This window comes from Cherax quadricarinatus, chromosome 8 (genome assembly GCF_038502225.1).
Source record: "Cherax quadricarinatus isolate ZL_2023a chromosome 8, ASM3850222v1, whole genome shotgun sequence".
Classification (NCBI taxonomy): Eukaryota; Metazoa; Arthropoda; class Malacostraca; order Decapoda; family Parastacidae; genus Cherax; species Cherax quadricarinatus.
The window spans coordinates 61918696-61990784 of NC_091299.1; the positions used below are offsets into that span (position 1 = coordinate 61918696).

A 72089-nucleotide genomic window follows, 5' to 3' on the forward strand; every position below is an offset into this window, starting at 1 on the left:
TCACTGATTGCTACTAGGTCCTCTCTCTCCCTGCCCCATGAGCTCTATCATACCTTGCCTTAAAACTATGTATGGTTCCTGCCTCCACTACGTCACTTTCTAGGCTATTCCACGGCCTGACTACTCTATGACTGAAGAAATACTTCCTAACATCCCTTTGATTCATCTGAGTCTTCAACTTCCAATTGTGACCTCTTGTGTCTGTGTCCCTTCTCTGGAACATCCCGTCTTTGTCCACCTTGTCTATTCCGTGCAGTATTTTATATGCCGTTATCATGTCTCCCCTGACCCTCCTGTCCTCAGGCCAATTTCCCTCAACCTTTCTTTGTAGGACAATCCCCGTAGCTCTGGGACTAGTCTTGTTGCAAACCTTTGCACTTTCTCTAATTTCTTGATGTGCTTGACTAGGTGTGGATTCCAAACTGGTGCTGCATACTCCAGCATGGGCCTGACGTAAATGGTGTACAGAGTCTTAAACGAATCCTTACTGAGGTATCGGAATGCTATCCGTAGGTTTGCCAGGCGCCCGTATGCTGCAGCAGTTATCTGATTGATGTGTGCCTCAGGAGATATGCTCGGTGTTATACTCACCCCCAGATCTTTTTCCTTGAGTGAGGTTTGCAGTCTTTGGCCATCTAAACTATATTGTGTCTGCGGTCTTCTTTGCCCTTCCCCAATCTTCATGACTTTGCATTTGGCAGGGTTAAATTCAAGGAGCCAGTTGCTGGACCAGGCTTGTAGCCTGTCCAGGTCTCTTTGTAGTCCTGCCTGATCCTCATCCGATTTGATTCTTCTCATTAACTTCGCATCATCTGCAAACAAGGACACTTCTGAGTCTATCCCTTCCATTATGTCGTTCACATATACCAAGAACAGCACAGGTCCTAGGACTGACCCCTGTGGAACCCCGCTTGTCACAGGAGCCCACTCTGACACCTCGTCGCATACCATGACTCGTTGTTGCCTCCCTGTCAGATATTCTCTGATCCATTGCAGTGCCTTTCCTGTTATGTGTGCCTGATCCTCTGGCTTTTGCAGTAACCTCTTGTGAGGAACTGTGTCGAAGGCCTTCTTGCAGTCCAAAAATATGCAGTTGATCCACCCCTCTCTCTCTTGTCTTACTTCTGTCACCTTGTCATAAAACTCTAGTAGGTTTGTGACACAGGATTTTCCTTCCCTGAAACCGTGCTGGTTGTCAATTATACACTTGTTTCTTTCCAGGTGCCCCACCACTCTCCTCCTGATGATCTTCTCCATGACCTTGCATAATATACACGTTAGTGATACAGGTCTGTAGTTTAGTGCCTCATGTCTGTCTCCCTTTTTAAAAATTGGGACTACATTTGCCATTTTCCATGCCTCAGGGAGTTGCCCAGTTTCAAATGATGTGTTGAAGATCTTTGTTAATGGCTCACACAATATCTCTGCTCCCTCTTTAAGGACCCATGGAGAGATGTCTGGTCCCACCGCCTTTGAGGTGTCAAGTTCGCATAGCAGCTTCTTCACCTCCTCCTTGGTTATATGTACCTCATCCAGCACTTGCTGGTGTGCCCCCCTGTTCTGATTTCCTGGAGTCCTACTGGTTTCCACTGTAAATACCTCTTTAAATCTTGTGTTGAGCTCCTGACATACCTCTTGGTCGTTTCTTGTAAATTCCCCATCACCCTTCCTCAGTCTGATTACCTGGTCTTTGTTTTCCTCCTGATGTGGCTGTACAACAGCTTTGGGTCAGTCTTTACTTTTGATGCTATGTCATTTTCATATTGTCTCTGAGCCTCCCTTCTTATCTGTGCATATTCGTTTCTGGCTCTCTGGCTGATTTCTTTATTTTCTTGAGTTCTCTGTCTTCTGTACCTTTTCCATTCTCTAGTACACCTAGTTTTTGCCTCCCTACACCTTTGGGTGAACCAGGGACTCGTTCTGTTCTTCCCATTATTTCTGTTTCCCTTGGGAACAAGCCTCTCCTCTGCCTCCTTGCATTTTGTTGCCACATAGTCCATCATTTCTTGTACTGATTTTCCTGTCAGTTCCCTCTCCCACTGAATGTCTTGAAGGAAGTTCCTCATGCCTGAGTAGTGACCCCTTTTGTAGTTTGGTTTTTCCCAGCCTATTCCTGCTACTCTCTCCACTTGGAGCTCAACTATGTAGTCGAAGCACAGAACCACATGATCACTAGCTCCCAGGGGCCTTTCATACATGATACCCTCGATGTCCGAACTACTCAAGGTGAATACAAGGTCCAGCCTTGCTGGTTCATCCTCTCCTCTCTCTCTGGTAGTGTCTCTAACATGTTGATGCATGAGGTTTTCCAGTACCACATCCATCATCTTGGCTCTCCATGTTTCGGGACCCCCATGGGGCTCCAGGCTTTCCCAGTCAATCTCCTTGTGATTGAAATCACCCATAACTAGTAACTTTGCTCCCCCCATGTGTGTTCTCCTGGCCACTTCGGCTAGTGTCGATCATTGCTCTGTTGCTCTCATCGTATTCTTCTCTTGGCCTCCTGCAGCTCTGTGGTGGGTTGTACATTACTGCAATTATCACCTTATGTCCCTCAGACTGGATTGTTCCTACTAAGTAGTCCCTTTCGCCCGTGCCATCCATTCCTTCCATTTTCTCAAAACCCCACTGGTTTTTAATGAGCAGTGTAACTCCTCCTCCCCCTCTCCTCCCTCTTTCATGAGGATATGATATCCGGATGGAAAGACTGAATCTGTTATTATTCTGGTGAGTTTTTTTTCTGTGAGTGCTATTATGTCTGGAGATGTCTCCTTGATTCTTTTGTGCCACTCCTCATACTTGTTTGTTATTCCATCTGCATTTGTGTACCACACCTTCAACTTCTTTTCTAAGACTGTGGTCTGGGAGGTATATTGGGGTTGGGGAAGTGGGAGACCTGGTAAGGAACTATGGGTTGTTGCTGTGGGGGTGGAGTTTGTAATGTAGTGGGTGGGGGCATTGGATGTGGCATGGGTGTTTTGATTTATAGTGTTTGGTTGCACTGGGGTTGACCTGGTTGGGAGGCTTCTATAGGAAGTTGTGAGGGAGGCTGTAACTGATCTTCCTGGATCTGGGATCTCCTGTCTTCTCCATCCCCTCTCTTTCCTCCTTTCGCCTTTGTACCATCTCTCTGTTTCTGCCTTTCTTCTTGTGTTCTGTCGCGGTCGAGATACACCTTCCTGTATGCCGGCATGTCCCTTAATCGTGCTTTCTCCTGCAGGATCCTGGTCCGAGTCGCTTCTGCCTTGAAGGTCACTTTCACTGGCCAGGTTCTTTTTTTTTTTGCAAACCCCCCTATTCTCCGAAAATTTTCCAGCTGGGTCATGTCGTCTTCTCCTATTGCTTTCATGATGCTTTCAACTTTCTTTCCCCTTGTTTTCTTGCTTCATATGTTTCCCCTTCAACTTCCTGGAGCCCATACACAAAGACTGACCTCACCCTTTCATTCTCCCACTGCATATCCCTGTGTATCCCCTCATTTAATTTGGTTTCCTCCATTGCAGCTTTCCTTTCTTCAGTTTCACTGGCTAATGTACTTGGGCTCAGTGGCCTGTCATTTTCCCTTCTCAGCTTTCCTTGGGCTCTGTTGTCTGTTAGGGCCTCCACATAAAGCTTAGCTCTTTCATTTACTACAGTCTCCTCTGATAGAGCTTCTCCATGTAGTTGTGCCCCTTCTTTCCCTACAGTCCCCTTATTTGTGGCTGAGGTAGCAGTCTGTTGTCAATCCCAAAATGTTCTTTAGTTCTTTAGGCTGTTTCAGATTTTTTAGTTCCTCTTCTGAACTCTGCATCCTAGCCTCTGCTGCTTTGACATGCACCTCCCACTTCCTTTCCATATCTATCCTCTCTTCTATTCTCATTCTAAGTTCTTCTAGTTTCTTTTCCCATTCATGATCCCTTTTTATGAGCTCTGCTGCCCAATCTTCCTTTGCAGCTTCCTCCTCCTGTCCCTTGGTTTTTCTTGTTGCTCTCTGGCAACCCATTTTTGTTTTATCCTGATTGCCTCAGAGTGGGAAACCTATGTAGTTCTGTATGTTAGGTTAGTAGTGTGTATGTCAGAGTATGGGGGGGGAGGTAGTGGAGGAACTGTGGCTATGTGGGAGAGGAGTGGGGAGGGTGAACAGGAGGGGAGGGTGAACAAGGGAGGGGAGGGATCAGGGGAAGTAGTGAGATGTCGGTGGTGACAGGGCCGGATTACTGCATAGGCAAACTAGGCATTTGCCTAGGGCCCCGCGGTCCAAGGGGTTCATCCAAGACTGCGCACATGGTGCAAGTGCAAAGGGGTCCCTACCTAAAAAGTTCAAGTGTTTGGAGAGTAAATTTGATTTTTAAAAATTAAAACAAAAATAATGAAATAAAATAAAAATAAACATAGCCATAGATGGCAACACTCAACACGCCTTTGTTTACATCAGAACAGCTGTGTTTTTCCGCTAATGGGCGAGTATGGGAGATTCCTCTCCAATTTTCTGTAGTAATTACACGTTATCTAGACTTGTACTGTGACAAATTAACTGAAGTGTTGTTGATAGACATTGATGTGTATGGATAAATGTTTGTTTTCGCCTCTAAATGTTAAGGGAGGTACCTGATAGGGTTACTTGACCAGTAAAGACGCATTTTTGGTAAAAATACTATAAAGAAAAACCTAAAAATGCAAACTGACTTCCGTTTGTAGGTTTTAAAAGCACTTTGTCCTGTCTTTATCATTTCAATAACAGATCTCAATTGAGTGATGTTCTACATCACTTCCGTCGCAAATGCTTAGTTTTCAAGTTGCGACGGAAGTGATGTAGAACATCAATTAATTTACTACATATTTCCCCAGAAACAGATAAGCCACATCAGAAAATCGTTGGTTGGGTGAAACTGAAAATTGTCCCTGCATTCTTTAATTCTCATGTCCTTATCTATGGTGGTAGGCCATATATCATGCCAAACATAATGATTAGTTTAGTTATGAAAATGGTAATATAAATACCATTGTGCATTGTTCTTGGACTCGGTATGATTTCTGTTTAAGTAAATTGGAGATCATGGAGGATGAATTAGTAAAATATTCGTTGCCCAAATCACTAACCTAATCTATGGTAAAAGTTCTGTATATGACTCCTTTCTGGTAACATTTTGAATTTTTAAATGCACAGCCAGAGGAAAGGGGGCTACAAGGGCCATATCCCCCCAATTGACAGAAATTTTTTTTAATAATTAAAAAATTAATAATTGATAATGAAAAAATTTGTATTTGCATGATTACAGACAGTAATACATCCTCATTATGGCATCTCGTGAACGTGATGTTGGACGTTCTTATGCGAGTGGGTCACAGAAAAGAAAAGAAAATTCAAGAAGAAGAACAGAAAAAGAAAGATGTAGGAAGCTGCAGAAATATCACAGACATGCTCACGAAAAGAGTTTCTGATGTTACGATTACAGTTGAATCTGCAGATACGTCAGATCATACAGGAAGCCCTCCCTCCATTATTTCTCAGCCAGCATCTACTTCTTTTGTGTCTCCTCTCAATGGACATTTCATCCACAGGATTTGTCTTAAAAGATCCTGCCTCATGGCCAAATGTAATCCCACATTCTCTATGTAATGCTTTCATTGCAGAAAACTTCAGTCAAACTCTGAACATTGACTTTAGGAAATCAGCAAGGATTTATGATGATGGAAGTCGTCGTTGTTTAAAGTCATCTATGTTTTATAGGAAGCTTGCAAATTCAGAAACTGTGAAAAGATCATGGATGGTATACTCTGAAAGCTCAGGAAAAGTGTACTGCTCAGTATGCAAGCTATTTTCTACCAAAGAAAATACCTTCACACAGGGGTTCAATGACTGGAAAAATTCCAAGCGTTTCGAGGAACATGAAAACAGCACCACTCACAGGAGCTGCATTTTAGCCAGTGTATTTCGTGCACAGAAAAAAGGCTTATTGGATTCTCATTTGGAAAATCAAACTGAAAAAGAGTGCACTTAAGTTCTAGAAAGAGTTATTGCTGTTGTAAAATTCTTAGCTCTAAGAGGACTTGCTTTCCGTGGAGAAAATGAGGTTTTTGGTTCGGAAAACAATGGCAATTTCCTAGGGATCATAGAACTGTTAGCACAATTCGACCCATTCTTAGCAAATCATGTGTCATGCCTTGGGAATGCAGGAAGAGGTACTGTATCTTACATGTCATCTACTATATGCAATGAATTTATTGAACTGATGACTAAGAAGGTCCTCAATAACATAGCAGCTGTGAAAACTGCAAAATACTTTGCAATAAGTGTAGATTCAACACCAGATATTTCACATACAAATCAATGACATTCATTGTTTGCTTTGTCGACTCCAGTGGTAAACCTGTAGAGCGCTTTATAAAATTCATTCCTCTTTCAGGCCATGATGGAGAAACAATGATGAATGTAGTACTGGATACTCTGCTTGAACATGATCTCTCTATTGTGGATTGCCGTGGCCAGATCTACGACAATGCAAGTAACATGTCGGGTAAATATAATGGATTGCAAGCCCGTATCAAGCAAATCAACCCACTTGCTGAATATGTGCCCTGCTCAGCACATTCTCTTAATCTTGTTGGGTCATGTGCTGCAGAGTGTTGTGTCGCTGCAGTTTCATTTTTTGGACTTTTACAAGCACTCTAATTTTTTCTCTGCTTCAACGCATCGGTGGAGTATACTCAAGTCAACCATTCATGGAGATGTCATCAAATCATTATCAACAACAAGGTGGTCAGCGCAGCATGATGCAACACATGCTTTGAAAGATAGCTTTGCTGAAATACATTCTGCTTTGATCCAAATAGCAGAGGATGAAGACCAGACAGCAACTACAAGAAGCGAAGCAGCCAGCTTAGCATAAAAATTGGCCTTACTCTGTGTGCTTTGGGACTGTATACTGGAACGGTTAAATGCCACGAACAAGACACTTCAGAAAACTGAAATTGAAATGGCTACTTGTGCTAACCTCTATGCAGGCTTAATGGAATTTGTAAGCTCACTTCGCAATGATGAAGCTTTTGAAATGTTTGAAGAGAAAGCTAAACTGCTGGTGAAAGACTACAGTTACCGGGCTGATCATCAGCGGTCAAGGAAGAGGAAATGCAATTTTGAAGAGCCAGACAATGAAATTGTGTTGCTACCAAGGCAGAAATGTAAGACAGCTACATACTTCGTCATTCTGGATTCACTGATTACAGAATTGGCGAAAAGAAAAGAAATCTACCAGAATCTCAATGACAAGTTTGGATTTCTGTTCAAAATTACTACTATGCCAAATACAGAATTGAGAGAAGCTGCATTAAAGTTGCAACAACACCTTTCAGCAGATGTTCAGGACACATTTGAAGAAATAGTTCATTTTTCTGGGTATATGAATCGGATTAAAGCTCCACCTGAAAAATGTGCACCCTCAGCTGCTTTGAAACATTTAAGAAATGCAGGTATCTCAGAAACCTTCCCTAATGTTGACATAGTGTATCGCCTTTACCTAACACTTCCAGCTACTAACTGTGAAGGAGAACGTTCATTTTCTGTTTTGAAAAGAGTGAAAAACCAGCTCCGTTCAAAAATGAGCCAAGACAACTTGTGTAACCTAGCCTTGTTGACCACTGAGTCTGATCTAACAAGAAATATTGATTTTCAGAATATAATTGATGATTTTGCCAATATGAAATCCAGAAAAAAGTTTATTTAAGAAGTGCCTGTGAATATAAACAATTCTTTACTTTCTCGAGTTTATATGATTTGATAGTCTTATGCATGATGCAATGATAACAATAATGGTCAGTGATTTATAAAGAGAATAATAGTCCTGTAGTGGTTATGCTGAATATAATAGGTACATGATGTCACTACTTTAATAGCCTAATCTAGTAATACTATGCTGTCTTGAGTTTATTCTCTTTAAAATGCATGATTTGACAAGATAGTTTTAATGGCTGTTGGTAAATGGTTTTGGTTGTCTTGATGTATTTTCCCTATTAAATTTAATCTAAATAGCCAGAATGTATTTAATTAGACCTTATACAGGCTCACACCGACCCCCCCCCCAAGCTGGAAGGGGTCGCTTCGCTTGCCCGTAACTCAAAGGGGCCCCGCCAATCTGAATAGCCTAGGGCCCGGAGACTTCTTAATCCGGCCCTGGGTGGTGAGGGGGGAAGTGTATGTGTGAGTCTGGATGTGTGTGTGTGTAATTTTGTGTGGGTTTATTATGTACTGAAAGGTAGGTGGCTTGTGCGTTGTAATGTAGAGTCTCAGTGGTCCTTGGCTGCCCACAACTTCTTGTGACCTGACCCCCAACCTCCTGGGACTTGACCAGCACGTACTTACAGTGTGTGTACTCGCCTAGTTGAGGTTGCGGGGGTCGAGTCCGAGCCCCGCCTCTTCACTGATCGCTACTAGGTCACTCTCCCTGAGCTTTATCATACCTCTGTGTGTGTGTGTGTGTGTGTGTGTGTGTGTGTGTGTGTGTATGTGTATGTGTGTATGTACTCACCTAATTGTGGTTGCAGGGGTCGAGACTCAGCTCCTGGCCCTGCCTCTTCACTGATCGCTACTGGATCCTCTCTCTCTGCTTCCTGAGCTTTGTCATACCTCTTCTTAAAACTATGTATGGTTCCTGCCTCCACTACTTCACTTGCTAGGCTATTCCACTTGCTGACAACTCTATGACTGAAGAAATACTTCCTAACGTCCCTGTGACTCGTCTGAGTCTTCAGCTTCCAGTTGTGACCCCTTGTCCCTGTGTCCCCTCTCTGGAACATCCTATCTCTGTCCACCTTGTCTATTCCCCGCAGTATCTTGTATGTCGTTATCATGTCTCCCCTGACCCTTCTGTCCTCCAGTGTCGTCAGTCCGATTTCCCTTAACCTTTCCTCGTACGACATTCCCTTGAGCTCTGGGACTAGCCTTGTTGCAAACCTTTGTACTTTCTCTAACTTCTTGACGTGCTTGACCAGGTATGGGTTCCAGACTGGTGCTGCATACTCCAGTATGGGCCTAACACAGTGTACAGTGTCTTGAACGATTCCTTATTAAGGTATCGGAACGCTATTCTCAGGTTTGCCAGGCGCCCGTATGCTGCAGCGGTTATTTGGTTGATGTGTGCCTCCGGTGATGTGCTCGGAGTTATGGTCACCCCAAGGTCTTTCTCCCTGAGTGAGGTCTGTAGTCTTTGTCCACCTAGCCTATACTCTGTCTGCGGTCTTCTTTGCCCCTCCCCAATCTTCATGACTTTGCATTTGGCTGGATTGAATTCGAGAAGCCAGTTACTGGACCACATGTCCAGCCTCTCCAGGTCTCTTTGCAGTCCTGCCTCATCCTCGTCCGATTTAATTCTTCTCATCAACTTCACGTCATCTGCGAACAGGGACACTTCAGAGTCTATTCCTTCCATCATGTCGTTCACATATATCAAAAATAGCACTGGTCCTAGAACTGACCCCTGTGGGACCCCGCTCGTAACAGGCACCCACTGTGTGTGTGTATGTGTATGTGTGTGTACTCACCTAGTTGAGGTTGCGGGGGTCGAGTTCGAGCTCCTGGCCCCGCCTCTTCACTGATCGCTACTAGGTCACTCTCCCTGAACCGTGAGCTTTATCATACCTCTGCTTAAAGCTATGTATGGATCCTGCCTCCACTACATCGCTTCCCAAACTATTCCACTTACTGACTACTCTGTGGCTGAAGAAATACTTCCTAACATCCCTGTGATTCATCTGTGTCTTCAACTTCCAACTGTGTCCCCTTATTACTGTGTCCAATCTCTGGAACATCCTGTCTTTGTCCACCTTGTCAATTCCTCTCAGTATTTTGTATGTCGTTATCATATCCCCCTATCTCTCCTGTCCTCCAGCGTCGTCAGGTTGATTTCCCTTAAGCTCTCCTCGTAGGACATACCTCTTAGCTCTGGGACTAGTCTTGTTGCAAACCTTTGCACTTTCTCTAGTTTCTTTACGTGCTTGGCTAGGTGTGGGTTCCAAACTGGTGCCCCATAATCCAATATGGGCCTAATGTACACGGTGTACAGGGTCCTGAACGATTCCTTATTAAGATGTCGGAATGCTGTTCTGAGGTTTGCTAGGTGCCCATGTGCTGCAGCAGTTATTTGGTTGATGTGCGCTTCAGGAGATGTGTCTGGTGTTATACTCACCCCAAGATCTTTTTCCTTGAGTGAGGTCTGTAGTCTCTGGCCCCCTAGACTGTACTCTGTCTGTGATCTTCTTTGCCCTTCCCCAATCTTCATGACTTTGCACTTGGTGGGATTGAACTCCAGGAGCCAATTGCTGGACCAGGTCTGCAGCCTGTCCAGATCCCTTTGTAGTTCTGCCTGGTCTTCGATCGTGTGAATTCTTCTCATCAACTTCACACCATCTGCAACAAACAGGGACACCTCAGAGTCCCCGTCATGTCGTTCACAAATACCAGAAACAGCACTGTATATATATGTGTGTGTGTGTGTGTGTGTGTGTCAAATTATGTGTGGGTTTATTATGTGTCAGAAAAGTAGGTGGCTTGTGACCTGACTCCCACCCTCCTGGGACTTACGCTCACCTACTTACAATGTTGCCTATGCCTGACCTGCCACCTAGCTTGTAGTAAGTTAATCACCTTGTTCAATGGATTACCAATTGCTACTCCTTATTGAATACTTGAGTGCCTATTCTTTATTGTGCTATGAGAGTTAGACCTTCACATTCAATTTGGCAGTTATGTTGAGAAATGGGTTTACCAGCTAAGTTTAAATATAGGGAAACTTAACTTAGACAGCTCATTGCCTGCACAGCCGCCCCTGCAGACGAGGTCTTGAGAAGCTGTCGAAGTCATCTCTCAACAGGCTGTAAATGAGTTATAATTTGTAAGATTATAAATTACCCCTAGGGGGTGTTATGTCAGCATATTTCATTCACTGATTGCTGACAAACTTACGTGTGTGGACTCAAAGGTCCGCATATCACCGGGGTTTATGATAAGTGACTAACTCACGATTTTATACTCAACTGCGCAGTCAATAGTAGCACATCACGAGTTAGAACACTTACCTGGGTATATGTATCTGACCTGTAATTACGCCCGGATATCCGTTGAGTTGATTGAAGAATAGTGTTCCTTGAAGAATGTCGCACTACACTCTGTTGGATCGCAACACTCGTTGTTACACTGTTCATCAATAATTGTTCACACAATATCACTGAAGAAGCTGATCACACTTCTCTGTAAGTGTTTATTGTGTTTTGTGAGACACTTTGTTCACACTAGAGCAGAGATAAGATTTTGTTCGGATTTTTAACCCCGGAGGGTTAGCCACCCAGGATAACCCAAGAAAGTCAGTGCGTCATCGAGGACTGTCTAACTTATTTCCATTGGGGTCCTTAATCTTGTCCCCCAGGATGCGACCCACACCAGTCGACTAACACCCAGGAACCTATTTGCTGCTAGGTGAACAGGACAACAGGTGTCAAGAAACGTGTCGAAATGTTTCCACCCACCGGGAATCGAACCCGGGCCCTCCGTGTGTGAAGTGGGAGCTTTAGCCACCAGCCCACCGGTTATCCTGGCGTCAGTGTCACTCTCAGTAGAGTCAAAAGTAATCTGAAGATGCCACAACACCCCACGCCATCACTGCCCCCAGCACAAAGGAAAAAGCTGACCTAGTACTTTTGCTTCCTTGCCACTTCCTCGATGAAGCAAAGCAGAATGTTTAAATCTTGCTGTCTTAAGCATAGACAACAATGTCCACTATCTTTACTATGGTAATAAAGTGGGAGCAGGATTTTCCTTAATTGTCCTGCTAAGGTAAGAGATGTACTGTCTCTTATTAAAATACACTCTGCAACACTGGACTGCAAGGAGCAGCGGTCGCTTGACCATGTCACATACTCATACTGCATCTGCGATCAATTACTCACTGTAGCAGTAAACAAGATGCTTGCCCCTTCTGAGAGGGCTGGGCCCCTCAGCCTCTTCAAGGGGGGCTCCTTGGCGTGGTGAAGAGGCTCTTGGTCTGAGGAATTAGCCCTGTCGGTCTTCTTCCTCAGACCGAACCTAATTACCCCCCATTCTCCCCTCCCCTATCCCATCCTCCCCATCCTCCCCTTTTTCCATTCCTCCTCCTCCTCCTCACCCCTCCCTTTTGCCCTTCCTCTTTTTAGCCTTCGTGATTTCTCCCACAGGCGCGCTAGTTCCTAGGTAGGGGAAAGGACACCGGGGTCGATCCCATTCCGTTGAGGTTTCTTGGCGGTGGCGTAGTTTGCCGTGGAATCTGGATTGCCTAGGGATGTCCCGATCCCTCTCCGGTATCCCGGAGTAGCTTTGGGTGTCTTTTGGGCGACGGGTGTATCTCTGGAAGCCACCTTTCGGATTCCGGGGGTGGTGGCTGAAGGAGGTATGCTTTGTGGCGGATATCCGGCCGCCCTCTCTTTTGTCCACCGAGGTAGCTCGGCAGATGTGAGGTTGCTATCCCGGATTGCTGGTTTACTGGCATGAAGGGTAGGGTATGGCACGGGTTCCATGCTGCATCTGCGCTACTAGCGGTGTCGAGTCCTCTTGGGCGCGGAGGGAGATTTCCGGCCCTTTCATTCCTCCTGGGAACTATTCCTCCCCGCTCCCCCCTTTTTTTATTCTTTTTTTTGTTTTTATTTTCTTTTCTTCTTTCTTTTTTTTTCTTAAAAACAAAAAGCAAAGGAGTAACCTAACCATGGCAGCCCTAGTCCATGAAACCACTACCCCCGGGCCCCTTCTTGATACCGCACCCCATTCTGACCCTGCCTTGTGTTTAGACCACTCTTCGGACACTCCTGATGCCCCTGTACCTCTTGCTGGTGCTGTTTCCTCACCCGCTTCAGGTACCGGGGCTTCGACTGACTCCTTCGATTTGTCTGAACTCCGCTCTCCTTTGACTATGCTTCCGGCTTCTCCCTCTACGGTACGGCAATTTTCGAATCGCCCACCCATTTCATGCCGGACCAACTCCGGTCCTACTCCTAAACGCCAACGTCAATCTCCTGATGATGCTCCGTCGTTACCTTCCCATTCTACTCGGAAACGACCGACACGTCAAGCACTCCCTCTCCACGCTCAGTTTCGGACCACACAATGGACTAAATTCTTTACTTTAAGACCAACTTCTTCTTCTGCCTACCTTTCTGACCATAGTATTGCCAAAGCGCTCCTGCGTCATGTTGGCAGAGATATTTCATTTCACGCTCTCAAGAGCGGTACGCGCATCGTCACTGTCCAGAATGCTACCCAAGCTCATGATCTTTCTCTCCTTTCGAATATCGATACTACTCCTATCACTATTGAAAAACATCTTTCTCTCAATTCTTGTAGTGGTACTGTCATTCTGCCCCATACCATAGTCCAACAGAATTTCCAGTCATGTGGCAATGACATTTTTGAACAGCTGGAACTCCAGGATCTCCCAATCCTCAAAGTAGACACTTATGTCCTTCCTGCCCGGGGGCGGAGACGTTACCCTTGCAATGTGGCTCGTTTAACTTTTGACAGCCGAGAACTCCCGTCCTCTGTATATGTCGCGGGACATCGGTTACAAGTTCGAAAGGTGATACCTACACCGCAACAATGTAGAAATTGCTGGCGTTTTGGTCACCCAGCAAAATATTGCAGATCTATGGCCGAATGCCCAGTCTGTGGTGCCGACAACCATTCTAATACATCTTGCAGTCAACCTCCATCTTGCCTTAATTGTAATGAAGCTCACCCTTCGTACTCCCGCCGTTGCCAGGTCTACTTAAATGAACGTGAAATCCGTTGCCTCAAAGAGGCAGAAGGTCTCCCTTATGCTATGGCAGTTACTCATCTCCGCCTCCAAGGGAGACTACCCCGTGTTTCTTATTCTCGTGTTTCCAAACATCCCCCCACTTCTGGGGTCCCATCTTCTGCAGCCTCCTCTGTTGTTACCCCTCCCATAGCCATTACGGCATCTAATCCTTTTGCTGTCCTTGGCTCTGACGTCCCGACTACAACTCAGTCTGTTCTCACATCTTCGCGTCCTTCCTCACAAGCCCCAGTATCGACAAGACCTCGTACGACACCTAATACCAATCGCCCCTCTACTCAGAAGTCCAAAAAAAATCCACATTGCTCAAATCTTCTTTGCCCCTTCCTTCCCTTCTTCCACCTCCACACGTTACCTTTCCAGTCTCTGTACCTAGTTCTTCCCCTCTCTCTGGCTCTATTACAAGTGTGGAGATTCACCCTCCTCCTCGTACTATGCCTTCCACCCCCGTCCCCTCCCAAGTTTCTCCCTCTTCTGTCACCTCCCAGGTTTCTACCTCTTCTGTCCCCCCCCACACTTCATCTCCAGTCCCTTACACTTTTCCCTCCCCCTCTACTTTGGTACAGTCCATTACTGTCCCAATCTTTACTCACCCTCCTCCTCCTATCTCCAATATGGTTTCCCATACATCTTTGAATTCAGAAACACTTGAAGCCATTTCAGAATATATTGCAGAGACTAAACCTTCAATGGACACTGATTCACTTCCTGTTCCTTCTCTTCCCTCTCCTCCATCTTCACAACCCCATTCTTCGCAACGCTCCGTTCCTTCGCTACTTGAACATCTTCCAATGCCACCACACGTTGACTTTTCTAACCCCTCTAGTCCGTAGGTGCCTTTACCTACAGATTCCTGATATTTTCTTCATCGCCAATCATGGCCTATTTACAGTGGAATATCCGCGGCCTCAGGGGTAATCGGGGTGAGCTTCAGATGTTGCTTTCCAGGTTTTCCCCTGTTGGTGCTTGCTTACAAGAACCAAAATTACACTCGGCTGTTTTCCAACCTATCTCAGGCTATAATTTATTGTATTCTTCGGATCCTTTCTCAGATGGGACCTTTAATGAAAGTGCCCTTCTTCTACGCAATGATATTCCGTACTGTCAACTATTTGTCCATACCTCGCTGCATTACACTGCAGCCCGTATCCACTTGAATAAGTGGTTTACAATATGTTCTTTATATCTCTCTCCTTCTCGAGCATTTTCTATCCCAGACTTTGCCTTTCTTGTTTCATCCTTACCACCACCACTTCTGTTACTTGGTGATTTTAATGCCCACCATTTCCTCTGGGGGGGGTCTCATTGTGACTCACGTGGCATTCAGTTGGAGGCTTTTCTTGCCTCTCACCCCCTCCATGTTTTAAATACGGGTACTCCCACCCATTTTGATCCTCGTACTCATACTCTCTCTTGCATCGATCTATCAGTCTGCTCTTCCTCCACTGCACTAGACTTCACCTGGTCTGTTCTACCAGACTTACATGACAGCGATCATTTTCCGATCATTCTTACTTCTCCTTCCTATTCACCACCTTTCCGTAGCCCTCGCTGGCAATTTGATCGGGCAAATTGGGATCTTTACTCACACCTCACTGCTTTTAGTGAGGTTCCTTCTTCATCCTCCATTGATGAGCTCCTACACATCTTCTCGACATCAGTTTATACCGCAGCTTCTCATTCTATACCCCAAACCTCAGGCAGGCATTCTCAGAAGTGCGTGCCTTGGTGGTCTCCTGCTTGTGCTCGTGCAGTACGTTTGAAACGTGCTGCATGGGGCAGGTACCGGTACAATAGAACCGCTGAGAGACTTGTTGATTTTAAGCAGAAGCGTGCGATCGCTCGCCGTGTCATCCGTGAAGCTAAACGCACTTGTTGGCGAGACTATGTTTCCACCATCACCTCTGCTTCTTCTATGAGTGCAGTCTGGAAAAAAGTGAGGAAATTGAGTGGTAAATACTCTCCTGACCCGGCTCCTGTTCTACGGGTCACTGGTGTTGATATAGCAAACCCTCTTGACGTTGCCATTGAACTTGGCACACATCTGGTCCGTATTTCCCGAGGGCTCCATCTATGCCCCTCGTTTCTTTCCTCAAAGTCTGCCAGAGAGTTAGTACCCTTGGACTTTTCTTCTCTCGGAGAAGAACAGTATAATGTGCCTTTTACACTTCAAGAACTGGAGGCAACGCTCTCAGCTTGCCGATCATCGGCAGCTGGGCCTGATGACATTCATATTCGTATGTTACAACATTTACATCGGTCAGCCCTTGTAGTCCTCTTACACCTCTTCAATCTTATTTGGGCACAAGGAGTTCTTCCCCAGCTGTGGAAATCTGCCATTGTTCTCCCTTTCCGCAAACCGGGTACTACAGGACATGATGCCTCCCACTATCGCCCCATCGCTCTTACAAGTGCAGTTTGCAAAGTGATGGAACGCCTCGTAAATCGACGTTTAATGTGGTATTTAGAGACTCACAACAGTCTCTCCGCTAGTCAATATGGCTTTCGTAAGGGTCGTTCTACCATAGACCCCTTACTACGCTTGGATACGTATGTTCGTAATGCCTTTGCGAATAATCACTCAGTTATTGCCATATTTTTTGACCTTGAGAAGGCATATGACACAACTTGGAGGTATAATATTTTGGCCCAGGCCCATTCCTTAGGCCTCCGAGGCAATCTACCATCCTTCCTTAAGAACTTTTTAACTGACAGACATTTCCGTGTTCGAGTCAATAATGTTCTTTCCCCGGACTTCGTCCAAGCTGAAGGTGTCCCTCAGGGATGTGTTCTAAGCACAACACTTTTTCTCCTTGCTATAAATGATTTGGCCTCTGTTCTTCCACCCAATATTTGGTCATCACTCTATGTTGATGACTTCGCTATTGCTTGTGCAGGCGCTGACTGTCACCTTATTGCAGTTTCTCTCCAGCATGCGGTCGACCGTGTTTCCACTTGGGCCACCACACATGGGTTTAAATTTTCAAGTACCAAAACTCACCAAATTACTTTCACTAGACGCTCTGTTATCTCCGATCATCCTTTGTATCTCTATGGCTCCCGTATCCCCGAACGTGATACAGTCAGGTTTCTAGGCCTTCTCTTTGACCGTCGGTTAACCTGGAAACCTCACATTACCTCTCTGAAGGCAACTTGTCACAGCCAGCTAAACCTTCTTAAAACCCTTGCTCATCTTTCCTGGGGAGCTGATCGTCGAACTCTGCTTCGCCTACATTCAGCCCTCGTTTTATCGAAACTCGATTATGGTGACCAGATTTATTCCGCGGCCTCTCCTGCTACTCTCTCTAGCCTTAACTCTATCCATCACCAAGGCTTACGTTTGTGCCTTGGTGCTTTTCGCTCTTCCCCTGTTGAGAGCCTCTATACAGAAGCAAATGTTCCATCCTTGTCTGATCGCCGTGATGCCCATTGCCTTCGTTACTATGTACGCTCTCACGATCTACACAATCCTTCCATTTATAGAATGGTCACCGATATTAGTAGACATTCTTTATTCGTTCGCCGCCCCTGTTTGCTCCGTCCCTTTTCTCTTCGCCTACATTCACTCTTGTCTTCCCTTCAGTTACCACCTTTATATGTTCATGTAGCATCTCACTTTTCCCTACCCCCCTGGGAAGTTCCAGCTGTTCGGGTCTGTTCTTTCTCACTCCCTTGCTCGAAAGCTCAACTGCCTACGGTGGCTTCCCGCTCTCTTTTTCTTGATCACTTCCACTCCCATTCTCATGCCACCGCTGTGTACACAGATGGCTCTAAGTCTTCAGACGGCGTCGGATTCGCAGCAGTGTTTCCGGACAGCGTCGTACGAGGGCATTTACTATCTTCAGCTAGCATTTTTACTGCTGAACTGTATGCCATTCTTGCAGCACTTATTCGTATCGCATCTATGCCTGTGTCATCATTTGTAGTAGTCTCAGACTCCCTTAGTGCTCTACAGGCTATACGAAAATTTGATACATCTCATCCCCTAGTTCTCCGTATCCAACTTTGGCTACGCCGTATCTCTACCAAACATAAAGATATTGTTTTTTGTTGGGTCCCTGGTCATGTCGACGTACAGGGCAATGAACAGGCAGACACTGCTGCGCGGTCAGCAGTATATGACCTACCAATTTCCTATCGAGGTGTTCCATTTCTGGACTATTTTGCTGCAATAGCTACCCACCTTCGCACCCGTTGGCAACAACGTTGGTCAACTCTGCTCGGTAACAAACTTCATTCTATTAAACCAAGCATAGGTTACTGGCCGTCTTCTTGTCATCAGTGCCGAAGTTGGGAGACCACTCTCTCCCGCCTTCGCATTGGCCACACTCGTCTTACTCATGGGTATCTCATGGAGAGGCACCCTGTTCCTCTCTGTGAGCAGTGTCAAGTTCCAGTATCGATTAGCCACATTCTGTTAGACTGCCCTCTCTATCAACGAGCACGCAGAATTTACCTCCAACGTCGTCTTCGTTCTCCTACTCTCTCTTTACCTTCCCTTCTTGCTGATGGACCCTCCTTTAATCCTGACTCTCTCATTGACTTCTTGACAACGACTGATTTACTCCACAAACTCTGATGATACTTTTCGCACTCCCCTCAGCCCTTTCTGGTTCAGTCTCTTGCTGCCCTTTACCCTTTCACCATCCACTGCCCCGCTGTTATCCGTAACCTGTTGCTCATCCATCTCCCTTTTGCCACCTGATGCCCTCGCTTCCTTCCTGCCCTGCAGCGCTGTATAGTCCTTGTGGCTTAGCGCTTCTTTTTGATTATAATAATAATAATAATGGGCCCCTCAGGGCTGAAGGGGGCTGATACCCCCCTCCTGGAGAAAATTTCTCCACACTGGGGGGCGGCGGAGGTTCACTGCAGGTGAACTATTCATCACTTAACATTAATTTAATTTTCTCACTCGCCACCACTGCTGATTGTTTTTTCTGAACAGCTTTAGTCTGTGTGGTTCCTGGAGAATCACTAATTTTGTTTTCAACACTGTGTAATTCTAACGGCACTAGTTTATTTATTGTCCGCTTATTCACTACACCTTTGCTTAAAATATCAACTGTCCTGATGATTCCATTTGCATCAGGATATATGGTCACAATTTTTCCAAGTGGCCATTGGGACCTCGGACCATCATTGTCGATAATCACTATGTCACCAGGTCTTAAGGACTTATGATTTTCAGGAACACCAGCTCCATAGAAGTGTTCTCTCAATGAGGTGAGATAGTCTTCTCGCCAAATTTTCTCCCAACGTTCAATCACTTTATTAAGGTGACCCCTCAAGGAAGGTTCCTTGATGTTGGTGAGGGGCTCTTGATTTAGGGAATTGGATCTGTGCTCCAGTTCCCCGAATTAAGCCTGAATGCCTTCCACATCCCCCCCCAGGCGCTGTATAATCCTCCGGGTTTAGCGCTTCCCCCTTGATTATAATAATAATAATAATTTATTAAGGTGTTTGAATTTACGTCTGAGTTACTCAGGTTCGAAATAAGTAAGATCCTCTATGATTTCTTTATCATTCATGGGAGGAACAGGTTCGAGCCTTCTGCCATGGAGTAAATGAGATGGACTTAACACTTCTAAATTGTCCAGATCATCGGTAACATAAGTTAGAGGTCTGTTGTTGACTCTGTTTTCTATTTCAGTCACAACTGTACGGAATTCTTCTAAGTCTATTCTCTGACGATGAAGAGTCTTCCTTAAACAACGTTTTACAATGCCGATCATTCTTTCATAAAATCCGCCGTGCCATGGAGATTTAGGAGGAATGTATCTCCAGCGACATCTGCGTTGATTCAGCATCTGTTGTACTTCTGGTTGATCAAAGATCTTGCTTATATAAGCAGCACCAGCAACAAAGTTCGTTGCATTATCTGAAATCATCAGTCTGGGACATACCCTTCTGGCTGCAAACCTTCTGAATAATTTGATAAAGGTTTCAGCAGACATGTCAGTGGCTACTTCTAGATGTACTGCTCTAGTTGTAGCACAAGTGAACAAACAGATGTACACCTTGATAGGAACTTTGTCAACTGTTTTGGTTAAAATTATTGGTCCAGTGTAATCTACACCTGTCACCTGAAATGGAGTGACATGACAAACTCTTTCAGAGGGATATGGAGGTGGACCTGGATACTGACATACTCGCATATCGTAGTGACGACAAGTAATACAGTCCTTTATTTGTTTTTCACACTTTGTTGACCTTGAGGTATCCAATAGGATTGTCGTATATAACAAAGTGTGTCGGCTACCCCATGTAACACGTTACTGTGGGCGTTTTGCACAATCAGTTTTGTTAGCCAATGATTCTTGGGGATCAATATTGGATGTATGCTTAGCGCTTCTTTTTGATTATAATAATAATATTGGATGTATGCTTAGCGCTTCTTTTTGATTATAATAATAATAATAATATTGGATGTATGGCTTCTTTAGGTAGTGAAGAATTATGAATTCTTCCTCGACATCTTATAATCTTTTCTGAGTCTAGATAAAGTCCTAAAGAATTATTCATAACAGGTTTCTTTGGGGATTTATTTTGTGTTTCCAGAAATTTATATTCTGTAGAGAAAACAACTTTCTGTATTAGTTTCACCCAGTATTTAATGGGTTCAAGATATTCATAATCAGGTTTTATTCCTTTAATGAATTTAAAGACAAGAGCTGTAACTCTTAAGAGTTTACCCAAAGATGAGTATTTAGATCCATCAATGACTTTCTGTCGTGTCTGCAGTATTTACACAACTTAGTTCTGCTGTGTTCAAGCAGACTGTTTCTTCTGGCATAATGTGAGCTTTTTGCTGAGGCCAGTTATTTTCATTAGAGAGCCAGTTCGGTCCGTGGAGCCATAATTTATTATCCAAATTTCTTGAGTGGGACACCACGTGACATGTCAGCTGGATTCTCTTGGGTAGAGACGTGGAGAAAGAGATAATCTCTCTTATTTCTGCTACTGTATTCTGTACATAGACCAACTTACTCTTATTATTTCTTAACCATTGGAGAACTGCTTCATTATCACTCCAGATCACGGTTTTTCTCAATAGTGAGATGATCAAGTACTTTGTTGAGATAGACAGCTAATTTTGTACCTACATAGAGTGCTGTCAGTTCCAATTGTGGTACTGTTCTGACCTTCAAGGGTGCTACCCTGGCCTTTGAATTAGTGTACTTCCTTCAGCATTACTCATGTAAGCTACAGCGCCATAACCTCTGGTTGACGCATCACAGAACACATGTAATGTGTACTTGTTTCCCTCTTGACCTATTTGTCTGGGAAATTTAATTTGATGAAGTTGTTTAAACTCCTTGGATATTTCATCCCATGCTTGACTCATTTCTAGAGGCAAGTTCTCATCCCATCCAATTTTGAGCTTCCATGCATCTTGCATAAGCATTTTACCCAGGTTACAACCTATACAGATGTGACAGAGTGAACAGGAAAAAGGGGGGGGTTGGCCTGTACATTGCAGAGTCACTTGTTTGCACAGAACTGCTAAATGCCTCAAATGATGTAGTGGAAGTTTTAGCAGTAAAGGTCGAGAACCAAAACCTAGTCATTGTGATAGTCTACAAGCCTCCGGATGCAACATCCCAGCAATTCCAGGAACAGCTGTTAAAAATTGACCACTGTCTGGGAAACCTTCCAGCTCCTGCACCCAACATCTTGCTCCTGGGGGATTTCAACTTAAGGCACCTAAAATGGAGGAATATAGCAAATAATATTGTTGCAGTAATAACACCAGGAGGCAGCTCTGATGAAAACTCACACTCACGCGAGCTTTTAAATCTCTGCACAAAATTCAATTTAAACCAGCAAATAATAGAGCCTACTAGACTGGAGAATACACTAGACCTCATCTTCACTAACAATGATGATCTGATAAGAAATATCACCATATCAAAAACAATATACTCAGATCACAACATAATTGAGGTTCAGTCATGTATGCGCGGAGCCCCAGACCGACATAATGAGATTAGTCACGAGGGAGCATTCACCAAATTCAACTTCAATAACAAAAACATAAAGTGGGACCAAGTAAACCAAGTCCTAACCGATATAAGCTGGGAAGATATACTAAGCAACACAGACCCCAACTTATGCCTAGAACAGATTAACTCGGTAGCACTCGATGTATGCACAAGGCTTATTCCTCTAAGAAAAAGGAGGAGTAGATGTAAAACAGAAAGAGACAGGCGCTCCCTTTACAGGCGACGGAAAAGAATAACAGAGCGGCTAAAAGAGGTCAATATATCTGAAATGCGTAGGGAGACACTGGTCAGAGAAATAGCAAGCATCGAACTTAAGCTAAAAGAATCCTTTAGGAGTCAGGAATCGCGGGAAGAACTAAAAGCCATAAATGAAATCGAAAGAAACCCAAAGTATTTCTTCTCCTATGCCAAATCAAAATCGAGAACAACGTCCAGTATTGGGCCCCTACTTAAACAAGATGGGTCCTACACAGATGACAACAAGGAAATGAGTGAGCTACTCAAGTCCCAATATGACTCAGTTTTTAGCAAGCCGCTAACCAGACTGAGAGTCGAAGATCAAAATGAATTTTTTATGAGAGAGCCACAAAATTTGATTAACACAAGCCTATCCGATGTTATCCTGACGCCAAATGACTTCGAACAGGCGATAAATGACATGCCCATGCACTCTGCCCCAGGGCCAGACTCATGGAACTCTGTGTTCATCAAGAACTGCAAGAAGCCCCTATCACGAGCCTTTTCCATCCTATGGAGAGGGAGCATGGACACGGGGGTCGTCCCACAGTTACTAAAAACAACAGACATAGCCCCACTCCACAAAGGGGGCAGTAAAGCAACAGCAAAGAACTACAGACCAATAGCACTAACATCCCATATCATAAAAAACTTTGAAAGGGTCCTAAGAAGCAAGATCACCACGCATCTAGAAACCCATCAGTTACACAACCCAGGGCAACATGGGTTTAGAACAGGTCGCTCCTGTCTGTCTCAACTATTGGACCACTACGACAAGGTCCTAAATGCACTAGAAGACAAAAAGAATGCAGATGTAATATATACAGACTTTGCAAAAGCCTTCGACAAGTGTGACCATGGCGTAATAGCGCACAAAATGCGTGCTAAAGGAATAACAGGAAAAGTCGGTCGATGGATCTATAATTTCCTCACTAACAGAACACAGAGAGTAGTCGTCAACAGAGTAAAGTCCGAGGCAGCTACGGTGAAAAGCTCTGTTCCACAAGGCACAGTACTCGCTCCCATCTTGTTCCTCATCCTTATATCCGACATAGACAAGGATGTCAGCCACAGCACCGTGTCTTCCTTTGCAGATGACACCCGAATCTGCATGACAGTGTCTTCCATTGCAGACACTGCAAAGCTCCAGGCAGACATCAACCAAATCTTTCAGTGGGCTGCAGAAAACAATATGAAGTTCAACGATGAGAAATTTCAATTACTCAGATATGGTAAACATGAGGAAATTAAATCTTCATCAGAGTACAAAACAAATTCTGGCCACAAAATAGAGCGAAACACCAACGTCAAAGACCTGGGAGTGATCATGTCGGAGGATCTCACCTTCAAGGACCATAACACTGTATCAATCGCATCTGCTAGAAAAATGACAGGATGGATAATGAGAACCTTCAAAACTAGGGAGGCCAAGCCCATGATGACACTCTTCAGGTCACTTGTTCTATCTAGGCTGGAATATTGCTGCACACTAACAGCACCTTTCAAGGCAGGTGAAATTGCCGACCTAGAAAATGTACAGAGAACTTTCACGGCGCGCATAACGGAGATAAAACACCTCAATTATTGGGAGCGCTTGAGGTTCCTAAACCTGTATTCCCTGGAACGCAGGAGGGAGAGATACATGATTATATACACCTGGAAAATCCTAGAGGGACTAGTACCGAACTTGCACACGAAAATCACTCACTACGAAAGCAAAAGACTTGGCAGACGATGCACCATCCCCCCAATGAAAAGCAGGGGTGTCACTAGCACGTTAAGAGACCATACAATAAGTGTCAGGGGCCCGAGACTGTTCAACTGCCTCCCAGCACACATAAGGGGGATTACCAACAGACCCCTGGCAGTCTTCAAGCTGGCACTGGACAAGCACCTAAAGTCAGTTCCGGATCAGCCGGGCTGTGGCTCGTATGTTGGTTTGCGTGCAGCCAGCAGCAACAGCCTGGTTGATCAGGCTCTGATCCACCAGGAGGCCTGGTCTCAGACCGGGCCGCGGGGGCGTTGACCCCCGGAACTCTCTCCAGGTAAACTCCAGGTAAACATCACGAGTTAGAACACTTACCTGGGTATATGTATCTGACCCGTAATTATGCCCAGATATCCGTTGAGTTGATTGAAGAATAGTGTTCCTTGAAGAATGTCGCACTACACTCTGTTGGATTGCAACACTCGTTGTTACACTGTTCATCAATAATTATTCACACAATATCACTGAAGAAGCTGATCACACTTCTCTGTAAGTATTTATTGTGTTTTGCGAGACACTTTGTTCACACTAATGAACAGATCGTTCTTTGTTGGTTATCCTGGCGTCAGTGTCACTCTCAGTAGAGTCAAAAGTAATCTGAAGATCCCACAATGCCCCACACCATCACTGCCCCCAGCACAAAGGAAAAGCTGACCTAGTACTTTTGCTTCCTTGCCATTTTCTCAATGAAGCAAAGCAGAATGTTTAAATCTTGCTGTCTTAAGCATAGACAACAATGTCCACTATCTTTACTATGGCTGAAGGGGGCTGATACCCCCCTCCTGGAGAAAATTTCTCCACAGGTTAATTGGAACCTGAACCCCACACCCAAACAACCACTCATAGGTGGATACAGTACTTGTAGTGCAGCTGTAGCAGCCTGTAGATTGTCCAGCTCGATGTGACATCCTGGCGTAATCCAGCTTGATGTACGTCCTGGCGTAGATCCACCTCAATTTCTTCTCGTTAATAATGTACCCTATTCACTGTATTTCTCTCACTGGTCACACGATTGTTTCACTTTATTATCTTTCTTGGGTGACACTTGACAACGTCGCCTTACCACCCACACTAGCCTGCCCACCCTGCGCCACAACATTTTTATTTTCTAGATCACTTACAAAATTGTGGCTCTCCCCACACTTATGTGGCTCAGGCAGCTTAAAAATCACTTCTAGGATTGTTCACTACCCTGACACACTTAGCAACCCTTGCAGAACACTTGGGTAGCCCTCAAAAACACACATTCCCGGAGCACGGAAGGCGTGACTCGCGCACTCGCTGTCCCTACTGTTAGTTACCATTTTACTGTGTATACGTGTGTGTGTGTGTGCGCGTGTGTCGTTGTGTGTTTGTTTTTTATCACAATGTTTTATTGTACAATCTATATAATTTCCATTGTTTGATGTTTTTTGTAATATGTAACCTTGTTAGTGCTGTTCTTAAAAAGAAAACCACTACCACTGTAATATGTAGTGTTGTGTGTGAGAGTGTAATGCCACTGTAATATACGGTGTTGTGTGAGGTGTATTACCATTGTACTGTATGGTGTAGTTATTACCTGGAGAGAGTTCTGGGGGTCAACGCCCCCACAGCCCAGTCTGTGACTAGTGTTAGGGTTCATTGAGATTCTTGCGCATTAACCTTTTTTCATGTATTTATTTAATATATTTCTGTCATTTTGTATCGCACTGTTTTACATAAAATATAAAAAAAATAACAGAGGTATAATGCAGGGCATTATGTATTTTGAAAGGCGTGCGCATTTTTATGGTCTGTGTTTATGGTGCTGGTTTTAGCCCATAGGGTTAATGCAGCTGTTCAAATGCGATATGTTTATCGCAAATGTAATTTTTTCCATGTGTATATACCATATAGTGGAATTGTGATGGGAGAACATTGCATGCCAGTATGGAGTAGGGTTTATGTTGTATCCTTGGTCACAAGGTTTCATAATTTTGCTTTGTAGTGTTTTTAAATAAAATACATAAAAAAATTGAAGATATGGAGTTGTAGGTACTGATACATTTTGCTTATGTTTTTATTGATCAATAATCTATTTAAAAGCTAGCCATATTTCTCGATAGTATTTTTTTTCACTTAATTTCTAACCATTTTTTAACCTGGGTTTAGCCAAGTAACAGAAACACTGCAGTTTTCAATGTAACGAAGTTAAACACTAGGAGAGAAAAAAAATCAAGAATTACCTGATTTTGTTAAACTGAGATTAATGAGACTTTGGTGACCATGTTTAACCAATAATAACGTATAAGAACACCACTGTTGTATTAACGAGTGCTTTGATTGGCTTTGTTGCCGCTGTTTGTCAAATTACATTTTCTTTTTGTAAATGTATGCTTTGTTCTGTAAACTGTGTTTATAATGTGTATACTTTTAATGTCAGTGTTGGTGGCTGTTCACCTTAGTACTGAAGATATTTGGTGCAAACATGCAGGTCTATGGTTAATTATTGTGTGTGTTTATATGCAAATTATATGAGGCAGTTGGTTTGACTTTCCATTGGGGAGCGGGGGGGGGGGTTAGTGGGGGTAAGAGACATGGTGCCAGTACTATTGTATGCTGCAACTATTGTACTAGTTGCTGATGTATTTGTTGGTGGGTTGCTTGTTAGGTAAGCTTTGTGTTATGCATGGTGTCTTGTCTTCATGACCTGGTGTAGTGGCCGGCCCAGTTAATGTTTACAGCACACACATTGTATCTTTTCTTGTGTACCTATCCATGTATGTATATGTATGTGCGGGCTCTAACATGAATAATAAAATGGTATAAAATACCGACAGGTTGTTAGGTAAGACACATATGCAACAGTTAGGTATCTTTATTTCGAAACGTTTCGCCTACACAGTAGGCTTCTTCAGTCGAGTACAGAAAAGTTGATAGAAGCAGAAGATACTTGAAGACGATGTAATCAGTCCATCACCCTTAAAGTTTTGAGGTGGTCAGTCCCTCAGTCTGGAGAAGAGCATTGTTCCATGGAATGAAACAATATGGAGATGAAGTGACAGGATGGAGCCTTTTATAGCGCCAGGAGGTGAGACGTAGGTCACTAGGAGAGGTAAGATCTCATATGTGTCTTACCTAACAACCTGTCGGTATTTTATACCATTTTATTATTCAATCTGTCTGACACTGCAACACAAGGGTATCTTGGTACAGACCTACAATCAACTTCGACAACCTCTACTAGTGAGAACGGTTGGATCTGAGAGGGACCTGTCCTCCCAACATCTGAGATCTTACCTCTCCTAGTGACCTACGTCTCACCTCCTGGCGCTATAAAAGGCTCCATCCTGTCACTTCATCTCCATATTGTTTCATACTATGGAACAATACTCTTCTCCAGACTGAGGGACTGACCACCTCAAAACTTTAAGGGTGATGGACTGATTACATCGTCTTCAAGTATCTTCTGCTTTTATCAACTTTTCTGTACTCGACTGAAGAAGCCTACTGTGTAGGCGAAACGTTTCGAAATAAAGATACCTAACTGTTGCATATGTGTCTTACCTAACAACGGGCTCTAACATAAATAATATGCTATGCATTGTGTGTGTTTAGGCAGGAGTGTGTATTTATATTGTATTGTTTATGGTATAGGTTATTTTCCTTATTATAGTTAATGTTCAGTTGCAACCTCCCAACAGTTCAAGGAACAGCTACTGAAAATCGATTACTGTTTGGAAAACCTTCCAGCTCCATCCCCAAACATCTTACTGCTTGGTGATTTCAACCTAAGGCATACAAAATGGAAGAATGTAGCAAATAATGTTATAGCTGAAACAATCCCCGGAGGTAGCGCAGATGAAAGGTCACACACACATGAGCTACTAAGTCTCTGCGAAAAACACACCTTAAGCCAGCAGATAGTGGAGCCAACAAGACTAGAAAACACACTTGACCTTATCTTCACAAATAATGAGGACCTGATAAGAGACATAAGAATATCAAAAACAACTAATTCCGATCACAATCTAATCGAAGTCCAGACGTACATGCATAGGGATCCTGAACAGCAGAATGCATGTACCTGTGAAGGTGTCTTCACAAAATACAATTTCAACAACAAGAACATCAACTGGGACCAGGTAAACCATGTCCTAAACGAAAAATGTTGGGAAGATGTCTTAAATGACATGGATCCAAACCAGTGCCTTGAAAGGATCAACTTCCTGGTAGCCGAAGCATGTTCTAGGCATATTCCCCTAAGAAAGAAGAAGAGCAGTAGTAAAGACGCTCCCTCTACAGAAGACGACGAAGAGTCACTGAGCTCCTCAGGAGTGCTAGAATATCTGATACACGAAAGGAGGCGCTGACCAGGGAAGTGGAAACTATCGAACTTAAGCTAAATGACTTTTACAGGAACCAGGAGAGGCAGGAGGAGCTTAAAGCTATTAGTGAAATTGAAAGAAATTCAAAATATTTCTTTTCATATGCCAAAAACAAGGCAAATACCACATCTAGTATCGGGCCCTTACTCAGACAGGATGGGACTTACACAGACGAAAACAAGGAAATGAGTGAAATATTGAAATCCCAGTACGACTCTGTGTTTAGTGAACCACTAATCGGTCTGAGGATCGACGACCCAAATGATTTCTTCATGAATGAGCCTCAAAACTCCATAAATGTATGCCAGATTTCCGACATTACCCTAACTCCGATAGATTTTGAAAAAGCCATTGACAACATGCCTATGCACTCAGCCCCGGGCCCAGACTCGTGGAACTCTGTTTTCATTAAGAACTGCAAGAAACCCCTCTCGCGTGCCCTAAGTACACTATGGAGGAGGAGCTTGGACATGGGTGAAATTCCACAGTCACTTAAAACAACGGATATAGCCCCACTCCATAAAGGTGGCAGCAAAGCATTAGCTAAGAACTATAGACCAATAGCTCTGACGTCCCACATCATAAAAATCTTTGAAAGAGTGCTAAGAAGCAGGATTGCAAATCACCTGGATTCCCAAAATCTGCACAATCCAGGGCAACATGGGTTCAGGGCAGGTCGCTCCTGCCTCTCACAACTACTGGATCACTATGACATGGCCTTGGATGCACTGGAAGAAAATCAGAATGCAGATGTAATATACACAGACTTTGCAAAAGCATTTGACAAATGCGATCATGGCGTAATAGCCCATAAAATACGTGCTAAAGGAATAACTGGGAAAGTGGGGAGATGGATCTTCAACTTCCTAACAAATCGAACACAAAGAGTAGTGGTCAACAGAGTTAAATCGGAGGCTGCCATAGTGAAGAGCTCTGTTCCACAAGGCACAGTACTCGCCCCCATCTTATTCCTTATCCTCATATCAGACATAAACGGAGATATACACCACAGCACCGTATCATCCTTTGCGGATGATACTAGGATCTGCATGAGGCTGTCATCTGCTGAGGACGCGGTTAACCTCCAAGAAGATATAAACAAAGTTTTCCAGTGGGCAACAGTAAACAATATGATGTTCAATGAGGACAAATTCCAACTACTCCGTTATAGAAAACGGGAGGAGATAATAACTAGAACAGAGTATACTACTGACTCCGGCCATACAATAGAGCGGAAAAATAATGTAAGGGACCTGGGAGTAGTAATGTCTGAGGATCTCACTTTCAAGGATCACAACAGTGCCACGATCGCACGTGCAAAGAAAATGATAGGATGGATAATGAGAACTTTCAAAACGAGAGATGCCAAGCCCATGATGATCCTTTTCAAATCACTTGTTCTCTCTAGGCTGGAATACTGCTGTACATTAACATCTCCATTCAAAGCAGGTGAAATTGCAGATCTAGAGAGTGTACAGAGATCCTTTACTGCACGTATAAGTTCTGTCAAGCACCTTAACTACTGGGAACGCTTGGAAGCACTTGACTTGTACTCGTTGGAACGCAGGAGGGAGAGATATATCATAATCTACACTTGGAAAATCTTGGAAGGAATGGTCCCAAATCTGCACACAGAAATCACTCCCTACGAAAGTAAAAGGCTGGGCAGGCGATGCAAAATGCCGCCAATAAAAAGTAGGGGCGCCATTGGTACACTAAGAGAAAACACCATAAGTGTCCGGGGCCCAAAACTGTTCAACAGCCTCCCATCAAGCATTAGGGGAATTGCCAATAAACCCCTGGCTGCCTTCAAGAGAAAGCTGGACAGATACCTAAAGCCAGTGCCAGATCAGCCGGGCTGTGGCTCGTACGTTGGACTGCGTGCGGCCAGCAGTAACAGCCTAGTTGATCAGGCCCTAATCCATCGGGAGGCCTGGTCATGGACCGGGCCGCGGGGGCGTTGATCCCCGGAATAACCTCCAGGTAACCCTGCCACCAGTAACAACTATCGCCCCCAAATACCCCTCCGCCAACCCCCGACCCTTCCCCTAACGACCGTCCCCCTCCCCACGAACAACCACTGACGTCATCACCCCCTTCCCAGGTTAATGGCGCCATTTAGCCATGGAGGTCAAGAATAGTGGCGCCACTAGTCATTCCTCTACCATCCACCACACCATCAACACCTCCATTTCCATCAACTTGAGGTAATGTATAAAAACTTGGATTACTTCAATTTCATGGTAATTTTTGATAGATCAGCTTTGAAAATATTTTAGCAATTTTTCTTTGTACAAAATGTTGAAGGAAGCATTCTAAATATATAGACTTCAAACTATTGCTTACCACAGTTCATAAATCTAGTAATGTCCATACTTATATCTTTGTAGACGTTGTTTTGGCGTGTTGCTGCTGGTGATGACATCTCTGAAGACGTGCAGCTGCCCACGACATGGCCTTCACCACACAGCCGCTGCCCACGACATGGCCTTCACCACACAGCCGCTGCCCACGACATGGCCTTCACCACACAGCCGCTGCCCACGACATGGCCTTCACCACACAGCCGCTGCCCACGACATGGCCTTCACCACACAGCCGCTGCCCACGACATGGCCTTCACCACACAGCCGCTGCCCACGACATGGCCTTCACCACACAGCCGCTGCCCACGACATGGCCTTCACCACACAGCCGCTGCCCACGACATGGCCTTCACCACACAGCCGCTGCCCACGACATGGCCTTCACCACACAGCCGCTGCCCACGACATGGCCTTCACCACACAGCCGCTGCCCACGACATGGCCTTCACCACACAGCCGCTGCCCACGACATGGCCTTCACCACACAGCCGCTGCCCACGACATGGCCTTCACCACACAGCCGCTGCCCACGACATGGCCTTCACCACACAGCCGCTGCCCACGACATGGCCTTCACCACACAGCCGCTGCCCACGACATGGCCTTCACCACACAGCCGCTGCCCACGACATGGCCTTCACCACACAGCCGCTGCCCACGACATGGCCTTCACCACACAGCCGCTGCCCACGACATGGCCTTCACCACACAGCCGCTGCCCACGACATGGCCTTCACCACACAGCCGCTGCCCACGACATGGCCTTCACCACACAGCCGCTGCCCACGACATGGCCTTCACCACACAGCCGCTGCCCACGACATGGCCTTCACCACACAGCCGCTGCCCACGACATGGCCTTCACCACACAGCCGCTGCCCACGACATGGCCTTCACCACACAGCCGCTGCCCACGACATGGCCTTCACCACACAGCCGCTGCCCACGACATGGCCTTCACCACACAGCCGCTGCCCACGACATGGCCTTCACCACACAGCCGCTGCCCACGACATGGCCTTCACCACACAGCCGCTGCCCACGACATGGCCTTCACCACACAGCAGCTGCCCACGACATGGCCTTCACCACACAGCCGCTGCCCACGACATGGCCTTCACCACACAGCAGCTGCCCACGACATGGCCTTCACCACACAGCCGCTGCCCACGACATGGCCTTCACCACACAGCCGCTGCCCACGACATGGCCTTCACCACACAGCAGCTGCCCACATTGAGAATATCTTCAGCCTAAAAGATTCGATAAACTTAAGAGCATCAATTAAAATGTAATAAATAAAGTGTCTTTGTCACAGCAAAAATGTTCAAGGAGCACAAAAAAAAATAGAAAAATTAAATTACTTTGAGACAAGCCTCAACTGCTGTATTTGACAGGACGACAACATTCACAATTCTGGAGCTTTAAGCTCGGGAGGGGAAAAAAAAAATACCTACCCCAACCCTACTAACAATAGTAGTAATGAGGCGTACAGTCTCAATACTGGCATTATTAATAGTTTGAGGTATGATACATTTTTAAATTTCATGACCTTGTGAGCGCTGTATAGCCCTTGTGGCTTAGCGCTTCTTTTTTATTATAATAATTCATGACCTTGTGTTTGTATTGTCAGGAAGCGAAGTGTTGCGACGCTGGGCAGTGGAAAGTACAACTTCACTGCAAACACTTTCTCGTGCACAACAATCTTCTAACAGACCATAAGAACACTGGAAACAAGACATGATCACGTGTCTTGTTTGTCAGGAGGATTCTGCTGTTTGTTTTGTTTAATATGTTTATTATGCTGCAATTAAGTTTACCCTCCAACTCTTAACAGATATATTACAGCCTAACCAAACCTACTCCTAATATTGCACCACTCTCCTCTGAATCAAACCTGATTGACTTTCATCGACCTGTCAGGGCCCTGAAAGTTTATCACTCCCCCCCCCTACCAAGTTAGGCTGTGGTTCGTACGTGTCTGCGTGCGGCCAGCAGTAACAGCCTCGTTGATCAGACCTTGATCCACCGAGGCCTGGTCACAGACCGGGCCGCGGGGGCGTTGACCCCCGAAACCCTCTCCAGGTATACGTGCACATTTACCCAAATAAATTTTCCCATAGGGCTTATACACAGCTTGGGGGAGGTTAGGCAATCGGGTTTGATCCAAGGAAGGGGAGGGGCACTTGCAACTGTTTGTATCAAGATACCTTCACTGTACTAAAGACGAAATGGTAACTACCCTCTTGAAGGGTATCCAAATTAAACACGGAGGTTGTTAGGATCATTAAGACTACACTGTATTTTCCTCACGTCCCTCACAACACACTAGGCTAACAACCAACTCTATGGATTATCTAACCAGTTGAAGGCCTGTTGTATACCAGTCTCGTAACATACTACTATGCAAACCTGAGTTCATAACCTACCTTACCTGCCAGTTATGGCTGGCATCCTGGGCACAACCTGAGGACCACTACATTCAAGCCCCCACTCTACCTCTATTTTTCTGGGTTTCTAACCCAGCAGGGTTAATATTCCTATTCCCACTAATACCAATATAAATCACCCCATAACTATACTCATCAGCATCAGATGTTAGTGAAATCTTTCTGCCGACTAACACTTGAAAATAATGAAATCCTCTTATCATTAACGTCTGCTGCCAGAAGCGTTAGACTTCACTACTTACAAACTATCAAACCAACTGCAATTCTGAACGCTAATACTTTTATATTCATAGGAACCTGAACGCTGCTTAAATTTTCCAAAACGATGAAATTGTGTAAACTCAATGAGTATATTAACTTTGCACAGTTTGGCCAAAAGCATAAAATACCCACCACTACCCAAAGCCCACCAACGTCCCCACAGAAACCACATGCAATAACAGACTGCACACAGCTTCTGAAGATCGTTGGTGGGTTCCAAGGCCCACAGTTCTACGTAATCTATGCCTTCTGGGGAGACTACTCTCCCCTGCTATATGCATTCATAATGCATATAGCAGATTCTCCAGTTTTATTCACCTATCTAAATATATAAAACGATTTACAGTAAACTGATAAAAACCAACAACAGAGAAGCAATTCGAGACGATCTTTTGGTTTCTCTTGGACGAGTATTAATTATTATTATAATAAAAAAGAAGCGCTAAGCCACAAGGGCTATACAGCGCTGCAGGGCAGGAAGGAAGTGAGGGTATCAGGTGGCAAAAGGGAGATGGATGAGTAATAGGTTACGAATAACAGCGGGGCAGTGGATGGTCAAAGGGTAAAGGGCAGCAAGAGACTGAGCTAGAAAGGGCTGAGAGGAGTGCGAAAGGTATCATCATCAGAGTTTGTGGAGTAAATCAGTCATTGTTAAGAAGTCAATGAGAGAGTCAGGATTAAAGGATGGACCATCAGCAAGAAGGAAAGGTAGAGAGAGTAGTAGAAGGAAGACGACGTTGAAGGTAAATTCTGCGTGCTCGTTGATAGAGGGGGCAGTCTAACAGAATGTGGCTAATCGATACTGGAACTTGACACTGCTCACAGAGAGGAACAGGGTGCCTCTCCAGGAGATACTCATGAGTAAGACGAGTGTGGCCAATGCGAAGGCGGGAGAGAGTGGTCTCCCAACCTCGGCACTGATGACAAGAAAACGGCCAGTAACCTATGCTCGGTTTAATAGAATGAAGTTTGTTACCGAGCAGAGTTGACCAACATTGTTGCCAACGGGTGTGAAGGTGGGTAGCTATTGCAGCAAAATAGTCCAGAAATGGAACACCTCTATAGGAAATTGGAAGGTCATGTACTGCTGACCGCACAGCAGTGTCTGCCTGTTCATTGCCCTGTACGTCGACATGACCAGGGACCCAACAAAAAACAATATCCTTATGTTTGGTAGAGATACGGCGTAGCCAGAGTTGGATACGGAGAACTAGGGGGTGAGATGTAACAAATTTTCGTATAGCCTGTAGAGCACTAATGGAGTCTGAGACTACCACAAATGATGACACAGGCATAGATGCGATACGAATATTATTATTAAAATCAAAAAGAAGCGCTAAGCCACAAGGGCTATACACCGCTGCAGGGTAGGGAAGGAAGCAAGGGTATTGGATGGCAGAAGGGAGGAGGGATGATCAGTAGGTTACAGAAAACAGCAGGGCAGGGGATAGTACGGGGGTAGAGGGTAGTAAGAGATTGAAGTAGAAAGGGCTGAAGGTATCAGAATTTGTGAAGTAAGTCAGTTGTTGTCAAAAAGTCAATGAGAGAGTATGGATGAAAGGTGGGTCCATCAGCAAGAAGGGAAGGTAAAGAGAGAGCAGCGGAGTGAAGACGACGACGGAGGTAAATTCTGCGAGCTCGTTGATAAAGTGGGCAGTCCAACAGAATGTGGCTGACTGATAATGGAACTTGGCAATTCTCACAGAGAGCAGCAGGGCACCTCTCCATGAGATATCCATGAGTAAGACAAGTATGGCCAATGCGAAGACGGGAGAGAGTAGTCTCCCAACCTCGACACTGGTGATAAGAAGATGGCCAGTAACCTATACTCGGTTTAATAGATTGAAGTTTGTTGCCGAGCATAGTAGACCAACGTTGTTGCCAACGGGTGTGAAGGTGGGAAGATATTGCAGCAAAATAGTCCGTAAATGGAAAACCTCTACATGAAACTGGTAGGTCATGTACTGCTGACCGCGCAGCAGTGTCTGCCTGTTCATTGCCCCATACGTCAACATGACCAGGGACCCAACAAAAAACAATATCTTTATGCTTGGTAAAGATGCGGCATAGCCAAAGTTGGATACGGAGGACTAAGGGGTGAGGTGTATCAAATTTCTATATAGCCTGTAAAGCACTAAGGGAGTCTGAGACAACCACAAATGATGACACAGGCATAGATGCAATACGGATAAGTGCTGTAAGGATGGCATACAATTCAGCAGTAAAAATACTAGCCGAAGATAGTAAATGCCCTTGTACGACACTGTCCGGAAACATTGCTGCGAATCCTACGCCGTCAGAAGACTTAGAGCCATCTGTGTACACAGCAAAGGCATGAGAATGAGAGTGAAAGTGGTCAAGAAAAAGAGAGAGGGAAGCAACTGTAGACAGTTGGGCTTTCGAGAAAGGGAGAGAGAAAGAACAGACTCGAACAGCTGGAACTTCCCAGAGGGGTAGGGAAAAGTGAGATGCTACATGAACATATAAAGGTGGTAACTGAAGGGAAGACAAGAGGGAATGTAGGTGAAGAGGAAAGGGACGGAGCAAACAGGGGCGGCGAATAAATAATGTCTACTAATATCAGTGACTATTCTATAAATGGAAGGATTGTGTAGATCGTGAGAGCGTACATAGTAGCGAAGGCAATGGGCATCACGGCGATCAGACAAGGATGGAACATTCGCTTCTGCATAGAGGCTCTCAACAGGGAAAGAGCGAAAAGCACCAAGGCATAAACGTAATCCTTGGTGATGGATGGGGTTAAGGCTAGAGAGAGTAGCAGGAGAGGCCGCTGAATAAATCTGGTCACCATAATCGAGTTTCGATAAAACGAGGGCTCAATGTAGGTGAAGCAGAGTTCAACGATCAGCTCCCCAGGAAAGATGAGCAAGGGTTTTAAGAGGGTTTAGCCGGCTGTGACAAGTTGCCTTCAGAGAGGTAATGTGAGGTTTCCAGGATAACCTACGGTCAAAGAGAAGGCCTAGAAACCTGACTGAATCACGTTCGGGGATACGGGAGCCATAGAGATACAAAGGATGATCGGAGATGACAGAGCGTCTAGTGAAAGTAATTTGGCTAGTTTTGGTACTGGAAAATTTAAACCCATGCGTGGTGGCCCAATTGGAAACATGGTCGACTGCATGCTGGAGAGAAACTGCAATGAGATGACAGTCAGCGCCTGCACAAGCAATAGCGAAGTCATCAACATAGAGTGATGACCAAATATTGGGTGGAAGAACAGAGGCCAAATCATTTATAGCAAGGAGAAAAAGTGTTGTACTCAGAACACATCCCTGAGGGACACCTTCAGCTTGGACGAAGTTCGGGGAAAGCACATTATTGACTCGAACACCGAAGTGTCTGTCAGTTAAAAAGTTCTTAAGGAAGGATGGTAAATTGCCTCGGAGGCCTAAGGAGTGGGCTTGGGCCAAAATATTATATCTCCAAGTTGTGTCATATGCCTTCTCAAGGTCAAAAAATATGGCAATAACTGAGTGATTATTCGCAAAGGCATTACGAACATACGTATCCAAGCATAGTAAGGGGTCTATGGTAGAACGGCCCTTACGAAAGCCATATTGACTAGTGGAGAGACTGTTGTGTGTCTCTAAATACCACATTAAACGTCGATTTACCAGACGTTCCATCACTTTGCGAACTGCACTAGTAAGAGCGATGGGACGATAGTGGGAGGCATCATGTCCTGTAGTACCCGGCTTGTGGAAAGGGAGAACAATGGAAGATTTCCACAGCTGGGGAAGAACTCCTTGTGCCCAAATAAGACTGAAGAGGTGTAAGAGGACTACAAGGGCTGACTGATGTAAATGTTGTAACATACGAATATGAATGTCGTCAGGCCCAGCTGCCAATGATCGGCAAGCTGATAGTGTTGCTTCCAGTTCCTGAAGTGTAAAAGGCACATTATACTGTTCTTCTCGGAGAGAAGAAAAGTCCAAGGGTACTAACTCTCTGGCAGACTTTGAGAAAAGAAACGAGGGGCATAGATGGAGCCCCCGGGAAATACGGACCAGACGAGTGCCAATTTCAATGGCAAGAAAAGCCTCCAACTGGATGCCATGTGAGTCAAAATGAGACCCCCCCAGAGGAAATGGTGGGCGTTAAAATCACCAAGTAACAGAAGTGGTGGTGGTAAGGATGAAACAAGAAAGGCTAAGTCTGGGATAGAAAATGCTTGAGAAGGAGTGTGATATAAAGAACATATTGTAAACCACTTATTCAAGTGGATACAGGCTGCAATGTAATGCAGCGAGGTATGGACAAATAGTTGACAGTACGGAATATCATTGCATAGAAGAAGGGCACTTTCATTAAAGGTCCCATCTGAGAAAGGATTCGAAGAATACAATAAATTATAGCCTGAGATAGGTTGGAAAACAGCTGAGTGTAATTTTGGTTCTTGTAAGCAAGCACCAACAGGGGAAAACCTGGAAAGCAACATCTGAAGTTCACCCCGATTACCCCTGAGGCTGCGGATATTCCACTGTAAATAGGCCATGATTGGCAATGAAGAAAATACCAGGAATCCATAGGGAAGGGCACCTATGGACTAGAGGGGTTAGAAAAGTCAATGCGTGGTGCCATTGGAAGACGTTCAAGCAGCGAAGGAACGGAGCTTTGCAAAGAATGGGGTTCTGAAGATGGAGGAGAGGGAAGAGAAGGAACAGGTGGTGAATCAGTGTCCATTGAAGGTTTAGTCTCTGCAATATATTCTGAAATGGCTTCAAGTGTTTCTGAATTCAAAGATGTATGGGAGACCATATTGGAGGTAGAAGGAGGAGGGTGAGTAAAGATTGGGACAGTAATGGACTGTACCAAAGTAGAGGGGGACGAAAGAGTGTAGGGGACTGGACATGAAGTTTGGGGGGAGACAGAAGAGGCAGAAACCTGGGAGGTGGCAGAAGAGGGAGAAACTTGGGAGGGGACGGGGATGGAAGGCATAGTACGAGGAGGAGGGTGAACCTCCACACTTGTAATAGAGCTAGACAGAGGGGAAGAACTAGGCACAGAGACTAAAAAGGTAAGGTGTGGAGGTGGAAGAAGGGAAGGAAGGGGCAAAGAAGATTTGAGCAATGTGGATTTTTTGGACTTCTGAGAAGTAGAGGGGCGATTGGTATAAGGTGTTGTACGAGGTCTTGTCGATACTGGGGTTTGTGAGGAAGGACGCGAAGATGTGAGAACAGACTGAGTCGTAGTCGGGACATCAGAGCCAAGGACAGCAAAAGGATTAGATGCCAGAGTGGCTATGGGAGGGGTAATAACAGAGGAGGCTTCAGAAGATGGAACCCCAGAAGTGGGGGGATGTTTTGAAACATGAGAATAAGAAACATGGGGTAGTCTCCCTTGGAGGTGGAGATGAGTAACTGCCATAGCATAAGGGAGACCTTCTGCCTCTTTGAGGCAACGGATTTCACATTCATTTAAGTAGACCTGGCAATGGCGGGAGTACGAAGGGTGAGCTTCATTACAATTAAGGCAAGATGGAGGTTGACTGCAAGATGTATTAGAATGGTCATCGGCACCACAGACTGGGCATTCGGCTATAGATCTGCAATATTTCACTGGGTGACCAAAACGCCAGCAATTTCTACACTGTTGCGGTGTAGGTATCACCTTTCGAACTTGTAATCGATGTCCCGCGACATATACAGAGGACGGGAGTTCTCGGCTGTCAAAAATTAATCGAGCCACATTGCAAGGGTAACGTCTCCTCCCACAGGCAGGAAGGACATAAGTGTCTACTTTGAGGATTGGGAGATCCTGGAGTTCCAGCTGTTCAAGAATGCCATTGCCACATGACTGGAAATTCTGTTGGACTATGGTATGGGGCAGAATGACAGTACCACTACAAGAATTGAGAGAAAGATATTTTTCAATAGTGATAGGAGTAGTATCGATATTCGAAAGGAGAGAAAGATCATGAGCTTGGGTAGCATTCTGGACAGTGACGATGAGCGTACCGCTTTTGAGAGCATGAAATGAAATATCTCTACCAACAAGATGCAGGAGCGCTTTGCCAATACTATGGTCAGAAAGATAGGCAGAAGAAGAAGTCAGCCTTAAAGTAAAGAATTTAGTCCATTGTGTGGTCCGAAACTGAGCGTGGAGAGGGAGTGCATGTCGTGTCGGTCTTTTCCGAGTAGAATGGGAAGGTAATGAGGGGGCATCATCAGATTGACGTTGCCGTTTAGGAGTAGGACCGGAGGTGGTCCGGCATGAAACGGGCTGGCGATTCGAAAATTTCCATACCATAGAGGGAGAGGTCAGAAGCATAGTCAAAGGAGAGCGGAGGTCAGACAAATCAAAGAAGTCAGTGGAAGCCCCGGTACCTGAAGCGGGTGAGGAAACAGCACCAGCAAGAGGTACAGGGGTATCAGGAGTGTCCGAAGAGTGGTCTAAAAACAAGGCAGGGTCAGAATGGGGTGCGGTATCAAGAAGGGGCCCAGGGGTAGTGGGTTCATGGATTGGGTTCTCCATGGTTAGGTTACTCCTTTGCTTTTTGTTTTTAAGAAAAAAAAGAAAGAAAATGGAAATAAAAAAAAAGAATAAAAAAAGGGGGAGCAGGGAGGAATAGTTCCCAGGAGGAATGAAAGGGCCAGAAATCTCTCTCTGCGCCCAAGAGGACCTCAGCACCGCTAGTAGCACAGATGCAGCATGGAACCCGTGCCATACCCTACCCTTCATGCCAGTAAACCAGCAATCTGGGATAGCAACCTCACATCTGCCGAGCTACCTCGGTGGACAAAAGAGAGGGTGGCCGGATATCCACCACAAAGCATACCTCCTTCAGCCACCACCCCTGGAATCCGAAAGGTGGCTTCCAGAGATACACCCGTCGCCCGAAAGACACCCAAAGCTACTCCGGGATACCGGAGAGGGATCGGGACATCCCCAGGCGATCCAGATTCCACGGCAAACTACGCTACCACCAAGAACCTCAACGGAATGGGATGGACCCCGGTATCCTTTCCCCTACCTAGGAACTAGCGCTCCTGTGGGAGAAATCCCAAAGGCCAAAAAGAGGAAGGGCAAAAGGGAGGGGTGGGGAGGAGGAGGAATGGAAAAAGGAGAGGATGGGGAGGATGGGATAGGGAGGGGGGGATTGGGGGGTAATTAAGTTCGGTCTGAGGAAGGAGATAGACAGGTCTGATTCCTCAGACCAAGAGCCTTGTGGAAAATTTTATAGGGGTGATTACCTTTACATACCTCAACATTACATGCATACGAGTAATCTCCTTGGGAGACAACAACTATATTATTTACCGTAGTCACCCGTGTAGACATGTGAGAAAACTTAACCACCTCTGGTCACTGCAGGTGGCCCCTCGACCCTCACAATCTTATCCATATCTATCCGAGACCAGTATAAATTGGGTAGCACCCTCAAGTACGGCGCTACTAATTAATTGTGGACTGTATAGATTATATTAGTTTAATTGAATGAAGGGGGGGTGGGGTAGGTTACACATGGATATATCCATCAAGGAAAAACACTTGTACATAATCTCACCACTTACCAGATATTCTCTGGTGGTCACAATGTAGCTGGATCACTCATAACCTATCCAATTACAACATACCTAACTGGCCAGTATCAGTCTGCTATAACTAGAAGGGTTACTTAACTGTGGGTGATTGATACTCCTTATTTCCTCCATTCACCATCTCATTTCGATGTCCTGCTACACTGACACGGTTCTTATTCCAGCAGGATGAGGTATCCGTCGGTTTGTCCCGGTTTAGAAGTCGTGACTCCATAAAGCGTTCACTATCCTCGGGACAGGAACAACGAGGTAAACATGTGCGCACACACTCTGGGAATGGCAGTTCATATCGCTTCACCAATTCCTTAATTTAGTGTTATTATCACTGATTACATTACGATTTACAAGACGGTTTAATGTCTCATGATTATTATACACATTGGAGGCCACTCCATTAAGATTTGAGACCGATGAGTGATGATTAAATCACGGGTATTTTTTCCCAGGACAATCCATGGCGACGTGCCAGTCACCACCGGTCCTACCATTATTCACTCATTTTACCACCTTATTTACAGTAGTGCCATCAATCATGTTCCCTCACTCTTCACCAGGGACAGTCACGACACTTCCTATTATGAAGTGAGGCCTATATTAATCCTTAGGCCGCTGTGAACACCAATTTCCTGGTCTCATGTTTTCACAGCCTCTTAAACCTATTCAAAACACTGCCGCCTCTCCCATGCCCTGAGTCGACCTCTACCCCCGCACATCCGCGCATGCGCAAAGGGAACTCCTGGTTCTATCCTATTTTCAAATACATTTTTGACCCATATAGACACATTAAACACCTATTAGGCACTATAGTTTCAGAAAATTAAAATATTTTCCACAAGCCTCTTCACTACAACAAGGAGCCCCCCTAGAAGAGGGGACGAGTATTTAGTTAGGCCAAGAGTCAAAAAGTATAATAGACCACAAGACAGGTCGCAAAAACCATGGAAGGGGGAGGGGGGGGTTGAAATTACAAAGGACGTCAGATGACCAATTTTCAAAAAACAGCAGTAGTGTTATAGACAGTAGCAGTAAAAGCAGTAGTAATAACAATGGTAGTATAGGTAGCTCTGGTAAGATTTGCGGTAATACCAATGTTGGTAGTGATAATGCTAATGGTTGTAGTATTAGTATTGGCAATAATAGAAGTGATGGCAGTCAGTCTAGCACCAAGTCCTAGTAGTGGAAGTAGTAGTAGCATTAATAGTGGTAATAGTAACAACATTCGTGGCTGAAACAGTGTCAGTACAAAAAAAAAGGAAAATTGAGACAAGTTAACCTTCAATAACAAAATTGAACAGGAGCTTAAAAAACAAGAAAAGCAACCCCAATATTACTACTGGCCAATGTTAGGTAACAAATTAAAAGTAAATAAAAAGTCTGGTTAAGAGACTGATCTATCAAGGTTGGAGGATAGATCTCAAAATTAACTCTCCAGTTTAGCCTCCAGGACTGTTGTCACCTCTGTAGTCGACAGATAAAGTTACTCCCCAAGCGAAACATTTCATGAATAATGATACCTGTCACAATGTCTCTTACCAACTTGGTACTGTACACCATTTATAATGTGAAAACAATACAAGTTAGAGAAATCTGGTCCAGCAAAAAAGGTATCAAAACTAAGGCCAGATGCAGTCGAAAGTGGTCTCAAAAAACCACAGGTTAGACCGATACATCTAAACTTTCCTCCCTAAGTGTCAGTTCTGTCAAGTTAGTAAACAAAGCAACATCAGACCTGCCAAAGGCATAAAATACGTAGAACGCCCACCACAACCACTACCCAAAGCCCGAAACCCACCAACATCCCCACAGAAACCACATGCAATAACAGATTCCACACAGCTTCTGAAGGTCGTTGGTGGGTTCCAAGGCCCACAGTACTACATAATCTATGCCTTCGGGGGAGATTACTCTCCCATGCTATATGCATTCATAATGCATGTAGCAGATTCTCCAATTCTATAACTTACCTATCCTACTTAACACCTAAATCTATAAGTTATTTTGATAAAAACTAAATAATTGTAGACCTACAAAGTGTTATATATATATACACCACAACTATGCAGCATACTCCAGGTATAGGCCTTACTAATTTGCAGAGCTGTGGCGGTGAAAGGGGGATGAAGGGAGGTGAAGGTAAGATCAAGGGGGGTCTAGGTATGATAAAGGGGTCTAGGTAAGATCAACCAGCCTACAATGTCTTTGTAAATATATACTGTATAACCCAATTTCAAAACAAATGCTCTTCCCCTCCCAAGACGCTCTAATACAGACTCTGGAGTCGTAAGCGCTAAACCCTCAAGGTTATGCTAAAAATATTTTTGGGACTTCAAAGCATAAAATTACTTGGCCAAGCCCTCTACAACCCTACTGAAAATAGGAAGATGTGGTTAATTTAACATTTCCGAGGAAGGTTTTCTGGCTATAATACATTCTGCCTAAGGAAAATTTATCCCGTCATGAGAAGCTAAAACTTTGGTTGTGTAGTTTTAAAAACAGGTTAGACAAGTGAGTGGTTGAGAGTTGGACTTGCCTAGCATGGGTCAATAGGCCTGCTTCAGTGCTCTTTCCTATCTTAATAATGGATATGCCTAATTTAATAGGCTTTCCTTACACCCGGCATCAAGACCTCCGCCATTACCCTCATCACACTAAACTGTTTTATTATAATTGACACACTGAAAATTTGTCTGGACTGCCTCCATGTGAGTTGTCTACCCTAGCAAGCTCTGTTGACACCGAGCCCTGAGGTCGGTACCTCAGCCTCAAGTGGCTTATAGGACAGATTTCCATAAATGACTGATGTTGCAAGAAATCTCGCCTGCATGCACGTATTAAGGACTAACTAACTTGGTGTTGGAGAATGTATCCCGGTCCTCAACCTCCCTAAGCTTTAGCCCCTCTGGACTTTCCCTCAGAACCACCTGCAACCGGGAACTTTAATTCCTGCAATATTCAGTCGGTATTAGTGACCTGCCTGCATCTCAGAAATTCCTGTTTCCAAGGGATGTGTGTATCCCCTTGTATAACTATGCAGAAATAGACACTAGCTTCTAAGCCTGATGGAGTGACGCTGGTACGTACTGGTCATGGGCTGCACAAAGGCCCACAGTTCAACTCACTCTCAATTTCCTCCAGAAACTGGCCAGAATACTGAGAAAGAAAGGGAGGTCTTGTCTTACTGTATGGGCCTGACAGAAGAGGGCATGTACGGTACTTCGAGGTGCCTCCACCAGATTTCCCCAGGTCTAGTAAGTGAAGACACGTGGAGGTGCCGCTCTGATGTTCACGGAACTTGTTATTCCGATGGTGTCTGGTCTTAGAAGGCACTGCAGTCTCAAAACCCCATGCCCCTGCATTCAAACTTGGGCTGCCAGTTCTCCCTGGCTAATATAACCTAGTGTTTGCCTACATTACTGGTCTATTACTACCTACGTTAAGGTCTTAGGTCTACATTATCTATAGTCCTAATATTAGTTTACTAACAGTATAAACTACCTACCTCTTCCTCGATTAGATTTTGCCACCAAAGTGGCTAGTTTATTGTGCACCCCATATCCATCCTGTGGACGGTAGCGTGAGAGCATATGGATACACAAAAGGCCTAGGAACTAGGCCCCAAAGGGTTAACAGGAATACATATGGATTTATATCTACATATCTATAGTTCACTTATCGGTTACAAGCAAATTTAGGAAATTTGCTTAATATACCTGGTATCTTATTTTCATTAATAAGATATCTTGACATGTCACATAGGTTATTATACTGTCTCTGTATTCCTCAATAAGTGGACAATTAAGCACATAGTGTTCAAGAGAGTTACCATATGCCTGATCACATAATTTACATTTAGTTTGATCATCATCTGTGTGTCTCCCAAACTGCCAGAAGTACTTGTAACCAAGCCTAAGCCTGGCCACTACAACATCAGTCAGTCTGTTCACATTGCACGTTGCTCCATAAACATACTTATCTACGTTCATGTTATCATAGTGGGTTATAGATCTACTCAGGCTTCTAACTGCATTCCTATAACAATCATTTTCATTATTTACTTCTCTCCTAATATTATTCCTAATGCTAGACACAGTTATACCAAAGTTATATTCTACATTCTCCTTCTAGGTACTCTTCTTGGCTAACATATCAACTTTATCATGAAGGAGTAATCCAATGTGTGATGGGATCCATAGCAATTGTACATTAATTCCTTCGTCCCTAATTTTTGAGTATCTATACCTGGCTTCTCCAATAAGCATGTTGTTGGAGTCATTATATGAGTCAAGAACCTTCAATGATGACATAGAATCAGTAATGATGATGGAGTCAAGCTCAGTGTCATAGGTTAGCTTTAGCGCCATTAGGATTGCAAACAATTCAGTTTGCAGTGTAGACGCCCAGTTGTTAATTCTTATGCCTAACTCAACAAATTTATTATTGTTCTTAACTAGGGAGGTGGCAACAAGAGCAGATGCAGCCCTGCCAGAAGACTCCTGTTTAGATCCATCAGTGTATATAACTTGTGATAACTTATTACTACCAGCTAGGTGAGAAATTTCTTCTTGAGCAGTTGCTCTAACAAGAGATTTAAGGAAGGGATTACTAGCAATGAGCTTCTTGGGAGGGACTTGCAGGTATGTGATATTAAATGAACACATCTTCCATGGAGGGGTGAAATGCTCTTGTTGCCTACAGTGATACAGTTCATGCAGGTTATAAAAATTAATGCAATTGCACGTTTTCACAATCCATTTAGATCTGTGTGTATTTACCTCTAGACACTTGGTCAGATTCATTGTGACAGTGTCTGGTTCGTTTCTCAAAATTCTAATACCGAGTACAATGTTAATCTCAACAATCCTATCACTGATACTAGAAATACCAAGCTCCTTCCTCATGTTAAGAACTTTTGTAGATCTGGGACAGCCAAAAATAATCCTGAGAGCTTCATTTTGCATTAACTCCAAGGGTCGGAGAGAACTTTCTCTAGCTAATATCAACATGGGAGCAGCATAATCAATTAAGGACCTAACATAGGCTATGTACATCATTCTCACGATTCTCACATTAGCACCATAGTTGGAATTGTAGCCAGCAACAGCTTTGAGAGTATTTAGCCTAGCTTTGCATTTCTTGTTTAGTTGTGGTATAGTGGATTTGTTAAAGGGTACATCTACACCAAGATATCTGTAAGTTTTAACGTAGCTAATGATTTCACCCTGCAAATAGATGGGTGGGGGATGTCGTTTGCTTGTTAATATCTTTGTTTTAGAAGAAGATATTATGAGGCCTAGTCGATTACAAATTGCTTGAACTTCATTAAGAATGGTATTCATCTTCTTATGCCCTGTTGTATGGATCATGATATCATCAGCATAGCTTATAGCTATATGTTTAGGTGAGGCAGGTAGAGCATTTAGGAGATCATTAATCAGAATATTAAATAGCATGGGACTAAGAACTCCTCCCTGCGGTGTACCTAAAGACATTTCTTTAGAATCACTTCTGAAGCCTTGGTAAAGGACAGAGGATACTCTATTTGACAGGTATCCTATTATCCAGCAGAGTAAGCTACCACCAATATTCATTTTGGCTAGTTCATGTAGTATAACGGTTCTGTTCGCAATATCAAATGCAAATTTTAGATCAAGAAAAGTGGTATCTGCCCTGTGGAACTTTAGGACCGAATAAGTTCCAACACACGCAATTACCCAATCAAGTATGCCCAGGCTTACTGCAGTGTTCCTCCTTTCTTATATGAACAGTGCCAATGGATATAAAGGAACATGCCCACTTGTGCCAGGGATCGAATCCAGGTTCTTCAGTTGACGCCACTACAAACTGAGCCATGATGTATCACTTACACATTTCATCTCTGCTTCCTACAATCTTCCAGAACAGCTATCAGCTGCATAATATATTAGACCAACTAAAACTTCCTAAAATCTAATCAGTCTTCAGTTCTAAGCTTTACAACTCATTTCTCCAATATTTATCTCCACCCCATTCAAGGTCACCTACAGAATACATTCATTATTTCCTGGCCAGAAATTTCATCTCTGGTCGGGAGATAAGCCAATACTTCCCACTAAGCTAATTTTGACATAAACTGCTTACGATCTTTCTTATATGTACTCTCACCACCACCTCCCCACCTAATACAATTACTCTCTGCTTCAATAACCAAACTTCAGTGGACTTATAACCTGGAAAGACAAGTGGGCCCCACCCACCTTTAACGACGTCTCCAGCTACTGCATCTCCACACATCTAGAATAACCCTCTTCAGGTATAGCACTAAATTTGATGGTCAGACCATTTACTAGTGTGGTTGTCTCCACCCCTCAGACTGATCAATGTTGCTGTGTTGATCACTGTTGCAGCACACACAGCCAGGCACAGCAATTACCACACCTGGAACATTATAACCATCAACATTACACACATATACACAAAGAAACAATCAACATCATATACACAAACATTACCATGTAATGTAAACTAACATTACTGCCTCATATAACCATTAACGTTTAACATAGTAAAACTATATTTTCTTTAATCAATATCTCTTACACATTAACCTGATGACTAACAATTTGGTTACATGGACCACAAGGCGCAAGTTACTTGGATCAAGATTATTATAATCAAAAAGTGCTAAGCCACAAGGGCTCTACAGTGCTGTGGGGCAGGAAGGAAGCGAGGGTATCAGGTGGCAAAAGGGAGATGGACGAGTAATAGGTTACGGAGAACAGCAGGGCAGTGGATGGTGAAAGGGTAGAGGGCAGCAAGGCATTGAGGTAGAAAGGGCTGAGGGGAGTGCAAAAAGTATCATCATCAGAGTTTGTGGAGTAAATCAGTCGTTGTCAAAAAGTCAATGAGAGTCATGATTAAAGGAGGGTCCATCAGCAAGAAGGGAAGGTAAAGAGAGAGTAGTAGAGCAGAGACGACATTGGAGGTAAATTCTGCGTGCTCGTCGAGAGAGAGGGCAGTCTAACAGAATGTGGCTAAGCGATACTGGAACTTGACATTGCTCACGGAGTGGAACAGGGTGTCTCTCCATGAGATACCCATGAGTAAGATGAGTGTGGCCAATGCAAAGGCGGGAGAGAGTAGTCTCCCAACCCCGGCACTGATGACAAGAAGACGGCCAGTAACCTATGCTCGGTTTAATAGAATGAAGTTTGTTACCGAGCAGAGTTCACCAACGTTGTTGCCAATGGGTGTGAAGGTGGGTAGCTATTACAGCAAAATAGTCCAGAAATGGAACACCTCTATATGAAATTGGTAGGTCATGTACTGCTGACTGCGCAGCAGTGTCTGCCTGTTCATTGCCCTGTACGTTGACATAACCAGGGACCCAACAAAAAAAAATATCTTTATGCTTGGTAGAGATACGGTGTAGCCAAAGTTGGATACGGAGAACTAGTGGGTGAGGTGTATCAAATTTTCATATAGCCTGTAGAGCACTAAGGGAGTCTGAGACTACCACAAATGATGACACAGGCATAGATGCAATACAAATAAGTGCTGCAAGAATGGCATACAATTCAGCAGTAAAAATGCTAGCCGAAGATAGTAAATGCCCTCGCATGACGCTGTCCAGAAACACTGGTGCGAATCCGACGCCATCTGAAGACTTAGAGCCATCTGTGTACACAGCGATGGCATGAGAATGAGAGTGGAAGCGATCAAGAAAAAGAGAGCGGGAAGCTACCATAGGCAGCTGGGCTTTCGAGCAAGGAAGTGAGAGAGAACTGACCTGAACAGCTGGAACTTCCCAGGGGGGTAGGGAAAAGTGAGATGCTACATGAACATATAAAGGTGGTAACTGAAGGGAAGACAAGAGCAAATGTAGGCATAGAGAAAAGGAATGGAGCAAACAGGGGCGGTGGACAAATAAAGAATGTCTGCTAATATCAGTGGCCATTCTATAAATAGAAGGATTGCGGAGATCGTGAGAGCATACATAGTAGCGAAGGCAATGGGCATCACGGCGATCAGACAAGAATGGAACATTTACTTCTGCATAGAGGCTCTCAACAGGGGAAGAGTGAAAAGCACCAAGGCATAAACGTAATCCTTGGTGATGGATGGGGTTAAGGCTAGAGAGAGTAGCAGGAGAGGCTGCTGAATAAATCTGGTCACCATAATCATGTTTCGATAAAATGAGGGCTGATGTAGGCGAAGCAGAGTTCGAAGATCAGCTCCCCAGGAAAAAAGATGAGCAAAGGTTTCAAGAAGGTTTAGCCGGCTGTGACAAGTTGCCTTCAGAGAGGTAATGTGAGGTTTCCAGGATAACCTACGGTCAAAGAGAAGGCCTAGAAACCTGACTGCATCACATTCGGGGATACAGGAGCCATAGAGGTACAAAGGATGATCGGAGATGACAGTGTCTAGCGAAAGTAATTTGGCGAGTTTTGGTACTGGAAAATTTAAACCCATGCGTGGTGGCCCAATTGGAAACACGGTCGACCGCATGCTGGAGAGAAACTGTAATGAGATGACAGTCAGCGTCTGCACAAGCATTAGCAAAGTCATCAACATAGAGTGATGACCAAATATTGGACGGAAGAACAGAGGCCAAATCATTTATAGCAAGGAGAACAAGTATTGTGCTCAGAACACATCCCTGAGAGACACCTTCAGCTTGGACAAAGTCCGGGGAAAGCACATTATTGACTCGAACACGGAAATGTCCGTCAGTTAAAAAGTTCTTAAGGAAGGATGGTAGATTGCCTTGGAGGCCTAAGGAGTAGGCTTGGGCCAAAATAATGTACCTCCAAGTTGTGTCATATGCCTTCTCAAGGTCAAAAAATATGGCAATAACCGAGTGATTATTCACAAAGGCATTACGAACATACGTATCCAAGCGTAGTAAGGGGTCTATTGAAGAACGGCCCTTACGAAAGACATATTGACTAGTGGAGAGACTGTTGTGTGTCTCTAAATACCACATTAAACGTCGATTTACCAGACGTTCCATCACTTTGCAAACTGCATTAGTAAGAGCGATGGGACGATAGTGGGAGGCATCATGTCCCGTAGTACCCGGCTTGCAGAAAGGGAGAACAATGGCAGATTTCCACAGCTGGGGAAGAACTCCTTGTGCCCAAATAAGACTGAAGAGGTGTAAGAGGACTACAAGGGCTGACTGATGTATATGTTGTAACATACGAATATGAATGTCGTCAGGTCCAACTGCCGATGATCGGCAAGCTTAGTGTGTTGCCTCCAGTTCCTGAAGTGTAAAAGACACATTATACTGTTCTTCTCTGAGAGAAGAAAAGTCCAAGGGTACTAACTCTCTGGCAGACTTTGAGGAAAGAAACGAGGGGCATAGATGGAGCCCCCAGGAAACACGGACCAGATGAGTGCCAATTTCAATGGCAACGTCAAGAGGGTTTGCTACATCAATACTGGCGACCCATAGAACAGGAGCTGGGTCAGGAGAGTACTTACCACTCAATTTCCTCACTTTTTTCCAGACTGCACTCATAGAGGAAGCAGATGTGATGGTGGAAACAATCTCGCCAGCAAGTGCATTTAACGTCATGGATGACACTGCGAGCGATCACACGCTTCTGCTTAAAATCAAGAAGTCTCTCATCGGTTCTATTGTACCTGTACCTGCCCCATGCAGCGCGTTTCAAATGTACTGCACGAGCACAAGCAGGAGAGACCACAAAGGAACTCCCGCACTTCTGAGAATGCCTGCTTAAGGTTTAGGGTATAGAATCAGAAGCTGCGGTGAAAACTGACGTCGAGAAGAGGTGTAGGAGCTCATCAATGGAGGATGAAGAAGGAACCTCACTAAAAGCCGTGAGTTGCGAGTAAGGGTCCCAATTTGCTCGATCAAACTGCCAGCGAGGGCTATGGAAAGGTGGTGAATATGAAGAAGTAAGAATGATTGGAAAATGATTGCTGTCATGAAAGTCCGGTAGAACAGACCAGGACTTACATGACAGTCTAGTGCAGTGGAGGAAGAGCAGACTGATAGATCAATGCAAGAGAGAGTATGAGTACGAGGATCAAATTGAGTGAGAGTACCTGTATTTAAAACATGGAGAGGGCAAGAGGCAAGAAAAACCTCCAACTGGATGCCACGCGAGTCACAATGAGACCCCCCAGAGGAAATGGTGGGCATTAAAATCACCAAGTAACAAAAGTGGTGGTGGTAAGGATGAAGCAAGAAAGGCAAAATCTGGGATAGAAAATGCTCGAGAAGGAGAGAGATATAAAGAACATATTGTAAAGCACTTATTCAAATGGATACGGGCTGCAGTGTAATGCAGCGAGGAATGGACAAATAGTTGACAGTACGGAATATCATTGTGTAGAAGAAGGGCACTTTCATTAAAGGTCCCATCTGAGAAAGGATCCAAAGTATACAATAAATTATAGCCTGAGATAGGTTGGAAAACAGCCGAGCATAATTTTGGTTCTTGTAAGCAAGCACCAACAGGGGAAAACCTGGAAAGCAACATCTGAAGCTGTGAAGGCTTACTCAGCCCTGTAACAACTTCAGACAGTATTACCAAGGCTGGCTCCTCCTCAGGAAAATTAGTGAATAGAAAAAGAAATAATAACAAACATAAACACTTTATTATATAGAAAATATAAAATATAAAACACTTGAATATGAAATATTAATCCTACATTAAAGAAAATGAAAAATGAAAAATATAAATAACTGAATTCAACGCTAATATATATAGAGGTGTCTGGTGTTGGTGACACTGAGTGTTGAAATCGTAGCCGTTGCCGATGATGGGGGGGGGTCGCAGGTGTTGGTTACAACCCATTGGCTAGTTCTTCACAGTATAGCCTTGAGTATTATATCCCGATGACAGGAAAGCAGGTCCTTTATCGCTGCAATGATGAGGGGTTACGTCCTGCAATTTCATACAGGTACACAGGTAATTAAATCCAAAAAGGGGAAGTCTCAGGATGTTAGTCCATCTCCATCAGTTCTGCTCGTTGATTGGCAGGTGACCCTCTCTGTCATCCAAGCTGGAAAGATAGACAGGTTACCCACTGCTTAAGAAATCACTCTCCATGATAAGTACAATACCTAAAAGAGGTGGTGATTATCACAACAGTCAACCTAGAGCAAGACTGAAAGGACTAAGTTTATTATTGGTCAAAAGTGAAGCTTTCAACCAATAAATCCACTAGAATACAAGGCAGGCATGTACTTACAGTAATGCTGGGAGCTGTGAGTCTAGTGATTACTGTTTGGACCGGAGCCACACACATCACCTTTCAGGGGGGGGAAGGAGGAGGGGAAGGGATAGCGGGACCTAGACTGACCCTACCTTAACAAGCAGCCGGCAGTCAAACTATTACTTTCGGGGTGGGGGAAAAAAGGCGGGAATAGCGGGAGCTTGACTTACCCTACCTTAATAAGTAGCTGGCAATGAAACTATCATTACTGAATACTCCCTCTCTACTCCTATCTATTGAACTTTTCTCTCACAGAAGCTCACCCCGATTACCCCTGGGGCTGCAGATATTCCACTGTAAATAGGCCATGATTGGCAACGAAGAAAATACCAGGAATCCGTAGGGAAGGGCACTTATGGACTAGAGGGGTTAGAAAAGTCAATGTGCAGTGGCATCGGAAGACATTCAAGCAGCGAAGAAATGGAGCGTTGCGAAGAATGGAGTTGTGGAGATGGAGGAGAGGGAAGAGAAGGAACAGGAGGTGGATCAGTGTCCATTGAAGGTTTAGTCTCTGCAATATATTCTGAAATGGCTTCAAGTGTTTCTGAATTCAAAGATGTATGGGAGACAATATTGGAGGTAGGAGGAGGAGGGTGAGTAAAGATTGGGACAGTAATGGACTGTACCAAAGTAGAGGGGGATGAAAGAGTGTAGGGGATTGGCAAAGGAGTGTGGGAGGGGACAGAAGAGGCAGAAACCTGGGAGGTGGCAGGAGAGGGAGAAACTTGGGAGGGGACGGGGGTGGAAGGCATAGTACGAGGAGGGTGAACCTCCACACTTGTAATAGAGCTAGACAGAGGGGAAGAACTAGGCACAGAGACTGGAAAGGTAAAATGCAGAGGTGGAAGAAGGGAAGTAGGGGGCAAAGAAGATTTGAGCAATGGGGATTTTTTGGACTTCTGAGTAGTAGAGGGGTGATTGGTATAAGGTGTCGTACGAGGTTTTGTCGATACCAGGGCTTGTGAGTAAGGACACAAAGATGTGAGAACAGACTGAGTTGTAGTTGGGACATCAGAGCCAAGGACAGCAAAAAGATTAGTTACCAGAGTGGCTATGGGAGGGGTAACAACAGAGGAGGCTTCAGAAGATGAGACCCCAGAAGTGGGGGACGTTTTGAAACATGGAAATAAGAAACACAGGGTAGTCTCCCTTGGAGGCGGAGATGAGAAACTGCCATAGCATAAGGGAGACCTTCTGCCTCTTTGAGGCAATGGATTTCATGCTCATTTAAGTAGACCTGGCAATGGCGAGAGTATGAAGGGTGAGCCTCATTACAATTAAGGCAAGATGGAGGTTGACTGCAAGATGTATTAAAATGGTTGTCAGCACCACAGACTGGGCATTCGGCTATAGATCTGCAATATTTCGCTGGGTGACCAAAATGCCAGCAATTTCTACACTGTTGCGGTGTAGGAATCACCTTTCGAACTTGTAACCAATGTCCCGCGACATAAACAGAGGACAGGAGTTCATGGCTGTCGAAAGTTAATCGAGCCACATTGCAAGGGTATCGTCTCCAGCCGCGGGCAGGAAGGACATAAGTGTCTACTTTGAGAATTGGGAGATCCTGGAGTTCCAGCTGTTCAAGAATGTCATTGACACATGACTGGAAATTGTTGGACTATGGTATGGGGCAGAATGACAGTACCACTACAAGAATTGAGAGAAAGATGTTTTTCAATAGTGACAGGAGTAGTATCATATTCGAAAGGAGAGAAAGATCATGAGCTTGGGTAGCGTTCTGGACAGTGACAATGTGCATACCACTCTTGAGAGCATGAAATGAAATATCTCTACCAACATGGTGTAGGAGTGCTTTGCCAATACTATGGTCAGAAAGATAGGCAGATGATGATGTTGGTCTTAAAGTAAAGAATTTAGTTCACTGTGTGGTCCGAAACTGAGTGTGGAGAGGGAGTGCATGATGTGTCAGTCTTTTCCGAGTAGAATGGGAAGGTAACGAAGAAACATCAGGAGATTGTCGTTGACGTTTAGTAGTAGGACCGGAGTTGGTCCAACGTGAAACAGGCTGGCGATTCGAAAATTGCCATACCATAGAGGGAGAGGCTGGAAGCATAGTCAAAGGAGAGCGGAGGTCAGACAAATCGAAAGAGTCAGTGGAAGCCCCAGTACCTGAAGCGGGTGAGGAAACAGCACCAGCAAGAGGTACAGGGGCATCAGGAGTGTCCGAGGAGTGGTCAAAAAACAAGGCAGGGTGGGTGTGGTATCAAGAAGGGGCCCGGGGGTTGTAGGTTCATGGATTGGGTTCTCCATGGTTAGGTTACTCCTTTACTTTTTGTTTTTAAGAAAATAAAAATAAAAAAAAGAAAAAAAAGGGGGGGAGCGGGGAGGAATAGTTCCTAGGAGGAATGAAAGGGTCGGAAATCTCCCTCCGCACCCAAGAGGACCTCAGCACCGCTAGTAGCGCAGATGCAGCATGGAACCTGTGCCATACCCTACCCTTCGTGCCAGTAAACCAGCAATCCAGGATAGCAACCTCATATCTGCCGAGCTACCTCAGTGGACAAAAGAGAGGGCAGCCGGATATCTGCCACAAAGCATACCTCCTTCGGCCACCACCCCCGGAATCCGAAAGGTGGCTTCGAGAGATACACCCGTCACCCGAAAGACACCCAAAGCCACACTCTGGGATACCGGAGAAGGATCGGGATGTCCCCAGGCAATCCAGATTCCACGGCAAACTACGCCACAGCCAAGAACCTCAATGGACAAGAACCTCAAAGGAATGGGATGGACCTCGGTACCCTTTCCCCTACCTAGGAACTAGCGCGCCTGTGGGAAAAATCCCAAAGGCCAAAAAGAGGAAGGGGAAAACGGAGGGATGGGGAGTAGTAGTTTACCTGGAGTTTACCTGGAGAGTGTTCCGGGGGTCAACGCCCCCGCGGCCCGGTCTGTGACCAAGCCTCCTGGTGGATCAGAGCCTGATCAACCAGGCTGTTACTGCTGGCTGCACGCAAATCAACGTACGAGCCACAGCCCGGCTGGTCAGGTGCTTGTCCAGTGCCAGCTTGAAGACTGCCAGGGGTCTGCTGGTAATCCCCCTTATGTATGCTGGGAGGCAGTTTGACACTTATTGTATGATCTCTTAACTTGCTAGTGACACCCCTGATTTTCACTGGGGGGATGTTGCATCGTCTGCCAAGTCTTTTGCTTTCGTAGAGAGTGATTTTCGTGTGCAAGTTCGGTACTAGTCCCTCTAGGATTTTCCAGGTGTATATAATCATGTATCTCTCCCACCTGCATTCCAGGGAATACAGGTTCAGGAACCTCAAGCACTCCCAGTAATTGAGGTGTTTTATCTCCGTTATGTGTGCCGTGAAGGTTCTCTGTACATTTTCAAGGTCAGCAATTTCACCTGCCTTGAAAGGTGCTGTTAGTGTGCAGCAATATTCCAGCTTAGATAGAACAAGTGACCTGAAGAGTGCCATCATGGGCTTGGCATCCCTAGTTTTGAAGGTTCTCATTATCCATCCTGTCATTTTTCTAGCAGATGCGATTGATACAATGTTATGGTCCTTGAAGATGAGATCCTCCGACATGATCACTCCCAGGTCTTTGACATTGATGTTTCGCTCTATTTTGTGGCCAGAATTTATTTTGTACTCTGATGAAAATTTAATTTTCTCGTGTTTACCATATCTGAGTAATTGAAATTTCTCATTGTTGAACTTCATATTGTTTTCTGCAGCCCACTGAAAGATTTGGTTGATGTCCGCCTGGAGCCTTGCAGTGTCTGCAATGGAAGACACTGTCATGCAGATTCGGGTGTCATCTGCAAAGGAAGACACGGTGCTGTGGCTGACATCCTTGTCTATGTCAGATATGAGGATGAGGAACAAGATGGGAGCGAGTACTGTGCCTTGTGGAACAGAGCTTTTCACCGTAGCTGCCTCGGACTTTCCTTTGTTGACTACTACTACTCTGTGTTCTGTTAGTGAGAAAATTATAGATCCATCGACCAACTTTTCCTGTTATTCCTTTAGCATGCATTTTGTGCGCTATAATGCCATGGTCACACTTGTTGAAGGCTTTTGCAAAGTCTGTATATATTACATCTACATTCTTTTTGTCTTCTAGTGCATCTAGGACCTTGCCATAGTGATCCAATAGTTGAGACAGACAGGAGCGACCTGTTCTAAACCCATGTTGCCCTGGGTTGTGTAATTGATGGGTTTCTAGATGGGTGGTGATCTTGCTTCTTAGGACCCTTTCAGAGATTTTTATGATATGGGACGTTAGTGGTATCGGTCTGTAGTTCTTTGCTATTGCTTTACTGCCCCCTTTGTGGAGTGGAGCTATGTCTGTTGTTTTTAGTAACTGTGGGATGACCCCCGTGTCCATGCTCCCTCTCCATATTACAGAATGGACATAAATTCGTTAGAAAACATTCAGCGTAGGATGACTAAATTAATACATAACATTAGAAATCTTCCTTATGAAGAAAGATGGAAGACTCTTAAGTTACATTCACTTGTTAGACGAAGAATGAGGGGAGACCTGATCGAAGTGTATAAGTGGAAGATAGGTATTAATAAAGGGGATATTAACAAGGTCTTGAGGATATCTCTCCAAGAGAGAACCTGCAGTAATGGATTTAAATTAGATAAGTTTAGATTTAGAAAGGACATAGGAAAGTATTGGTTTGGAAATAGGGTAGTTGATGAGTGGAACAGTCTACCTAGTTGGGTTATTGAGGCTAGGACTTTGGGTAGTTTCAAGTTTAGGTTGGATAAGTACATGTTGGATTTGAGAGGGACTTGCACATCGGAGCTTGTTTCTTGGGTGGCATTGAAAATTGGGTTGGACAAATGTTTGTTAGTGGGATGAATTGTAAAGGACCTGCCTAGTATGGGCCAACAGGCTTGCTGCAGTGTTCCTCTTTTCTTATGTTCTTATGTTCCATAGGATGGTAAAAGCTTGTGATAGGGGCTTCTTGCAGTTCTTGATGAACACGGAGTTCCCTGAGTCTGACCCTGTGGAAGAGTGCATGGGCACAGGGCCAGATTACCGCATAGGCAAACTAGGCATTTGCCTAGGGCCCCGCACATTTGGGGGCCCCGCGGTCCAAGGGGTTCAGGGGCTCATCCAAGACTGCGCACATGGTGCAAGTGCAAAGGGGTCCCTACCTAAAAAGTTCAAGTGTTTGGAGAGTAAAATTTATTTTTAAAAATTAATCAAAACAAAAATAATGAAATAAAATAAAATAAAAATAAATGAACCTAACCATAGATGGCAACACTCAACACGCCTTTGTTTACATCAGAACAGCTGTGTTTTCCCGCTAATGGGCGAGTATGGGAGATTCCTCTCCAATTTTCTGTAGTAATTACACGTTATCTTGACTTGTACTGTGACAAATTAACTGAAGTGTTGTTGACAGACATTGATGTGTATGGTTTTGGTTGTCTTGTACTTTCCCTATTAAATTTAATCTAAATAGCCAGAGTTTATTTAATTAGACCTAAAACAGGCTCACACCACCCCCCCCCCCCAAGCTGGAAGGGGTCGCTTCGCTTACCCATAACTCAAAGGGGCCCCGCCAGTCTGAATAGCCTAGGGCCTGGAGACTTCTTAATCTGGCCCTGCATGGGCATGTCATTTATCGCCTGTTCAAAGTCATTTGGTGTCAGGATAACATCAGATAGGCTTGTGTTAACCAAATTCTGTGGCTCTCATAAAAAATTCATTTTGATCTTCGACTCTCAGTCTGGTTAGCGGCTTGCTAAAAACCGAGTCATACTGGGACTTGAGTAGCTCACTCATTTCATTGCTGTCATCTGTGTAGGACCCATCTTGTTTAAGTAGGGGCCCAATACTGGACGTTGTTCTCGACTTTGATTTGGTATAGAAGAAATACTTTGGGTTTCTTTAGATTTCATTTACGGCTTTTAGTTCTTCCCACGATTCCTGACTCCTATAAGATTCCTTTAGCTTAAGTTCAATGCTTGTTATTTCTCTGACCAGTGACTCCCTACGCTTTCAGATATATTGACCTCTTTTAGCCGCTCTGTTATTCTTTTCCATCGCCTGTAAAGGGAGCACCTGTCTCTTTCTATTTTACATCTACTCCTCCTTTTTCTTAGAGGAATAAGCCTTGTGCATACATCGAGTGCCACCGAGTTAATCTGTTCTAGGCATAAGTTGCTTAGTATATCTTCCCAGCTTATATCGGTTATGACTTGGTGGAAAAAATCCCAAAGGCCAAAAAGAGGAAGGGCAAAACGGAGGGGTGGGGAAGAGGAGGAGGAAAGAAAAAAAGGGGAGGATGGGGAAGATGAGATAGAGAAGGGGGGATTGGGGGGTAATTAGGTTCGGTCTGAGGAAGGAGACCAACAGGTCTAATTCCACAGACCAAGGGCCTCTTCACCACGCCACGGAGCCCCCCTTGAAGAGGACTTGGATCAAGAGATCTTCACTAAGTTATCTTTCAATAATGGAAAAAAATAGCCCAGAACTACATATACCATTATGGGTTATGTAACGCCTAGTGTGCGAGTTATCGTTTGATCAGAGGAAGGGGAGGAGCTCCAGTTCCTCGCATCAATTATTATTATTATTATTATAATCAAGGGGGAAGCGCTAAACCCGGAGGATTATACAGCGCCTGGGGGGGGGATGTGGAAGGCATTCAGGCTTAATTCGGGGAACTGGAGCACAGATCTAATTCCCTAAATCAAGAGCCCCTCACCAACATCAAGGAACCTTCCTTGAGGGGTCCTCGCATCAAAACCCTTCCACTGAGGTCAATTACCCTCCTTCCAAGACATCAGGCCCCAAAGAAAATTATTAAAACAGTGAGCAAACTGGTGGCAGGGACCAGGAGCTGCAGCTCAACTCTGCTGTTGTACTTACAAACACGTCAACAGACAATACTTACTTTATTTAGGTGTATTGAGGCTGAAGAAGCAGTAAAACCGGCGGGGCGGCAGGAGGAGGAGCATCACGTCTCTCTTGTACGACCACTGAAGGTTAACTGACTTTTAGTGACCTTAAGGTTGGTCACTGTCCTGACCTTCATTATAACACCCTCACTGATAACATGACTAACTCTGACTACCACCACTAGATGGCACTACTACACCACCACTCTTACCACTAGAGTGCTAGTGGTATTATTTTACCACTAGTACCCTACATGAAGGGCAGATTATTTTAACACTCAGGGAAGTGCTAAAACCGTACGGACTATAATAATAACAAATTGTCCTATAGGTCATACTCACTTTTATCATATACAGTATTATAGGAATAGACCTATTTAGGGTTGTTTCTGTTGGCTTTTGGGTCAGTGTTAAATTCATGGGAAATTTAAGCCAGTAGGGATAGGTCTATTTAGGGGTGTTCCTGGTAACCTATGGGTCAGCATTATGGGGAGAGTTAAGCCAGTAGGAATAGGCCTAGTTAGGGGTGTTCGTGCTAGCTTCTATTTGCAAAGGGAACTACCGTTCCCTTTGCAAATAGAAGCATGAACCTAAAAGTTCCCAATCACGTCAGGTGGATTCTCTTGCCTGAGCCCCAGCAGAGCAGGACACCTACACTCTCACCTGAATTTAAATTAGACACATGTGCAACTCTTGGGTATCTTTATAGAGGAAACGTTTCGCCACACAGTGGCTTCATCAGTCCATACAAAGGATAAACTTGAAGAACAGGGGGAGAATGAAGTAATCAGTCCCTCAGCCTTGAGTCGATGTGGTCAGTCCATCAAACTTGAATAGAATACGGCAAAGGAATACGCTCCTTTGCCGTATTCTATTCAAGATTGATGGACTGACCACATCGACTCAAGGCTGAGGGACTGATTACTTCATTCTCCTCCTGTTCTTCAAGTTTATCCTTTGTATGGACTCAGTGGTCCGAGTACTCAGTGGTCAGTCGTCACGTGAGGTCACAGACCCTGAGCTGCTTTGGGGATTAGTGTGGACGGTTACAAAGCATGGCTTGCTTCTGCAGTGTTTTAAAAATTGAGGTTGGAGAGTTGAAGGAGGAGGTCTTGCTTCTCCAGGAGGAGATTAGGAGGCTGAAGGTCCACCTCAATGGGTCTGGGAGAGAGTGTGAGGTGGCTGGAGTTGTGGGGAATGAGGCTTCTAGCAGTGAGGTGCAGTCTGTCTCTCGCTGTGAGGAGGCTGTAGCTGGGGAGGTAGCAACGGCTACCAGCAGTGAGGTGCAGTCCAGCACCTGCTACAAGTGGCGAGTGGTTCACAGTAATGGAAGGCGCATCAGAGTAAGGAAAGTTAAGAGTGAAGATCTGAAGGTAGGAAATCGCTTCTCTGTTCTTCAGGATGAATGTACTTCAGTGGCCAGTGAAGGTAAGGGTACTACTGCCCCTGCTAATGGAGGTAAGCGCATTCTTGTGGTTGGTGACTCTCAGGTAAGATATATTGACCGTGCTTTTTGTAATAGGAATAAGAAGATGAGAGACAGAGTGTGCTTCCCTGGAGCTGGTGTTGGGGACATTGTCAACAGGCTGGATAATATCACGTCAGGTAATGGGAACAAGCCCATTATCTGTCTCAGTGCTGGTGGAAATGATATTGGGAAGGGTAGGAGAGAAGAGCTGCTAGATAAGTACAGGTCAGCTATAGATTTCATTAAGTCTAAGGGAGGGATCCCAATCATATGTAGCATCTTGCCTAGAAGGGGAGTAGGAAATGAATGGTTGTCTAGGGCAATTGGTGTAAATTGCTGGCTAGACAGATACTGCAAGGAACTTGCAATCCCATTCATTGACAACTGGAACAACTTTTATGGCAAACATGATATGTATGCAAGGGATGGGGTACATCTCTCTGGGGCTGGGGTGGTAGCACTTGCAGACTCGATTGAGAAGGCCATTGGTGAAATGCCTATGATTTTAAACTGATGGAAAATAGAGGTATGGGTGTGTGTGGGAAACAAGCAGGTTGCAACACTTGGGTTGGAAACAGTAAATGTATAAAAGGCATTCAGCATGAAGTTATAAATAAAGACAATAGATCAGGTCAGCAAACAAAGGGGGACAGCAGAGGGCAGCAAGGGACTAGCTCCCTTAAGGTTTACTATACTAATAGCAGGAGTGTAAGAAATAAGATAGATGAGCTAAGATTAATTGCAAGTGCAGGAAACATAGATATTATTGCTATAACAGAGACCTGGCTTAATCTGAAAGATAGAGAGATGCCCTCTGAATGTCACATACAAGGCTATAAATTATTCCACACTGACAGGGTCAACAGGAAAGGTGGTGGAGTAGCGATGTATGTCAGAGACAATTTAAATTGTTGTGTTAGACAAGATATTAAATTAGAAGCGTCAGCCACTGAATCTGTTTGGTTACAGCTTCTCGAGGGCCGAGAAAAACTAATTTTGGGTGTGATTTACAGGGCCCCAAATCTTGATAGGGAGTGCAGTAAACTTCTATGGGACGAAATTCGTAAGGCATCTACATACGAAAATGTTGTGCTAATGGGAGATTTCAACTATAGACAGATTGACTGGAGCAATTTGACAGGAAATTTAGAGTCAGGTGACTTTCTTGATACGATCCAGGATTGTTTTTTAAAACAGTTTGTGACAGAGCCAACTAGGGGAAATAACCTCCTTGACTTGGTTCTTGCCAGTAGGGAAACACTAATTAATAATCTTGAGGTTAATGATGAGCTTGGGGAAAGTGATCACAAATCACTCAGTTTTAATATATCATGGAATTCCCCTAATAATGACAATCAAGTCTCCGTCCCTGACTTTCGCTTGGCTGATTTCATAGGACTGAAAAATTACTTAGGTGGGCTGAACTGGAATGACCTGACTAAGGGTCAGGTAGGTGGTGATGGTTGCCGATATGATGCTTTCCAGGGCATAGTTCTAGCTGCTCAGTCAAATTATGTTCCAAATAGGGAAATCAGATCAAACAAAAATGATCCTAAATGGATGAACAATAGATTAAAATATCTGATTGGTCAAAAGAGAGGCATATATAGGCAAATCAAAAGAGGAGAGGGGCAATTGAGAAATCGATATATTCAGTTAAAGAGAGAAATAAAAAAGGGAATTAGAAAAGCAAAAAGAGATTATGAGGTTAAAGTTGCAAGAGAATCGAAGACTAACCCAAAAGGATTCTTTCAGGTATACAGAAGTAAGATCAGGGACAAGATAGGCCCACTCAAAAGTTCCTCGGGTCAGCTCACTGACAGTGATAAGGAAATGTGTAGAATTTTTAACACATACTTCCTCTCAGTTTTTACACAGGAGGATACCAGCGATATTCCAGTAATGATAAATTATGTAGAACAGGACGATAATAAACTGTGCACTATTAGGGTCACAAGTGACATGGTCCTTAGGCAAATAGATAAATTAAAACCTAACAAATCCCCAGGCCCTGATGAACTGTATGCAAGGGTTCTAAAGGAATGTAAAGAGGAGCTTAGCACACCTTTGGCTAATCTTTTCAACATATCACTACAAACTGGCATGGTGCCAGATAAGTGGAAAATGGCAAATGTGATACCTATTTTCAAAACAGGTGACAGGTCCTTAGCTTCGAACTATAGACCAATAAGCCTAACCTCCATAGTGGGAAAATTTATGGAATCAATAATTGCCGAGGCAGTTCGTAGCCACCTTGAAAAGCATAAATTAATCAACGAATCTCAGCATGGTTTTACAAAGGGGCGTTCCTGCCTTACGAATTTATTAACTTTTTTCACTAAGGTATTTGAGGAGGTAGATCATGGTAATGAATATGATATTGTGTATATGGACTTCAGTAAGGCTTTTGACAGGGTCCCACATCAGAGACTATTGAGGAAAATTAAAGCACATGGAATAGGAGGAGAAATTTTTTCCTGGATAGAGGCATGGTTGACAAATAGGCAGCAGAGAGTTTGCATAAATGGGGAGAAATCAGAGTGGGGAAGCGTCACGAGCGGTGTTCCACAGGGGTCAGTGTTGGGCCCCCTGCTGTTCACAATCTACATAAACGACATAGATGAGGGCATAAAGAGCGACATCGGCAAGTTTGCCGATGACACCAAAATAGGCCGTCGAATTCATTCTGACGAGGACATTCGAGCACTCCAGGAAGATTTGAATAGACTGATGCAGTGGTCGGAGAAGTGGCAGATGCAGTTTAATATAGACAAATGCAAAGTTCTAAATGTTGGACAGGACAATAACCATGCCACATATAAACTAAATAATGTAGATCTTAATATTACGGATTGCGAAAAAGATTTAGGAGTTCTGGTTAGCAGTAATCTGAAACCAAGACAACAGTGCATAAGTGTTCGCAATAAAGCTAATAGAATCCTTGGCTTCATATCAAGAAGCATAAATAATAGGAGTCCTCAGGTTGTTCTTCAACTCTATACATCCTTGGTTAGGCCTCATTTAGATTATGCTGCACAGTTTTGGTCACCGTATTACAGAATGGATATAAATTCTCTGGAAAATGTACAAAGGAGGATGACAAAGTTGATCCCATGTATCAGAAACCTTCCCTATGAGGATAGACTAAGGGCCCTGAAACTGCACTCTCTAGAAAGACGTAGAATTAGGGGGGATATGATTGAGGTGTATAAATGGAAGACAGGAATAAATAAAGGGGATGTAAATAGTGTGCTGAAAATATCTAGCCTAGACAGGACTCGCAGCAATGGTTTTAAGTTGGAAAAATTCAGATTCAGGAAGGATATAGGAAAGTACTGGTTTGGTAATAGAGTTGTGGATGAGTGGAACAAACTCCCAAATACCGTTATAGAGGCCAGAACGTTGTGTAGCTTTAAAAATAGGTTGGATAAATACATGAGTAGATGTGGGTGGGTGTGAGTTAGACCTGATAGCTTGTGCTACCAGGTCGGTTGCCGTGTTCCTCCCTTAAGTCAATGTGACCTGACCTGACTAGGTTGGGTGCATTGGCTTAAGCCGGTAGGAGACTTGGACCTGCCTTGCATGGGCCAGTAGGCCTTCTGCAGTGTTCCTTCGTTCTTATGTTCTTATGTTCTTATGAAGCCACTGTGTGGCGAAACGTTTCCTCAATAAAGATACCCAAGAGTCGCATATGTATCTAATTTAACAACTTGTCAGTTCTTTGAACCATTCCTCTACACCTGAATTTAGTAACCGGCTTCCCACTAAAACCGTAAAATTTCCGTAGAACACAAGAAGGTAACCGATAAATGGTGTCCCCGTAATAATAATAATAATAATAATATCTTTAATTACTACAAGTACATGTACAAGGTAAACAGACCATAGCTGACATCAATGACATACGATTATATAGAAAGCAGCTTGTTATGCTGAGCATTTCCTGCAAATTAGGTCAATTTTGTCCCAGGATGCGACCCACACCAGTCCACTAACACCCAGGTACCCAGTTTACTGATGGGTGAACATAGACAACCTACCTGGACCTACCTACCTACCGGTGTAAAGAAACACCTCCAATGTTTCTACCCTGGCTGGGAATCGAACCCAGACCCTCGCCGTGTGAAGCGAGAGCTTTAGGGGGCTGTAGGGCAATTTGCCGCGCGCGCTCACCGAAAAATCGAAAAAATATGGATATTGAGTTATATATACTGAAAAAAAGCTCAACTCTTTGGCAACACAATGGTACCAGAATGAATGTTCTACGACGTTTCTACAAGAAATTATAGTCATTTATATCAGGTATGGTGACGGCGATGTTGGTACCGAGTCTGCTCACGGCCTATATATTTTTTGGAGTTATTTTCTTGTTTTTTATCGCCTTTTCTTGCATTATTCTTTCTAATATAATAACTGACTATTTGGCATCATAAAACAGTAGGCGGGACTTATCCCGAGACTTAGTGACTGCCGGGAACCAGATGGGAACGCTCAGCAGTGTGCCACCGCTCGAGGTGCCAGCCAGGAATCGCCAATTATTACGCTTATATCAGCTTATATATCAACTCTACGGCTTATTTATCTATCAGAATTGATCTAATATGATATAATAAACACTCTAAATAACATACAAACATGTTATATACTCTAGGCTGAATAAAATAGGCCATAATATGACGAAAGATTATCGGGAATATTTCGATAAATATTGAGTCATGTCCCATTCTTTAGTCTCTGAGTAAGAGAAAACGGTGTTTAGAGGATAACTGCACTAGAACATCAGTTTACTAAGAAATACACCCAAACAAACGCGATTTTCGCGAAAAAATTTTTTTTTTTTTTTTTTGAGACGGGGGCCGGCCGGCATTCCCGGCCGATATCTCGGAAGTAACTTATTCACCTAGGGCAACAAATAATTCCTTTATTACTTAATTAAATGGAATAATATTCACAGACATTGTAGAATAATGATTTCTCTTATTTTGACCGTTGAGTTTTTGAAAATATTCCAAATACTTTGGGAGTTATGTGGGAGTAAAGGGCAGATTTTTTTTGCAATATTCCAGAACTAACAAACTTTATTTTTTGTGAAATAACGGTAAGGTATTTAGAGGAAATCAATCGGTCAAAATAAGTATTAGCATTGTACTCTCGGCACCAAGTGTCCAAACCACCTTACGTAGTCCCATATAAGAATGAAGTATTGCCCCAAGGGCAATTTCAGTAAATCAGTCTTTTCTCAGTTGTTGTTTGAGGTATATTTTTGATAAATATTTTCAAGAAAGAGTGAGAACACTTTGTCTTGTGTACCAAAACTGAACAAAATCGGACGGTAAATAAACGAGTTAGGGCAACTTACCCTACAGCCCCCTTTAGCCACCAGGCCAGGCCTAGGTGGTTCCCACGACTGAACACGGTAGAACAAGACGCCCAGCCTCCATATACGTCAATAACCGGCGTCCCAGACCAACTATGGAAATTCACAAAGCGGAAAAATAGTGAGGTGTTCCAGTTCATTGTAGCGACTCCGACTTTGATCTATTTTTTTCGCCTCCATATTTTACGTTTTATGTATTCTCTTCCGAGCCACAGGCAGGTTAGTCATTGCGTAAATGCTAATGTCCACACACTACACTTCTCCTTTTCCCGGGTATATTCTATAGACCATACCACGGGCGGGGTTAGAACCCACGATTGCGGGTTCTAACTCGGCCCGTGGTATGGTTAGTTAGCAATCGTGTCATTACGATTTCGTGAGTTATATTCTACAGGCTAGAAAAAAGCATATTGCACTCTCGAAACATCGTCTCGATAAGCAGTATTCCTGCAACTGCAATTTATGTCAATTATGTTCATACTCCCAGGAGCCTCCTCATACCACAGATGTCCTGTCTTCCCCGCTCATCCTATTGGGATCTTACCCGAACTTTTTCGTTCGTTCGCCTTTGCTCCAGATTCTCCTCCACCACGATGCTGTGAACACCAACTCCAAGGCTGAGGGACTGAATTACCTCATCTTTTGTATATAGTTCTACTGTCTTCTAATTATGTCCTAGAATCTGTATTGATAAAGCCACTGGATGGCTTTATCAATACAGATATCCAGATGTTGCACATATGTCTAAACTTGCAAGATATCTTATTAATGAAAATAAGATACCAGATATACTAAGCAAATTTCCTAAATTTGCATGTAACAGATAAGTGAACTTTAGATATGTAGATAAATAAAAACCCATATATACACCTGTTAACCCCTTTTGTGTATCCATATGCTCTTACGCTACCATCCACAGGATGGATATGAGGGCACAATAAACTAGCCACTTTGGTGACAAAATCTAAATCTGCTCACAGGATGAGCTGCGGGTGTATGATAAATTAGCCGCTCAGATAGTACTACTTAACTGTACAGCAGAGTACAATGATGGCAGTCATCCAGGGAAGAGACTGATATGCCCAGCAGGCAAAATATGATAATGACAATTATGTTTTTAAGGTCAGTCTCACAAATATATATTAGACAGTCCCTCGATGACATGCTGACTTTCTTGGGTTATACAGGGTGGCTAACCCTCCAGGGTTAAAAATCCGAACGAAATGTCATCTGTCCTTGGCGTCTTGCGACTGTGGGAGCTTTACCGATCATTGTAGCGTCTTGCGACTAGGGAAGCTTTATTCATCATTGTAGCGACTTGCGACAAGGGGAAGTTTTCCAATCATTGTTAAGTGCCTACGCCAGTGTTCAAGGTATCATAGTTCTACATTTAAACCATTTTCTTTCACGTGATCAATCACGTGTGAAAGAAAATGGCATAGATGGAAAACTACAGCAAAGATTATCAGACAGCAGAAGAGGAAGAAGGAAATGAAGGAAAAGTTGAAAAAGAAAAATTTACAAGGATTATTACAATGTTACGTAGTTTTTGGATGATTAACACTACATTATACACTAACACGTGTGTAAATTACCTAGGATAACCCAAAAAAAGGGTCAGATTGATTGATTTCCATCCCCCTTTTATTAGGGCCTCCCCAGGATGCGACCCATAACCTAGCGTCTAGGTTTCTATCGACTTCCCAAGTAGAAGGGGCACCAGGTGTTACGAGACTCTCCCACACTTCCTCCAGGGTTCAACACTGGCTCTTTCGATTCAAAGTCAACCACGCTTCCACAATAATAAACTATAAATTGTTTATCATCCTTTGTCTTAGACAAAAACTTAGCCCAGGGAAGGGCTAGCCACCGAGGATAACCCAAGAAAGTCAGTGTGTTATCGGCGACTGTTGTATTTCCACTGGGGTCCTTTAGCGTCTTAATATATTAAGTGTGGTTGGGGGTGGCCAGCAGGGCTACCATATTTACCCACACCCGACTTCTTACAATAAATACTACTCACCTTTTGCCCAACATTAAGACTACAAATAGTTTGAGGTGAATAATGTGTGCTCTCTGTATTTTACTTTTAATTGATTTTTAATGCCTAGTTCTGTTGCTAACTTAATATATGTTAGTGTAAACTTGTTATCTGGCATTTATATGCCAGGTAGGTAGTAGGTTGGTAGACAGCAGCCGCCCAGGGAGGTACTACCGTCCTTCCAAATGAGTGTAAAACATAAACCTGTAATTGTTTTTCATGATGGTAGGATTGCTGGTGTCTTTCTAAACATGCAAGGTTGCAGGTACGTCTTGCTACTTCCACTTACACTTAGGTCACACTACACATGCATGTACACGTATATGTATACTAACCCCTCTGGGTTTTCTTCTATTTTCTTCCTAGTTCTTGTTCTTGTTTATTTCTGCTTATCTCCATGGGGAAGTGGAACAGAATTCTTCCTCCGTAAGCTATGTGTGTCGTAAGTGGTGACTAAATGCCGGGAGCAATGGGCTAGTAACCCCTTCTGTTTAAGTTACTAAAAACAAGGAAAAGAAAAACTTTATAAAATTGGAATGTTTGAATGTGCGTGGATGTAGTGCAGATGATAAGAAAGAGATGATTGCCAATGTTATGAATGAAAAGAAGTTGGATGTCCTCACCCAATGTAAAACAAAGCTGAAGGGGGTTGGAGAGTATCAGTGGGGAGAAATAAATGGGATTAAGTCAGAAGTATCTGAGAGAGTTAGACCTAAGGAAGGGAGGTAGCAATAATGTTGAAGGATCAGTTATGGAGACAGGAGAGGAAATATAAATGTATAAATTCAAGGAGTATGTGGATTAAAATAAGGGTCGGATGTGAAAAGTGGGTCATAATGCGTGTGTATGCACTTGGAGAAGAGAGGAGTGTAGAGGAGAGAGAGATTTTGGGAGATGTTAAGCGAGTGTGTAGGGGACCTAAATGCTAAAATAGGAGAAGCGTTTAGAGAGGGTGTGGGAGGTAACCTTGGGGTGCCAGGTGTAAATGATAATAGGGAGCATTTGATTGAACTCTGTAGAGAAAGGGGTTTGGTTATAGGCAATACATATTTTAAGAAAAACAGGATAAATAAGTATACAAGATATGATGTAGAGCAAAATGACAGTAGTTTGTTGGACTACATATTGGTAGATAAAAGACTGTTGGGTAGACTTCAGGATGTACATGTTTATAGAGGGGCCACAGACATATCAGATCACTTTTTAGTTGTAGCTACACTGAGAGTAAAAGGTAGATAGGATACAAGGAGAATGGAAACAGCCAGTAACAGAGAAATGAAGATTTATAAACTAAAGGAGGAGGCAGTTAGGGTAAGATATAAACAACTCTTGGAGGACAGATGGACTAGTGAGAGTATAGGCAATGGGGTAGGAAATGTATGGAGTAAGTTTAAGAATATAGCATTAGTATGTTTGTGGTTACAGGAAACTGGGTGTGGGAGGGAAGAAGAGCGATTAGTGGAATGATGTAAAGAGAGTAGTAAGAGAGAAAAAGTTAGTATATGATTAGTTATTACAAAGTAGAAGTGATGCAAAGAGGGAGGAGTATATGGAAAGAAGCAATGTAAAAAGAAAGCAAATGAGAGGGTGGGTGAGATGATATCAACAAATTTTTTTGAAAATAAGAAAAAGTTTTGGAGTGAGATTAATAAGATGAGAAAGCCTAGGGAAAGAATGGATTTGTTAGCTAAAAATAGGAGAGGAGAGTTATTAAATGGAGAGTTAGAGGTATCAGGAAGATGGGGAAGTATTTAGAGAAATTGCTAAATGCTGATGAAGATATGGAAGCTGTGATTTCAAGTATAAGGAAGAAGGAATAACATCTTGTAGAAGTGAACAATGAACAATAGATTATGGATGAACAATAGATTAAAACATCTCATTGGTCAAAAGAGAGGCATATATAGGTGTATCAAAAGAGGGGATGGGCAGTTAAGAAATCAATATATTCAATTAAAGAGAGAAATAAAGAAAGGAATAAGAAAAGCAAAAAGGGATTATGAGGCTAAGGTCGCAAGGAATTCAAAGACTAACCCAAAAGGGTTCTTTCAGGTATACAGAAGTAAGATTAGGGACAAGATTGGCCCACTTAACCCTTTGACTGTCGCGGCCGTATATATACGTCTTACGAGGTACCGTGTTTGACATATATATACTCATAAATTCAAGTTAGAGTATGTAGGAAAGAGGGAAATTTTTTCCCAGTAAAAGTAGGCCTTAGACAAGGATGTGTGATGTCACCGTGGTTGTTTAATATATTTATAGATGGGGTTGTAAGAGAAGTAAATGCGAGGGTCTTGGCAAGAGGCGTGGAGTTAAAAGATAAAGAATCACACACAAAGTGGGAGTTGTCACAGCTGCTCTTTGCTGATGACACTGTGCTCTTGGGAGATTCTGAAGAGAAGTTGCAGAGATTGGTGGATGAATTTGGTAGGGTGTGCAAAAGAAGAAAATTAAAGGTGAATACAGGAAAGAGTAAGGTTATGAGGATAACAAAAAGATTAGGTGATGAAAGATTGAATATCAGATTGGAGGGAGAGAGTATGGAGGAGGTGAACGTATTCAGATATTTGGGAGTGGACGTGTCAGCGGATGGGTCTATGAAAGATGAGGTGAATCGTAGAATTGATGAGGGAAAAAGAGTGAGTGGTGCACTTAGGAGTCTGTGGAGACAAAGAACTTTGTCCTTGGAGGCAAAGAGGGGAATGTATGAGAGTATAGTTTTACCAACGCTCTTATATGGGTGTGAAGCGTGGGTGATGAATGTTGCAGCGAGGAGAAGGCTGGAGGCAGTGGAGATGTCATGTCTGAGGGCAATGTGTGGTGTGAATATAATGCAGAGAATTCGTAGTTTGGAAGTTAGGAGGAGGTGCGGGATTACCAAAACTGTTGTCCAGAGGGCTGAGGAAGGGTTGTTGAGGTGGTTTGGACATGTAGAGAGAATGGAGCGAAACAGAATGACTTCAAGAGTGTATCAGTCTGTAGTGGAAGGAAGGCGGGGTAGGGGTCAGCCTAGGAAAGGTTGGAGGGAGGGGGTAAAGGAGGTTTTGTGTGCGAGGGGCTTGGACTTCCAGCAGGCATGCGTGAGCGTGTTTGATAGGAGTGAATGGAGACAAATGGTTTTTAATACTTGACGTGCTGTTGGAGTGTGAGCAAAGTAACATTTATGAAGGGATTCAGGGAAACCGGCAGGCCGGACTTGAGTCCTGGAGATGGGAAGTACAGTGCCTGCACTCTGAAGGAGGGGTGTTAATGTTGCAGTTTAAAAACTGTAGTGTAAAGCACCCTTCTGGCAAGACAGTGATGGAGTGAATGATGGTGAAAGTTTTTCTTTTTCGGGCCACCCTGCCTTGGTGGGAATCGGCCAGTGTGATAATAAAAAAAAAAAAAATTCTAGCGGCTTCAAATCAAGCAGAAGAAAGCTGGTAGGCCCACATGTGAGAGAATGGGTCTGTGTGGTCAGTGTGCACCATATAAAAAAAATCCTGAAGCACGCAGTGCATAATGAGAAAAAAAAACTGACCGTTTTTTTTAATTAAAATGCCGACTTTGTGGTCTATTTTCGTATAGTATTTATGGCTGTATTCTCGTTTTCTTGGTCTCATTTGATAGAATGGAAAATATATTATAGAAATAGAGGTGATTTTGATTGATTTTACTATAAAAAGAACCTAGAAATGGAGCTCAAAGTAGGGGAAATGCTTGATTTTTGCCAATGTTCAAAAGTAAACAAATGATGCCATTGTCCAATAAATGTCCAACTAGCCATTCTAATATGCAGTCATGAATGGGTTGATGTTATTTATACAATTATTACAGTATTGCAGTAGTCTGCATAATAGTAAGTCTTCTATTTTTTGTTTGAATAAAAATTCAAAATAGAAAGCAAGAGTAATATCAGAGGGGCCTGGAGACATGACTGATGAGCAAAGAAAATGTTATTTTAGAGCCAGAAATGTCTGCATTGTTCATTCTGGACCTTATTTTGAAATTGTCATATTTTTTAGTTTTTGCAAAATTGGCCAAATTGCAAATTTCTGACCACATTATTAGGTAGTTGAAATCAGTAAATGGGCAGTTTCTTGTACTCAATCGATAGAAAAAATGGAGTTCTAAAGAAATAGCTATGAGTTTGGGCGACTGGAACAATGGAATTAGCCGCAAATAGGGCTCAAAGTGGGCGAAATCGCCGATTTGTAAACAGCGCCGAGGTCGCTAACTTCGCGAGAGCATAATTCCGTCAGTTTTCCATCAAATTTCGTTTTTTT

At 43.9% G+C, this 72089-nt stretch overlaps 1 long non-coding RNA gene across 1 annotated transcript; it reads right to left on the reverse strand.

Moving 5' to 3' along the window:
• Positions 1-31609: 31609 nt before the first annotated feature.
• LOC128685529 (uncharacterized) lies at positions 31610-59016 on the reverse strand. The gene is made up of 3 exons (XR_011391757.1): positions 58932-59016; positions 47038-47218; positions 31610-31784 (listed from the first exon to the last, which is right to left on the reverse strand). It is a non-coding gene; the product is annotated as an uncharacterized lncRNA (long non-coding RNA).
• Positions 59017-72089: the final 13073 nt, after the last annotated feature.